Source organism: Capsicum annuum, chromosome 7 (assembly GCF_002878395.1).
Source record: "Capsicum annuum cultivar UCD-10X-F1 chromosome 7, UCD10Xv1.1, whole genome shotgun sequence".
Lineage (NCBI taxonomy): Eukaryota > Viridiplantae > Streptophyta > Magnoliopsida > Solanales > Solanaceae > Capsicum > Capsicum annuum.
The window spans coordinates 2,665,227-2,724,895 of NC_061117.1; the positions used below are offsets into that span (position 1 = coordinate 2,665,227).

General features: G+C 35.5%; 5 protein-coding genes and 1 pseudogene across 10 annotated transcripts in view; 2 read left to right on the forward strand and 4 right to left on the reverse strand.

The window, feature by feature from the left end:
* Positions 1 to 89: 89 nt before the first annotated feature.
* On the reverse strand, positions 90 to 4,863 carry LOC124885341. Its single transcript, XM_047393437.1, has 4 exons — positions 4,295 to 4,863; positions 2,458 to 2,520; positions 1,002 to 1,471; positions 90 to 129 (listed from the first exon to the last, which is right to left on the reverse strand). Exons 1-4 carry the CDS (start codon positions 4,637 to 4,639, stop codon positions 90 to 92), a joined length of 918 nt encoding a protein of 305 aa, XP_047249393.1. The 5' UTR covers positions 4,640 to 4,863.
* Positions 4,864 to 7,184: 2,321 nt separating this feature from the next.
* LOC107877557 (replication factor C subunit 1) lies at positions 7,185 to 23,124 on the reverse strand. Of its 2 annotated transcripts, none has more exons than XM_016724226.2 (23): positions 22,885 to 23,124; positions 21,585 to 21,651; positions 19,062 to 19,178; positions 17,721 to 18,296; positions 17,574 to 17,641; positions 17,270 to 17,345; positions 17,112 to 17,173; positions 16,890 to 17,026; positions 15,410 to 15,615; positions 15,122 to 15,310; positions 14,898 to 15,019; positions 14,620 to 14,827; positions 14,162 to 14,215; positions 13,462 to 13,631; positions 11,073 to 11,163; positions 10,010 to 10,191; positions 9,863 to 9,902; positions 9,350 to 9,474; positions 8,623 to 8,695; positions 8,455 to 8,547; positions 8,127 to 8,373; positions 7,692 to 7,739; positions 7,185 to 7,562 (listed from the first exon to the last, which is right to left on the reverse strand). In XM_016724226.2, exons 2-23 carry the CDS (start codon positions 21,585 to 21,587, stop codon positions 7,405 to 7,407), a joined length of 3,045 nt encoding a protein of 1,014 aa, XP_016579712.2. In that variant the 5' UTR covers positions 21,588 to 21,651; positions 22,885 to 23,124; the 3' UTR covers positions 7,185 to 7,404. The 2 variants fall into 2 exon arrangements, with proteins under 2 accessions (XP_016579712.2, XP_016579711.2); XM_016724225.2 differs by having other exon boundaries at positions 7,692 to 7,742.
* Positions 23,125 to 27,545: 4,421 nt separating this feature from the next.
* Positions 27,546 to 29,154, forward strand: LOC124885540 (annotated as a pseudogene).
* A 5,835-nt stretch (positions 29,155 to 34,989) lies between these two features.
* Positions 34,990 to 36,109, reverse strand: LOC124899988. Its single transcript, XM_047415093.1, has 3 exons — positions 35,956 to 36,109; positions 35,563 to 35,889; positions 34,990 to 35,411 (listed from the first exon to the last, which is right to left on the reverse strand). Exons 2-3 carry the CDS (start codon positions 35,800 to 35,802, stop codon positions 35,076 to 35,078), a joined length of 576 nt encoding a protein of 191 aa, XP_047271049.1. The 5' UTR covers positions 35,803 to 35,889; positions 35,956 to 36,109; the 3' UTR covers positions 34,990 to 35,075.
* A 10,981-nt stretch (positions 36,110 to 47,090) lies between these two features.
* Positions 47,091 to 59,669, reverse strand: part of LOC107877551 (DEAD-box ATP-dependent RNA helicase 1) — a 60,034-nt gene continuing 47,455 nt past the window's right edge. For 2 of the 5 annotated variants that reach the window (XM_016724221.2, XM_047415094.1), the window contains exon 11: positions 47,091 to 47,677. Coding sequence is in view for 2 of the 5 variants with exons in the window: in XM_047415095.1 (XP_047271051.1) it covers positions 57,084 to 57,175; positions 57,400 to 57,505 (198 nt within the window). In the remaining 3 variants the exon portion in view is untranslated. Of the gene's footprint in view, positions 47,678 to 48,113; positions 48,670 to 57,003; positions 57,176 to 57,399; positions 57,506 to 59,669 lie in introns of those variants that run through there. The other 3 variants (XM_047415095.1, XM_047415098.1, XM_047415096.1) reach the window with 3 other exon arrangements.
* The window catches only part of LOC107876315 (A-agglutinin anchorage subunit-like), a gene marked incomplete in the record, with an annotated part of 41,200 nt that continues 29,655 nt past the window's right edge, over positions 48,125 to 59,669 (forward strand). Inside the window, 1 exon segment of the mRNA XM_047415099.1 lies at positions 48,125 to 48,243. Within this exon segment, the coding sequence (XP_047271055.1) occupies positions 48,125 to 48,243 (119 nt within the window).

Genomic DNA, 59,669 nt, shown 5'->3' on the forward strand with positions numbered 1-59,669 from the left:
CACTAAAACATCTCTTTTCAAATCTTGCAGTGCAAGTACAGACTACAGATTTGATTAGAATACCGTTTAAGATTTGACATCCATCTATTTCAAGGTAAAAAGTAATTGTTGAGAATTTTAATATATGGCCTGCACAACATCATTTCCATCTAAAGAGCAACGAGAAGATGAAATATGGAAGTAACACAGAGCCGGAAATATTGTCTATTTAAGGGCAGCCCAATGCACTAAGCCCCCGCTATTGCGCGGTGTCTGAGGAAGGGAACGACCACAAGTGTCTTGATGCAGCCTTGCCCTGCATTTCTGCAGAGGCTGTTGAAACAGCTCGAACCCGTGACGTCCTGGTCACATGGCAAGAACTTTCCCACTTACGCCTAGACTCCCCTTCAAATATTGTCTATTTATACAAGAGTTTTTCAAGAATAATCAGAGGAATCATCTTCATTTGTGTGAGAAAATTCCTGCTAGTTTTCACATCAATGGGCTATATCCTGGTTAATAGCATAATAACGAGACCAACAACTTATCCTATAACATTAACAATCAATTTTCTACATTTTTTACTCCAATTGGTTGAAGTAGATGAAAATCTACGCGCAGTGGACATGTTAGTCCTGTTACAATCAAAGGAGATCCTATAGCATCTTAATCAGTTCTAATAGGAAGCATTACGGCAATTAACACCCAGTATTATTCAGAATGCAAAGAAACCCCCAAAAAATTCTACATTGGCCAAAAACTTTCACGTCCAAACCTAGTGAGAGTCAGCTTTCACCTCGAGTGTATATGTTCTGCCATTCCACTAACAAAATTAGTTCTTGAACAGTATTTTGAAATCATTAAGATCAAAATCAGTCATCAACGTTATTGAAAATATTTGTCCATTATACATTTCTAATGTCATAGATACTTCCATGTGCTGCAATAATACATGTCAAGAATAGTTGCATGAAACAAGCAGAGGCAAATTGCAGAAATTAATCTCAAGAAGCTGGAAAAACCTTTGAAGGAAATAAGTGAATCGGGATATAACCTCCCCAAAGCAAAAGTTGCTCTCCTCTTGCAATATCCGTCGAACAACCAGAGCACCAATGTCACGGCCCCTTTTCTCAACGGCTTCTCCCCTTTCCATCAGTGTAACATCTACTCCAAATTCAGCAAGCACAAGGGAAGCAAACAGCCCTGCAGGCCCACTACCAACAACTGCAACTTTTGGTTTCCTGTAACTTGCATTCGCATGTGATCCGTTGCAGAGATTTTGATCTCCGTGTTCTGAAGCAGTTGCATCCTGACTTCTGCAAGCATGTATTATGCTCATTATGTCACCAGAAGTTCTGTCATGAGGCAAATGCTCAACTAAGCCAACCTTGGGTTCCAATTCAGCTATGAATTCCCAAGTACGAGGCTCTAAATTTAGTAGTTTCGGGACATCCACATCAACTGTATATACAAACTTCTGTTCCTTTTGCAACTGCAAGAAGGTGAATGCAGAAGATAAATACAAATCAACATTGTTCAACTGTACCTACTAGATGTTTTGTGTCAAGCAATTGTATGCTGATGCTACAAAATCACCAACATATCATCCCTACTCTATATTCAAGGATACATCCATAATAAGCTCAAATGCATGAAAACTGTTAGAAATAAGTAATACAGAAATCATTGATGGTTTATGCTCGAGGTTTAGTTATGTTTTCTTTTTTCTACCGTCATTCCTTCAATTCAATACATTATAGTTTAATTAACTTAGGACAGTCAATATTCATTGACGCAGGAAGGAATGAAGCAAAGAGCTAATGATCGAGAAAGGAAAGCCTGATAAGCATACATTGAGGTGCTACCTCATCCTCATGCATAGACTTAAATATCCCAACTAGATTATGATAAACAAAATTTGGTCAGGTTTTTACTTGGAAACATGCAATTGATTGAAACATTTTTCTTTTGATAAGGGCAATTCATTGAAAAACTTGAATCTATTGAACCACTTTAGTGCTTGGTCCTAGAAGTTCTAAATTCGGTTCTCCTAATGGAAGAATATCTTGCATCCCAGCCCAGCTTGATGAGCTGGACTGCTAACTGAAACGATTGATGGTTGGATATTTGTATAACTTATTTTCTGGTCAATGTAATCATGACTTCTTTGGATTTTAGAATATGCCAAATCACATTCTAAATTAAGAAAACTTTTACAATGGACGGGATGACCCTAGTACTCCTGGCTCTTACAGATTCATGGTCTAGATTTTTCACTTAAACATAGTCGTCGAACTCTTGGACAATTGTAAAGGCAAATAAGTCATCGAGAGCACCATATGGTGGTTATATTGGAACTTAAGCTGGTTAAACATATAATGTTAGAAAATCAACATGCAGGTTACTTGATATAGAAGTAAAAATCACGAGCTCATATAGAGAGAATGTTTCAAAAGAGTTGCTTTGAGGGGAACGAACCTTGCGAGCGTCAAAAGATTTTCTAACAACTTTAAATGACTCCTGTGGCAACATTGAAGCAACCTACAAAAAAGATAAGAAGGGCACTTTTTGACGTCAAATGCAAAGTAGACCATATAGAAACTACCTAAGCTAGCATAACTAAATGCAGACGACTCCATCCAGTTTATATTTTACAATATCTACTACTTCCACTCAAAAAAAACTAAGATATACTCTACAGTTAACTTCTTTAACAGAAGTTCAAGAACTTTAGCAATTTCTACTACTTCTACTCCAAAAAAAAAATCAAATATATTCTAAAGATTACTTTTTTACAGGAAATTCAAGAACTTTAGCAATTTCTACTACTTCCACTAAACAAAAATCCTCAAATATATTAGTCCCTCCGTCCCATTTGTCACTCGTTCATTTTCAATCCATCCAAAAAGGATGTCATTTTACCATAATAAAATAAATTATGTGCAGGGTCCAGGGAAGGGCCCGACCACATGGGTCTATTGTATGCAGCCTTAACTTGCATTTCTACAAGAGGTTGTTTTCACTCAGGCAAAATAGAGCATCGCCGTGGTGACGCTTCTGTCGCTGCGGCGATGTCACTACAACGATGACCATATCGCTGCAGCGATGCTAAAGCAGTAGCTCGGGAATTGTTCTCACCTCCGTTCATTTCATAACACACTTCTTGAATTTCGACATCACGAACTGACCCTTTTACGGTAATCGCTATAACTAGAGTTCTACTAACCCATTTTATGCACAGAAGTTCCTACGACTTCCTAAACTCGTCATCTAACGTTTCATCAACACAAATCCACCAATCAAAACACCAATAACTATCAGATTTCCTAGACCACACCACATTAAAATCCACCTAAAACTAGGCTAAACCTTACTTTCACAAATTTTGCCTACGGAAAAGCTTGAACCCATGACCTTGTCACATGACAACAACTTTACCAATTACTCCAAGGCTCCCCCCTTCAATGAAATGATTTGCATACGCACAAATATCTAGGATTGCTTTAGACCACAAGTTTCAAAAGTCTTCCTTTTTTCTTAAACTCCGTGCCAAGTTTCAAGTCAAATTGTGCCACATAGAATGAGACGAAGCGAGTATAAAGTTAACATTTGTTACCAGAAATTCAAGAACTTTAGCAATTTCTGAAGCAAAGCATCAGAAACACCAAAGAAATCTTTTCCAGGATCTTTATGAACTGAAACAGTAAGCTTTGAAAGCCTCCAAATCCCTTCAAATTTGTTTTCAACATCATTTTGACCTTCATCTTGTTGTTTTTTTAGCTTCTTTTTCTCAGATGGGTACCTCAATTTTCGTCTTCTTTTTACCTTCTTTGGACATGTAATGCAAATGGGGTTGGAGTAAAGTGAAAAAGATTTGATTTTTGGGATTTGAATTCAAGAACTTTAGCAATTTCTACTACTTCCACAAAACATCAAGAATCCCAACGTTACTAACCTCAGCCCTAGCATTATTCTTATAAAGCCTACCAAACGACCCCTAATTGCGACTAACTTAACATAAACATAAAGCACTTTCATTAAGGGTAAAATAGACATTTTAAAGTTTAAATTGTTACGAATTCAAGAACTTGAGCAATTTCTACTACTTCCACAAAACATCAAGAATCCCAACGTTACTAATCTCTCAGCATTACTAATACTTGCAATGCTAGTCTTAGCATTACTAATACACCTTATTTAGCAAACAATTTCATTAACGCTAAAATAGACATTTTAGAGTTAAATTGTTACTAAATATAAAAATGCTTAGTTCTTTTTGACACTGAGTAAAAAGAAAAGTGAGTCATATAATTACCGGAAATTCAAGAACTTTAGCAATTTCTTCGAGCAAAGCATCAGAAACACCCAAGAAATCTTTTCCAGGATCTTTGTCAACTGAAACAGTGAGCTTCGAAAGCCTCCAAATCCCTTCAAATTTGCTTTCAGCATAAAATTTAGCTGCTTCTTCTTGTTGTTGTTTTAGCTTCTTTTTCTCTGATGGGTACCTCAATTTTCCTCTTCTTTTTACCTTTTTGGAACATGTAATGCAAAAAGGGTTGGAGTAAAGTGAAAAAGATTTGATTTTTGGGAATGTGAATTTGGGATTTGAATTCAAGAATGGATGAAAATGTGAAGGGAATAAGATTTTGGTTGAAGCCATGGAGATAGTTTGAAAATTTGGTGGAGATAAGATTTTGGTAATGTGAGGGGAGAGGGGGTTTTAGAAAGGGTTTTTGGTTTGATAAGAACATTTCTATTTTTTTTTTTAAATTGTGTCTAGTGCTTGCACTAATTAGAATCGCAAACTACACGAGGGTGTAGCTTCAGTGGAGGATAATTTGCGAGAAGTGAGGTTGAGATGGGTTGGGCATGTGATAAGGAGGGACACTCACGAATCAATTTGTAGGTGTGAGATGGTTTTGATCTTTCAGGCGAGGCAGAGATAGGCTGAAGAAATACTGTACCTAGACATAATGTGGATCAGAAATACTATGTGCGGGGGGAGGGGGAGGTTGATAAGAACATTTTTATTTTATTTTTAATTGTGTCTGTGCTCGCATTGAGCTCCGATTAATTAGGATCGCAAACTATAGGAGGGTTTAGCTTCAGTGGAGGACAATTTGCGAGAAGTGAGGTTGAGATGGCTTGGGCATGTAATAAGGAGGGACAGTGATGGCTCAATTCGTAGGTGTGAGAGATGGTTTCAGCCTTTCAAGCGGGGTAAAGGTAGGTCGAAGAAATACTGGATGGAGGTGATTAGACATGATATAGATCAGCTACAGCTTACTGAGGACATAATCCTAGATAGGAAGTTGTCCTAAGTTACTGAGGAGAATCCTAGATAGAAAGTTGTGGAGGACGTGAATTAAGTTAGAGGACTAGTGCGGGTGGGTAAGGCGTAGCTAGTAGATAGAAGTACTTTGGCGCAGCCGTGCTCATAGTCATAGGAGGGTTAGGGTGAGGTGTGTGCTCTCTTGATAGTGTAGAGTGCTACTTTGTGGGTGTTTTATTTTAATTATTTCAGCTTGTTTCATATTTTATTATGACTTTGTTTATTGTCTTTTGTCTGAACCGGATTCTATCGGAAACAATCTCTCTACTTCTTCAAAGATACTGATATGGATTGCGTACATTTTACCCTTTCCAACAGTGGCGCAGCCAAAATATTTATGAAGGGGGTTCATAAGTGAACATATGAACTAACCGAAGGGAGTTTAACATCTCATATATATACATAAAAAATAATTTTAACCATGCATATATACTATAATTTTTTGCCGAAGGGGATTCGGATGAACCCTTCGGTAAAGGGTAGATCTGCCCCTGCTTTCCACACCCCATTATATGGGAATACACCGAATATGTTGTTGTTGGAGAAGGAGGAGGAATAAGATTTTTGAGTTGTATATGTATGGTATCTCGATTTTATTTATTTGAGTAATTTAAATTTACGTTTATTTGTTAAAGAAAAAGCCTCTTTATAAGAGATTTCTCCATCAAGACATATATATTGTTCTTTTAAAATTATTTGTTAATCACGAGAATTTCTTTTCTCTAGTCTTTTCTTTCCACTAAGTGGTTGCACACATTTGTCTTACGGATAGATTCAAGTACGAGATGAGTATTTACTTGCTATTTTTAGAATGTGCTAACTAAAGGGCAGCTGTAATTGAATTTGTTGTTTTGCTGGTAGGTTGAGGAAAAGGCAAATGATATTTGGAAGAAAGACCTTATTTTCATCTTGATGAGGTGTAGAACAAATTGTTTTTTCATTGAGCCGTGGAGACAATTCAAATCGTAATCAATGTCTATTATTTGATTGAGCACGACGTGATTTGCTAGTCATTTTGAACCATTCAAGGAGTATAATGGTCATCCCACAAAAGAGCTTTCCTTCTCAATATTAAGCTCATTCAGTAATTATTTCTTCATCTTTAATCAAAGATTTCAAATTCGAGCCTTGAAAATGAAACCATGTTCAATAAAGAGTGTTTTAACCCCAAATGGAACTTCTCGATGCAAACTTAAATAAATCGAGATAAATCGAGATCCAAAGTGAATATCGAATATGATTTGAAAACGACCAAAAATAAAAACATACGAGTATCCCAACAAAATTGACTTAATAAATTTCTATCCCAACAAAATTGACTGAATAAATTTCTTAAGAAGCGGGAACTTTCTAAAGATTCAAGAAAAAATTTCTAGTACCTTTCTAGTGTAATCCAATAAACCCCACTTGCAGGATTACACTAGGTAAGAGTAAAATTTGTGTACTCCTATGTCCCATTTGTGTATGCTACTCCCTCCCCAAACCGCACTTGTGATACTACACTAGGAAGGAGTAAGATTTGTACACACACCTCCATCCCCGAACTTCACTAGTGAAACTACACTAGATAGGAATAAGATTTATGTATATCCCTCCGTCCCCAGACTTTAGTTGTGAAACTACGCTAGGTATTGGTGTGATGTTGTAGTCAGCTTGTGAATCATTTCATTTTTTTTTCTTGAGCCAAATGTTCATCAGAAACCTCCTTACATCCAAAAAGGTAGGGTAAAGTCTACGTACACCCAACTCTCTCCGGTCGCTTGTGAATCGTCATATTCTTGCAAGACATCTTAATTGAATATTGTTATTACCAACAGAAATACCAAGTACTATTGCCACAGCAAACAAAGTAATATGATAATAGAAGCCAAAATTTGAGAATCAAACCAAAACTATTAACACAAAACAAGGCACTCATCAAATTCAAGTAGAATATTACATAGGTCAACTTAGGACCTTTTCTCTCTACACGAATAGCTAAACAAAGTTTCCTACATTCGTCATCGCGAGGACTTACACCCGGAAAAAACTGCAGCTTCCGATGATTGTAACAGACAAAATGAGGTCAGGGAGATGTCTAATGCTTTCGGGTTTCATCTTTTTCGCTTGGCAGCAGCTCCAGAACCTCGGCCACCTCTCTTACCTGAGGATTCAGCGCTTCCTTTATCACTGCTATTAGAACTTCCTCTTCCTCGTCCTCTTCCTGCAGAAGGCTTCTTGCCACCCTTCAAGTCCATGTTTACTTGGATTCCTGTTGTAAACGAAAAACAGATAAAGGGAAAGACGAGAAAAAGTGTTAACAGGTAGAAGGAGGTCACAGACAGTAAATAATTGCAGAAAAATGCAGGAGAAGACCGAATTGTTCCAGAATGTGACTAACCTTTCGAACTGAGACTCTGAAGATCTGACTGCAATTTTTTCTCAACATCTGCTGAGTTAACCGAAACAAGCAATAACATCATTAAATACCGCTCCCAGTCATTTGTAAAAGGATTACACTGTTCTATATAAGAGAAATGTCATGAACAACTAATGTTCAGAAAGAATCTGGTAAAATGAGAAAATTATCCCTAACGACAGTACTAACTTCATTGAAATAAGGGCAAAGAGAAAATGCTTACGGCAAAGACAGTAACGGGGAAAAAAACTATTATGTACTTGATTTCTTCACAACTGCTATTGCAAACAAATGTAGAAAAACAATTCTTAACTACATGATGTAACTGATACCAAAGGAAGTATCTATCGCTAAGATTCTTCAGTTCAACTACTAAGGTACTATGCTTTTAATGGACAAGCTGAGTAGGAGGTATACCCGTGTCTTCTGTCTCTGATGAGTTCTCTTCATCTTCAGCAAGTGTTTCGTCATTTTCTTCAGCAGCTACGCCTTCGTCTAGTGGCTCAAGCATCGCTGCAACGCGCTTCTTGGGAGCTTTTTTAATTCCAGGAAGGGTAATTAAATCTGCTGTGCGAATAACACGTGATTTACTTCCTTTGTTGTATGCCTTTGTCAGTGCAGCTTTCACAGCAGGCTGAACACCATCCAGAAGAGTCAGACATCCCTGGAGCAAATGCAGTCAACACATGAAAAGATTTTAAAAGTGATCACCGGAATTAGGAGAAGACTGAAAACAGTGGTATACCTTGAATTTTGAGATCTCCACAATATTATCAAAGTCATCCTGGCTTATAGAGTATGAATCCATGAAATCCACAACATTCTCTACAGCTTCATCCTGGAAATTACATTCATATATAACTATGCAAACAAATATACACAACGAAATTCAGGTTAAGCATGAATAATCCACCTTAGGCAGCACTCTTAATGGATCAGTCAACTTCTTTCCAAGAAGAGTAAAGTAGTCCAGTCTCAGGTTTGCCCTGAAATGTATGAGAAGACATATTAAGCAGCTGCCACGGATGCATAAAGAATATCTCTACGGACGATATGCAGGAGGAAATTATTGAAAGGAACTTTGACAGACTTCCAAATTTTGGAAGAAAAAGTGAACACAAAACATGAGAATCCTGCTATAGGTTTTCAAAAGTTCTCTGGTCAACCATTAATTTTTCAACAATTGATTAACACTACCACCCATGCAGAAGAGGACTAGGACAAGACGCTGCATCATGGAAACCCCATTCACTCAAGAAGATTATCTGTACAGTTCTGATTACAGATGCACTTATGTAGGTATTGAAAAAGAATTTTATAGCAAGTTCTTTAATCAAGAACAAATGTCTGAAAGCGGGATGTGCATTGTGTATCAGATTTTAATATTTGTACTTGGGGAGGTAAGAAAGAACTAGAAACGAAATTGAAAACATAAGATGGAAAAAATTAGGAAACAGTGATAACAATAAAAGAAACATGTACTCTAATTGAACGGATTATTTGAAGCAATCAAAGTCTTTGAAAATTAATGTAAGATTACAAGACAGATCGAATGACATGAACATGTATATCAGGTCAGAAGACAAGTGAGAAGAAAACTAATATGTCAGATATGTTAAACTGAATACAGAAGAAAGTACCTTCCCAAATAAGATTCACGAGATGCGAGTAGGTGAACATGCAAGTCCTCCAGAATTCGATAATTCTTTCCCATTGTAGAGTTCTTACCTAGCCAGCCACCAAACCTGTTAAAGTTGCGTTCTCCCTGCAGCATTTAACACTCGCTGTAATTTAGGAGCCCTCAAACAAGTCCAGATTGGATGACCATCAAAATAATATTCATCAAGTGTAAGTGAAAACTCCAGGAAAGCTGATAAATGGTACACAGATTATCATAGAAGAAATTCTAGGATATAAGACATACTGAAACAACACCACTGGAACACAATTCAACTTTTTGGTGTTAAATACCAATACTGAAGCACCAGTAATTATCTAATGTAGAAAGCTAATAGTAATAACAGGATCTCTAGAGAAACTTAAATTCAGCCATCAGAGTTTAGAGAAAGAAGCAAAATATTGAGCTTAAAACGAAATCAAAGCTATGTTCAGCCATCAGATCTAATAGATGGAGGATAAGAAGCAACAATCACCTGCTCAAGAGTCTGCCTCTGTCCGTGCAACAAAGAAGCACTATAATGAGGGGGAAAAAAGGAACGATGAAAGAGACCACCAGCATTATAAGATAAAATTAACTTAAATGCAACTGAACTCAAAAATATCTTAGAAAATTGTCTTACGGAATTATGCAAGATGAAATGCAACCAGCTGGAGAAAGTTGCCACTGCTGGTATCTTCGAATTTGTACATTTATTAAGTCACTATTCGCAATAGAGTCTGCAGCACATGCAATTAGGCTCATCCGCTTTAAGTCACTATCATCTTTGCCAGCAGAACTTGGTTTGTAATTGAGGTAGTTCTCCTGCCATTACACTCCGAAACAGTTATACCAGAACATATGGAAATAAAATATTTTAAACCCTATTTACACTTTCTCCAAAGCTTTTGATCCTAATATACCAAAGCCGAACCTATACCAAGTGAATATTAGCCTTCTGTTGTCTACAACTTGTTTAGTGAGGCAATTGATATGGCATAGATGACATAAATGACAATCAAGTACAATAACAAGTAACAGAAAGAGGAGGTACACCAATACTGCTGATACGCATGGGCATGGCAACAGAAAAATGAAAAAGAAAAAAAAGAACAGTTAGCTTTATAGTATAGAACCCAAAACAAAACAGCCTAAACATCTTGCAACAACAAAGCCCTGCAGCACTTCTACAGACAACTGCCTTCTCTCGAACACAACAAAGTTATAAACATGATGAAATAAAGCAATCTAAAGGACACAAGTAAGCATGAAAACATAAATTAAGGATGGAAGCAAAACTTAAAGTAAACACATATTTCCATAGCTATCATAGAACAGCAGTAGTATCTTAGAGAATGAGAACATCTAACCAAGAGGGGTCAATTGAACTCTTAAAATAAGATACAAGATTACTGCCAAATGGTTTGCTCAGGGCATGTCAATTTAAGATGAATGATCAGGTAAAAAAGTGGAAAATTCACCCGAAAGAGAAATTACAGGCAAGATGGAATACGAAAACTTATAAAGAAAAAATAACAACAACGCCACTGGTTTCTATTGATATCATTCGACTTGAATGAATACTCAAAACTCTACAAGGTCTCAAAGTGAAAAAGAGAAAACTGAGCAGGGACATACAAAAAATAAATAAATCAAATAACAGTAAATTTCAAGAAGAAATAGCAACCTTATGGAGTGTAGAGTACCTGGACAAGAAGCGGGACAAGATCTGGGTCACTCATACTTAGGTCAATTCTTTGATCTATCTTTAAGTTCTTGGCATTAAAATCAAACAGCCTATCAACACAGAAACAAACACAACTGGTCAGTTAAGAAATAATATTTATGTCAGCACCAGAGCATGAAAGTACAACAACAAAAAAAACCCCAGTATATTCCCACATAATGGGGTCTGCGGAGGGTAGAATGTACGCAGTCCATACCACTACCTCCGAAGAAGTGGAGACTGTTTCCGATAGACCCCCGGCTTAGGGCACAATGACAGTAAACAAAATCGTCATAGAAAATGAAACAAGATATAATAACAGAGATACAACACCCACAAGGAAATGCTATATACTAACAAACCAAAGGCACACACCTCCCCCCAACCCTCCTAACTAGAAGCTCCAACCTATGTACAAAGCCCTACGACTACTAGCCAAGCTACCCCAAAGCACTCCAAACTACTGACTACGACCCATCCACACGCACTAGCCCTCTATCCTAATATGATAGAATTCAAAGTACTAAAGTGAAATCATTCACTAGGCAAATGCAAGCTATATATCGCAGAATTTGAAGTTTTGTAACAAACTGCAACATCCAAAGCAAGTCACAAAATATACAAATTCTGTTAGAGAACAATGTCCAAAGAAGCTGAGTACTCAATCCTATACTCCTAAAGGACATGTTAATAGGGAATTTCTGCTTGGTTTCAATCAAGCATACTGATAAGCTGAGTGATGTGAAACATCAAGCACGTACTTGGGACTCAAAGCCATTGAACTGAGCTTTAGAATCTCAGTCAACACATAAGGTTGTATTATAGGGCTTTAACAAATAGCAGTATATGGTTATAGAAACAGAGCTGTTTTATTGCCTAAATCTTGCCTTTCGGGAAATACCAACACATCAAAGTGATGCATGTTATTGCCTTTAAAACCATTGATATATGCCAAAATACTTTTATACTCGTACATTCTTGTGTCGGTTCAATTCCAAATATATGCTTTAAAACGTCAGTTGTAAAGTCATAGCAGATTCCAAATACTGGACTTGCAATCTTTAGTGACATTTTTCTAAAGCACTAGAAGATCAAAATGAGGGGCAGTCGATTGATTGAAAAGATAATCAAAAGATCTTCGTTTATATTCCTAGACAGAATCCTGATTAGTGGCTTTCCTGTTAATTTCCACCCCAAACAAAGTAGATGTATGACTTCCATTGTAGGTTGTTAATAAATCATATAATAATTGGTAAGTGTTCTAAAGACAGAAGGGGTTTGTTTTAGGAGTACTTCAAAAAAGAAAGTTGATTAGGAAATCCTTACAACAGTTATAGAAAACACCACTCCTTTAGAAGCTGTTATATTAATCAGAGAAATCAAGCTGCTGGCCTTAAAGAGCCAAGCGACAATCATATAGGAAAGACGATATGGTGGACAAGGGAAGAGCCAGGGTGCCAGACACTATTGAACCAATCAACTACTTTCTCAATCCAAGAAAGATGAGAGATGGTTATAGGACCATCCATCCAACATTACATGATTCTGTCTTAAGGATAAACACTAGAACTAGAGGTACCCTTAAACAGTGAATCTTGCTTACCTACAGTCGAAGCAGTGAGGTTGTTACAGCAATAGCATTGGTTAATCTACAGATATTTTGCTGCTCCAATACTGTAATCTTATTGATGCTTACGTTTAGATTTGACGGAACTTCATGTTCCAAAATGCACTCTTCTATTGATTAACTTCTGACATCTCTTTTCAGGAAAGACACCTCCACTAAACCACCTAACTACATATTTCCATGTAGATCCTACATGGAAATAAAAATCCCTGGTTGGATCTGAAGCCGACTACTTTAGTAGAGCAAGACCTAAAAAAGTTTATTCTTACCCCTACCTCCCCCACCCCCACCCCCATTTTTATTCGCCAACAGTCCACTCAATTTATGATGTTCTACGGCTTTTGTTTTTCTCTTTTAGCTTAGTCCCCATGACACAGAAATTATGCATTTACATTGTAAGAGAATCATAAACCAAATGTCAAAAGAAAGAAGAAAAAGAGAGCAAAATAACCAGTTGTTTTCATTGGAAGGTTTATGGTGATATATAAATATGAATCTCCCCTGAATGAACTATAGAGTGCTTTTTTTTTTTGCTGATTGGTGTTAAGTGCTGTTATTCCAAATATTACTAAATACTGATTGATCTGTTCAATAGCACACAAGGTAATGGAAATAATCACTCTTGCATATATTTGGACACAATACACTGAAAAAACCCAACATAGCAATCCATATGTGGGGAAAAGCTTAGACGTTATATAGCAAAATACTAGAAGGAAGGTTGAATCTAAGACGTTCATACTTTTCTATAGCTTTGAACGGTGAGATATCCTCATCCTTTGAACTGCTTAGAAGGCGCTGTCTTATATCATCGTATTGGATCACAGATTTGGAGAGACTCATGTATTGCAATTGATTTAGAGCCATACGCATATCTCCACCAACACGGTCTGCCAATTCCTCAAGAGCAATCTAGAAAAGACGAAGAAGAAGAAAACATTCATGAAACTCAGAAAGTTTGCAAACGTATGTCTAGACAACCAAAAAAGGAAAAAATTTCCCTCTGTTTTGTAGTAGCACGACCAAATTATATATGCTATAACACATTTATGCAGGAAAGATCTCAACCAGATATGCATTGACACAAATGCATGTACTGGTTTCCACCACAGGTACAAATAGAGAAATGTTTTAATTGTAAGACTACTTTTGGACTTTGCTTACTTGATTTTTTTACAAAAAGGAACTCTTATCATCTACCCCATAAAAGATCATAGGTCTCCATCTGGGTGTTTAAGACCTGGTTTACTTTATCATGCACCTCAACTAACCAACAATATCAAACAAAAATACAATAGTCCACAAATGTGGACAAGTGAAACAATATTTTATCAGGGATGATAGCTTTTGAACTAAACAAGACAGTTCCAAAGTACTTTTCTTCAGCACATTATCTTCAAATTGTAATAAGAACTCATGCAAGTTGTTGAAAGAGAATAAACCTCATTGACTTGAATGCCTTCAGCATTTGCCACTTGCTTTAACCTCTTTGCCATCTGTCAAAGAATGCTCTCACTATTAGCTGTCAAATTTCCAATGAATATTTTCGACTCAGGTCTGCCATAAAAGATCCAGAAAGAAGCACCAGAAACTTCGTTGATAGAGAAACATTACTGGAGCAAGGACAGTTTGGATTTTGTCCATTATAGGACAATATGTGGAAGGTACACTGACTAGCATAAATATAGTGCATAATTTGGCAAATATTAAGCATTAAAAATTAAAATTCAAACCAAGGAAGGATAACCAACTGTTAGACGAATGAATAGATCAAACAGCACTCCTGATTTACTTGAACCGTCTTATTACTGCTCTTGTGCATTAAATTTCTCTCATAAGGATAACAATTCCAACAGGAACATCCACAGAAATATTAAAATGAACAAATCTTATATATGACCTGCTGCTTGGTTGGTTTTCTGAAGACAATTGGAAGGCAATAATTGACAAGGCTCTTCAATTTCTGACTGTAGCGATCATTGCAAATGCAGATAATAGGAATTTTTGAGATCTTGATGCTAGCAATAAGATCGGCAACGCCTCCTCTATCTCCAGCAGACATGCCATCAACCTCGTCCATAATCAGAACAGTCTTCTGATGGTGTGATCTGAAAACATCAACATGGATTATGGCATATCATAATTCTGATTTGAACATTCAAGAGAGCAGAAGCGTACCTGCCAATATTAGCACTTAGAGATTCATTGCTAACAAGTTCTTTTATGGAATTAGCAGTACTTCCACCAATTCCTTTCTCAATTTTTGAATCAGCCTTTCCACGACTATCACTAGCATTTACCTAAGCAAATAAAAGTACCGTTTAATCCAACAGGACTGGAAGTGTTGACGAAAAATAATTAAATTACAGTCCGGAACTTTTCACTGTTTAAAAGAAAAATACCTCAATGGTTTGGAAACCAAGCAACTGACTAACCACCTTTGCTGATGTAGTCTTCCCTATACCTGGCATACCACTCAGCAGAACTGCTTTTTTAGCACCAGAGTCATTCTGTTTTTTTCCCTTCCCCTTACTAGCTGCTTTTAGGAAATGCTCATCCCAGCTCTCTAGCCAACGTTGAATCTGTTCCACCTGAACATGTACCATGTAGAAGGTAAAGTTACTCCATGTGATATTATCTTTTAATTCAAAAGTGTAGCCATTAAGAAAGAAAGCAACATAGAAGAATACCAGTGACTTATTTCCTATTATGTCAACAATAGCTTTGGGCCTGTATTTTTCTGTCCATGGTAGTAAAGACTCTTTAACTTGGCTTTTCCTCTTGGCAGGAGATGCACTACCCTTCGCAGGAGATGCACTACTTTTAGCAGGAGATGCACTAGATGCCAATTGTTTGGCAGCTAGAATCTTCGCGGCAGTGCTTCCAGTTCCATCACCTAAAAAATCAATATTATTGCATTTTAGGCCATGCAGTTCCAAAGTCAAGAATGTGAACTATCACCTCAATATAAAAGGCACCAGAAACACAACCCTCCATTGTCTGACGGACTTGACGTCCTCATCCTTCACCAATCCAAGAACCCAGAAGATTTTTTCCCTTTAGTTCATGGAAGTAAGCTCATATAATCAGCTTATGTCTCAATAATCTTCCTTTATTTGTTGAACTTTGTGCTCACTCAAACAAGCCCCATAAAATAAGACAGAGGGAGTAAATATTAACTTTCAGCATTTATATCCCCAGTATCTTCAATACAGGAGCCCCAATTGATGTATATACCTCTAATTCTGGTGCTTGGTAAGTTTCCTACTTATTGGTATATAGACGCTTTTGAGCCCTATGATTTATAAAATTAATTAGTACTTGATAAAATAAAATGGTGGTTAAACAAATCTGGAATCAACTTCTGGAACTACTTGGGCTTAAAGGGCTGATGCCAAAGACTGAAAACTTGTTGTCATACTGGGAAGGCAACGAAAGACACTTGAAGAAAATCTGGAAAACAGATCCTGCTGGTGCTACGGAGGGAAAGAAATGCTAGGTGTTTTGAAGGTAAAGAGAGTTCAACAAATTTTGAAGTACATGTTTTTGTGTACACTGGCTGGTGTGGTGTAGGCGACAGGATGTATAAAAATGTGCATTATATGAGATTTCATTATATTCTTAAGAAGTAACTTTTGTACAGAGGAGGTCCTTTCTTTTTCTTTTTATAAAAGGGAAAGCCTACTTTTGTATGTGCCGCCATCTTAATGTTTCTACTTTTTAGCACTGTTTTTTTTTATTGAATCAATTCCAAGAGTCTAAACTTGTAGCAAGCGAAATTTAAAAAGTGATCGATGGTTTTTTATGATCCCAATAATTTGAAATGACAATGGAAATTGATCATGTTCTTTTCTTTTTCGTTTTTAATTTTGGATCAAGAAAAATTGATGCTGCCTTTTTCTTTCAATAAACCATTCAGACTTTTTGGCATTCCCATGTAATTCTTGTTTTCTAGAGTCCTGTCAGACATTTATACCCAACACTCTCCTATTTTCTCTGCTTTCTGCAGTGCCCACTGAAGTTTAGGGGCACCGTTCCAGAATATCATAAGCTGATTCATCTCCAAGTATCATAAGCCCATTCATCTTTTATTTAAGACTGATTAAATCATGAGAAATAAACAAATCATTAAAGATATAAAAAAGGATAGCAAATGAGACTTAAAATTACTTGTATTTTGTAACTTTCTCTTTGGAGAAGAAACAACAGTGTCCAGAGATTTCTTTGACTCTGGTTGGGTAGCTGATTTTGATTTATTGGATGACCGGATCATTTCAAACAAACCATCCTCAGTGAGAAATGCAGTTCTAGTTGCAAAAGTATAGTACATCAATGTCAGTTCAGTAACAAATGAATAAACAAAATGAGAATATGCATTGACACTGGACAAACCCGAGCTCCTTGGCTTTAGAGGATTTCCTTCCCTCGATGTCTTCATCACATAAAAGATAATTCTGCAACAGAACCGTATGAAGAACACCGTAAAACAATTAGATTTAGCAAACAAAGAAAAATTAGGTTTAGCAAAAATTTGTAAGCACAGACAATACCGTTTTCCTGCTAACAGATCCTGTGACGCGACCACCATGGCGTTTAATCAAATCCTCAGCTTCTTCTCTTTCTAAACTGAAAGCATGAGAACCAAATGCATCCCAAGCTTTATGTCATTCACATATCCAATCTCGAGAGAAGTAAAAAAAAAAAGTAACACAGATAAAAAGACTTGACCCCCTAAATAGTACACTCTTGCAGTGAATGCTACATGCTTATAAGCAATAAAGATATTTATGCAAAAATCCCTGTGCTTATCCCCATAGTACCGCTGAACAATATACAAACAGACTAATGAGGTACCTGTCAAGAGTTCCACTAATTACAAAAGTCAAACCAGCTAAACAATCTGGGGCACCTTCAGGAACTTCCTGCGAAGTAGAAAGACCACTATTTTATTAACTCAGACAATTTCATACCAAAATAAGTTAGCTTATTTAACGCTTCTACCTTTTCCCCCTTGTGAGGAGGGTCTTTTCTTTCACCGAAATTCATGAAACCTCCTCGTCCTCCACCACCTCTGCCTCGTCCACCACTTGGTGCTGCAGATGGTGCTTTACCACCACGCCCTCGTCCACCAGATTTGGTGTCCTTGACAGCTGAGGCATCATCATCACTTTCATCAAGAGGGGCGCGCTTTCCACCGGTCTGAGCTGCCCGTCCACCACGCCCTCTTCCAGCAGGTTTGACATCAGACTTTTTGCTCTTAAGATCATCGTCACTATCATCACTGATCACATTTTTCCGCGCAGATCCCCTTCCAGAGCCACTTACCAACCTTTTGCTGGGAGTGACATCTCTGGATCCCGTTGCAGATGAAGGCAGTACAAAGTCGTCATCATCCTCAGCTTTGTGAATTCTTTTTGCAGCTGGTGGCTTCTCATTAGCTGATGAACTTCCACCATCATTTTGAGCTTTTCTTTTTGCTGACACTTCCTCAACTTTTTCTTCTTTTGGCTTCACCTTGTCTGTAGCAAAATATTTACTAGTTTTCCTTCTGCCGGCAGTCTCTTGTCCTTCTTGTACCTGGTGTCCATTAAACGGAAGAAAATAACAAGATTTAAAGAAAAAAAAAGAGGCTGATGTCTATCATAGGTTCTCAAATTTCAGGAGATTGCATTTGATGATTCCAGTAGAAACTTCCCACCATCTCAAAAGCTCTACCTACTAGCTAAACAACCCAAAATAACTAAAAATTTAAAGATCAATCATATTTTAGAAGAATAGATCATATATTGATATGTATTCTAGATAAACAAAAATCAATCATATTAAAGAGGACTAGTTGATGGTGACCAGCTTTTACTTGGACCGTAAGAAAAGATAGAAACAAAAAGTTAATCTCAGAAGTTAAGATTTCTTAATGGGGAGAACACTAAGTTTTCATGGAAGTTCCAACATTTTTTGATAATATTTTTTCAAAAAAAAAATTGAGAATAACATGGAAATTCCAAATTATATTCAGATTTATTCAACTTCCCCATAATTTTCTACCATAATTTCTAATACTCTAAGGCGACCCTATTCCATCTTTCAGTTTCTCCTTAATAATTCAAGCAGAACCCCAGGGTTAAGGCAATCGATAGAAAAGAAATTAGTCCCAAGAAATGTCTAAAACAAGCAACACAGCAGCAGCCCCACCGCCCACCCCAAGTTCCAGGCAATCAGAAAAGTTTCCAAGAAACAGAAATAATGAACAGATAAAAACATTACCAAAAACTTAAACCATACCAGAGTACAACAAGAAAAACAAGTGAACTCAGAGAAGTGATCCAGATTCAAAATACTTACCAGGCTTTCTGCCTTTGGAGTAGCTGGGGAAGGCTTTTCTGCTGCACTATTCTTGGACATACTCCCATTACCGGTGCCTTTGTCATGCTGCTTCATGAACCATTTCCTGATATCTGACTGTGTTATAAAGAACCATACCGTTAAAACTCTCAAACCATGCATCTCAAATTCTAAATATTTGAAGAACACATCTTTCAACCCACATACTTCAATCTGGAAATTCCAGCAACCACGACTTAAAACTTGCTATCTGTTAAAAGTATATTTTATTCGTGTGCAACTGAATGTGTTTGGGAAAATATAGAGGAAAAAAGTGAATTGCACAAACCACAAAATACCCAAATAGGATTCATTACAAAGTTTAAGATACTAGCCTTTGTTATATGCAAGTACTGTACGAAAATGTCAACATAAAACCTACAGCCTGTTTGGCCAAGATTGTAAAATCACCTTATTTTGAAAAGTGTTTTTTCCAAAAGTACTTTTGATGAGAAGCGGTTTGTGTTTGGCCAATAAATTTAAAAAGAAGTTTTAAGTAGAGCAACTAGTGTTTGACTAAACTTTTTAAAAGTGCTTTTGAGGAAAAGCTACTTTTTTTGCTTACAAAAACAGCTTCTCCTACGCTCCCAGAAGCACTTATTTTCTCCCAGAAGCTTGGCCAAACACCTCACTTCTTTGAAAATAAAGCATTTTTGTCCTCCCAAAAACATGGCCAGACAAACTATTAGTTTGGTGGATAAAAAAAATTGAATTTGAATTAGTTAAGCATTTTTAGAATATAGGACAAGTTAAAATTGGTACAATATAGAGCAAATTAACATTCGATGTGCCACAAATCAAGAAATGGTCAGAATTCCATGTATTAAAATCTTATAATCTACCGAAAAATAATGCAGAATAATGGGTGTGGTCGGTATTTTCTCATGTTCAGCTGACCAAAAATATTGAAAAATATTTTCTTTAGGAAAACAAGCTCCTTGAAAATAAAGAAAATAACTTTCATAATGAAAATAGGAAAACAAGTAGCACTATCTTTGCCCACCCCCACCCCCACCCCCACCCCACCACCAACCCCAACACCCCACGCTCCCACCCCGCCCACCTCATTTCCATAAGTTTATCTTAGATATATATAAGTACTTCTAAGATAATATTTTTTACTTGCATGCCGACCCCAAAAAAATAGAAGCAGAATACCACTTGTTTTCCTAAAAAAATATTTTCCATATAAAAGATTTTCCTTCCTACCAAACACACCCAATAATGTCAAATGAATGGCTAAATAAAGAGTAACAACAACTACAACGACAACATACCCAATGAAATCTCATGAGTGGGGTCTGGGAAGGGTAGCAGTGTTATCAAAAGCAAAAGCGCAAAAAAACTCCAAGGTGCGTCGGGGCTTTAAGCACAAAACACAAATAAAGCATGGGCTTTAATAAGTAAAAGCGCAAAGGGAGAAAAAATACAAATGTATATGTTTTGTCCAAAATGAATAATTATAAGCATGAATTACAAATATATGCACAAAAAATTTGAAAAAAAAAAAATACAATAAAGTGGAATATCAATTGTTCAGAAGAAACTCATTGATAAAGAAAAGTATGCCTTTAGAAAATTGACGATGACACTGAAGCGCACATTAAGCTAGACAAAGCGCTCAATACATTTTGAGCCTCGCTTTAGGGCTTAAGCGTGAGGGTAAAGTGTATGGGGCGAATTCATGTATAAGAAAAAGGTCACATGAACCTATGGTCATCCGACTAAACTCGATATATTATTTGTACAATTTTTAAAATACATATAGTATTGTCTAAAGGCACTCATGGTCAAAACAGATTGATCGGTTCCCTGGTTTGAGCGTTGTTCCTAAGTCCTCTTAACTCTTGGAAGTCGTTTGGTGTGAGGTATAAGCTATAATAATCCCGGGATAAAATGCAGTATTACTCTATCCTATGTTTGGTTGGAGGTATTAGTTAGTCCCGACATTATTTATTCCACCATTTATACTTCAGTGATGAGATAAGTTATCACATACACATGGTGGAATAACTTATCCCGGGATAACTTGTTCCCAACCAAACAACCCCTTAAGGTCGTGGATTCAAAGCCCCTTAACTGCACATTCATCTTTTTCTCCCTTTCCTATCTTAAAATCTCTATAGCAGCCTTGCTGCACATTGTCGTCTTATTTGTCTTTTATACTTAAAAAAAATCTTAAAGCAGCGTTGCTGCCCTTCCCATTCGTCTTATATTAAAAAAAAAAAGATCTAAAGCAACCTCCCTTTTACAATAACTAAATCTTTTTTTTCATCACTCTAAAGTTTTACGTCTTATCTTAAAAGTAATGGTGCACCCGTCTTCTCAAAATCCTGAATTCGCCTTTGTGTGCATACCTTACTACCTCATGGAGGTAGAAAGGCCGTTTCCAAAATACCCCTAGCTCAGATGCAACAAATCAAAGTGATCATGAAAAAAAAAAAAGAGAATTGTATCAATAAACTGAGATGGAAGTAGTAGTACCATGTTCGTGATCTTTCAATTGTCAACTCCTCCGTCAAATTTTAAATTTTTCTTCAAAACTTCCAACCTACATACAAAAATGAACAAATTACAAATGTATGAATAATTTCTTTTTTTCATAACCGTGTTCTCCAGCCAGATTGTGTGCACCTCGACTAATTCAAATACATGCATAATTTTGTTGGGCAAACTTCCAATAATAAACCAATTACATGAAAAATTGTGCCAAAAAGGGGGAAAATTCAATTTTTCTTCAAAACTACCAACCAAAAAAACAAAATAATGAATCAAATTACAAATATATGAGTAATTTCCTTTTTTTTTTTAAAGCTAACCATGGTGCCGGCCAGCTTACACACACCTCAACTAATTCAAATGCATGCATAATTCCTTATTTTTCTTATAACCATAGTGTCCGGTCATCTGACACACACCTCAACAAATTCAAATGCAAGAATAATTTCTTGTTTTTTGATCACCGTGGTTCCCGGCCATCTTACACACACCTTAATTAATACAGATGCATGAGTAATTCCTTATTTTTCTTATAACCATAGTGTCCGGCCAGCTTGCACCCACCTCAACTAATTCAAATGCATGTGCAATTCCTTATTTTTCTTATAACCATAGAATTCAATCAGCTTACACGCATCTCGACTAATTCAATTGCATGCATAATTCCTTTTTTTCAGCTTACACGCACCTCAACTAATTCAAATGTATGCCTAATTTCGCTACAAAAACCTCAAAAAATGAGGCAATTGCATACAAAAATTGTGCCAAAAATAAACGAAAATTTGTCCCCATAAGCTTACACGCACCTCGACTAATTCAAATGCATCCATAATTCCTTTTTTCATAATCGTAGTGTCCCGATCAGCTTACCCTCACCCCAACTAATTCAAATATATGCCTAATTTCGCTACACAAACCTCAAAAAATGAGGCAATTGCATGCAAAAATTGTGCCAAAAGAAAAACGAAAAATTGTCCCCATCAGCTTAAGCGCACTTCCGACTAATTCAAATGCATGCATAATTCCTTCTATTCCATAACCATAGTGTCCCTATCAGCTTACCCTCACCTAGACTAATTCAAATGTACACGTAATTTGTCTACACAAACATCGAAAAATGAGCCAATTACATCGAAAATTGTGCCACAAAAACCGCCGTGTCCCCATCAGCTTACGCACACCTCGACAAATTCAAATGTACGCGTAATTTCTCTACACAAACCTAGAAAAACGAGCCAATCACATCGAAAATTGTGCCAAAAAAGGAAAAGTAAGAGAATATTACCAATCGAATTAGGTTTCCGATGATCTATACAGTCGCCGCCGGCGAATAACCGGCCTTTACATTCACCGTCGGAGCTCCGGTGTAGCTAGGGTTTTGGGAGGGTTTTCTTATCCGCCAATTGGGGTTTAACCGATTAATTGAGAGGTATTTATTGTATGGGCCAAGTAAAGATCCAAGCCCAATAGAACTAAGAAGCCCAAAATTTTGATAAGAAAGAAGAGTTATCGAGTGTATACCAAACCAATATGAGTAATTGTGATTGTGGTATGATATTAAATATCGACTTTAATATTCAATATAAAATTCTATTTTGAGTATATGTCATTGATGATGCTATATTTAGTATCTAATAGAACGTTGTGAAGGGTCCAAGACCAATAAAGCGCAAAATTTTGATAAGAAGAAGAGTTATCGAATGTATATATAAAATCAATATAAGTAATTGTGATCGTGATATGATATTACATATCGACTTTAATATTCAATATAAAATTTCTATTTACGTATGTGTCATTGATGATGCTATATTTATTATCTAATAGAACGTTGTGAAAGGTCCAAGACCAACAGAAGCCCAAAATTTTGATAAGAAAAAGAGTCATCGGGTGTGTAGATCAGAATAATATGAGTAATTGTGAGTGATTTAATATTAGATATCGACTTTAATATTCAATATAAAATTTCTGTTTGAGTATATGTCATTGATGATGCTATATTTGGTATCTAATAGAATGTTGTGAAAGGTTCAAGATCAATAGAAGCCCAAAATGTTGATAAGAAGAAAAGTTATCAATTGTGTATATCAAAATAATATGAGTAATTGTGACCGTGATAAGATATTAAATATCGACTTTAATATTCAATATAAAATTTCTATTTGAGTACATATCATTGATGATGCTATATTTAGTATCCAATAGAACGTTGTGAAGGGTCCATACCAACAAAAGCCCAAAATTTTGATAAGAAGAAGAGTTGTCGAATGTATATATATAAAATCAATACAAGTAATTGTGATCATGATATGATATTAAATATCGACTTTAATATTCAATATAAAATTTCTATTGAAGTATATGTCATTGATGATGTTATATTAGTATCTAGTAGAACATTGTGAAAAGTCCAAGATCAATAAAAGCCCAGAATTTTGATAAGAAGAAGAGTTTATAATATCAATATGAGTAATTGCAATCATGGCATGACATTAAGTATCGACTTTAATTTTCATTGTAAAGTTTTTGTTTAAGTATATATCATTGATGATGCTAGATTTAGTTGTTTCCCCGCTTTTCGTCCGCCTCATAAGATCGTCTTGAAGAAGAGGAGCCATTTTCAAGTAGTGTTCGATCGATTATGTATTAATCAATATTCGATTGATTGGTCTGAGTTTATCGACAAAAAAGATTTATCTAAGCCAAGTTGTCATGTATTGTATATATTGGTTCTATCGCTCGTAGCATTTTCTCTACTCCAACTTGAAGTCTCCAAGTATCAAAATATAGGCATCCTTCTAGGGCATCCCAGTTGGATTGACTAGGATGACAGTTTTTTCTTCCTAGTCTGTAAAATAAGAATTTCGATCAAATGACACATCGTAGTATACTAGGTTTCTCGTCAGTTTTGATTTCTATTCTCTTGTGAGAAATGATTGGCTTTGTTTGAGCCATTGTCGATTAATGCATGTAGGGGCTGGGGCTTTTCCCCCACGACCCACCCAATCAATTTTGCTTCACTTAGTCACCATCATGGCCTCATATCTTTCTGGGTAAGGAATGGAAAAGCTTTCTCCTGTTACATGAATCAAAGTTTCATTTTATCCGGAAGAAGCCATTTTTAAATTTACTTCATCTATTCTATGACCGGAACATGCGAGAATACACATTACACTACGATTTTGAATCAAAAGAGAGATATCAAGAAATGACAGACCTATTCACTCTATCAATAATTGAGTTGAATCTGTGTATATCAAAATAAAATAAATCATTGTAACTGTGATATTAGATATCGATTTTAAGTTTAGTATGAAATTTCATTTTTTAAGTATATATCATTGATGATGCTAAATTTAGTATTTAATAGTTATGTTTGACATTCTATGAATTTATTGATTTTAAGTATGTCGATTTAATATGACAAAATTATATTAGACCAAACAAATAAGATAATAATATGTATGATTAATTTCCTTTGATATTCTATATTTTTTATATTACACCTAGAAATCCTTTGTCAAGTCTCTTTACATCAGGGTCGGCTTCAAGGTGAAGCCATCGAAGCAAGCACTTTAGGCCTCCGATCTTTGGAGGCCTCGTTTATTTTAAAGCATTATAGGTTTGTAGTTTTTTTTAGATTTTTTTTTTTAGAAAATATCAAATATTTCTTAATGTTTTCTTCACCACATTTTAATTTCTCTTAAGCTCAAAGAGAAATATCACTTTCGAAATTCAAAATTAAAGTTGACAATCAACATTAAAAAAAAAATCTTTTAATACTCTTAAATCTAAAAAGAACATCTAATAAATAAAGATAACTAAAAAAACCATACCTTCTATTTATTATTTTGAATAATGGGTCGAAAAGAATTAAAGCAACAATTACAGTGGAATCAAAGAAGTTGAAGATAAGATGTAAGAAGTTTTTTAAAAATAAAATTTTAAAAATATTACTTAAGCTTAAAAAAAAATATTTCAAATGAATTAAGCATACTATTAATTGAAAGGGGGTCTTTTCAGATAAATCAATTACAAAACAGTTTTATTTATAATTTTACACCTCAAAAAGCTATAAAATAGATTTGTGAAAAAAAAAAAAATTCAAAACCTCATTTTAAAATTTCGCTTTAGATCACCAATTATGTTGAGCCGCCTCTGCTTTACATAGGCATGGAAAGTAAACAATAATCTCTGGTAATTATTTATTACTAAAATACAGAAAGAGTAAAACATCTAGTATTGAACTATGACCAAATTTGTTATGATTTTACGAAAGTCCTATTACTCCCTGAACTAAATTTTAGTATATTTTTGTCATTTTTTTTAGTTGTCGTGACACCTTTTGTCAACCTTTTAAACTGACATGACATCTTTGACATAGACCCCATTTTATGTAATAAGAATGTCACGCCAGCATAAAAGGGTGACAAAATACACTAATATTGAGTTTATGAGATAATTAATCCCTTAAATTTAGTAACAGCTTTTCAGTTTCAAAATTTGAAACGTCAAATCAATTTCAACGATCAGAATTAAAGATTAAGGAATTTCAGATTAATTCAGCAATTGCATCCGAAGCATCCCCTGTAATAATATATATTGCAAATCAATATTAGTTTAATATGCAGCAAAACTTAAACAAAAAATTTTAAAACTTGAAAAAATAAAACAATGCTTAGTATGCATGTCTAATATTCTTTCATATACATAACAATGCAATGTATATAGGCTGAAATAAACATACTCAGCTTGTTTAACAGAGCCATATACATAACTGTGTTACATATAACACCGTTAATGCATAACACAAATGCAACTCTGTAATGTATGTGTTTCAAAAATACAACAGTCCAAAAGTGTTTGTTTCAACACATATACATAACATAATTATGTATATGGGTTAACATACATAATTGTGCTATGTATAACACTGTTAATGCATAACATATACATAACTCTGTAATGTATATATTCTGAAATAAACGGCGCATAAGTGTTTATTTCACTACATATACATAACCAATTTAAAATATATATATGCGATAAAGTAATAATATATTTCATACACATACATATGGTGTAACATAAAAAATCTCGAAAATGTCAAATAGAAAAGCGTTTATTTTCAAGGAATATACTAGTTAAAAATTTGATTTGGGCGGCGGGGGCATTATTTAAGCCACAACATTGCAATTTTCGAAGAATGATAACGAAAGTAGATGTTTTTATATCAATCAGAGATGATATTTATGATGTTTATGACGCTCTTGACAAATTGAAACTCTTTACGTATGTTATTCAAAGGTATAATATTTTTTTTGAATTATTCACTTATTCATTGGTCAATGTACTACTACTAGCTTGAAGTGTTGAATAGACTGATTGTGGGATATAGGGGTGTTCACGATTTGGTTAAAAATCAAACCGAATCACGATCCAAATCAAACCGATTAAAAAATTCGATATTTGGTTAGGTTTGGTTTGATTTTGAATTTTAAAAAATCGATACTAATTTGATTTGGTTTTACTCTAAAATACTGATAAAATAACCAAACCGAACCGTTATATATATATATATATATATATATATATATATATATATATATATAAATGTGGAGGGAGGGAGGGGGAGTTTTAGATAGGGTTTAAGTTTTTTTTTGTGTGTGTGAATTAGCAATAGGAATTTGAAAAGAACAGTAAATTTAAAATTTGAAAAATTAAGGATACTTGATTGTAGGCAGCTTCTAAGAAAGTAAAAGCGTGAGAAAGAGAAGGTAAAGTTACGTATATGAATTATAAAAAGAGAAATTATAAATATGAGATAATTCAAATTCACGCCATCACATTGGAATCCAACTAATTTCCAGTGTTTGGTAAGTAGACAAGAAAGTATTGTTCGAGAAGCATTTTTTATGTTATCTAGCAAAACACTGTGGAGGCGGGATGGGATGGGATGGGATGGGCCGTGGGGGTTCGGAGGTGGCGGGGTGGGATGGTAAACACTTGAGGGGTTTGGGTGGGTGGGGGTGGGGGGAGACAATAAACTTGGAGTGTCACTTTGGTAACTTCTTCCGTTCTTCCACGAAGCAAGCCATTTTTCTTATTTTTAAGAAACTTGAACCGGTAAAGTTGTTGTCATGTGACCAGGTGGTCACAGGTTCAAGCTTTGGAAACAGCCTGTGACAGAAATGCAAGGTAAGGCTGCATACAATATACCCTTGTGGTGGGGCCCTTCTCCGGACACCGCGCATAACGATAGCTTTAGTGCACCGGACTGTCCTTTGTTTTCCTAAAGAAATTGTTTTCCAAACATTTTGACCAACCAAACATGTTGGAAAACATTTTCCTTCATACCAAACACGCACGCCCCAAGTCGAGGTAGTTTTCTTCGTTAATATTCCTTCTTGTTTCGAAGGACTAATGTTTTCAACCTGTGAACTACTAAACCACTTGCCTTGTACTATGTAGGCCACTGGAATTCACTTTCACGAGGAAATAATTGTGGAAATCCTCAAGAGGTTACCCCTACAGTCTGTTCTGCGGTTCAAGTGTGCGTCAAAAAATTGGGAGGCATTAATATCAGATCATGGCTTTAGGATGAAGCATTGGAGTCCTGACTCAAAATCTGAAAAGCTTCTTATTCGCCAACGCTCCCTTACTCAACGTTTTATCGACTTCTGAGGATGTACAAGAACTCGATCCCCCTTTAACCTGCTACGTGGATCGTTATGAATTATTTGCTTCTTCCGATGGGTTGGTTCTTCTTAAGGCTGATACACAGCTTGTGTTGTGGAACCCCTCCACAGGAGAATCCGCCTTACTTCCCCATTCAGACTCTTACGAAGAGTATTCTTATTTCGGATTGGGCTATGACGGTACAAGTGATGGTTATAAGATCCTTAAGTTGAACATTACGAAATATCCAAATCAATCTATAAAATTCTCACGCTAAAAAGTGGTTCTTGGAGAAAAATTTGTAATCATCCAACTATTGATTTCCCTAGCATGGGATGTAAAGTGGAGATTTATCCTTACCCAAGTAAACTTGTTCCCTTAGATCCCTTATTATATGTCCATGGAGCATTTCACTGGCTTGGTCATATAAAGGTAAAAAACAAGTTTCAAATGAGGTGTTTGGGGTTTTACCTTTGCTAGAGGAGATGTTCATAAGGCTTCCAGGCCTTTCTGATATTGGCATTTCATTATTGGATGGAATGCTGTGCTTCCATATAACTGCTGTTCCGTTGGACTTGTTTAAGTTATGGGCGATGAAAGACTATGGTGTTAAGGAATCTTGGACAGTTTTGTTTACCATACGAGTCTGTGATCTTTCTCTAGTCAAACGTCGATATAGGTTTCCGGATGGTGATTTGCTGCTATATGCACCGGGGGAATTACCACATCAAGGTTGGAGCTTCAAATTTCAGACATTCAAAGGAAAATTTGGAGCTTGGCCTCATCACGAGTCTATTGAGAAAGGAATCATTTATACAGAAAGCTTGATTTCTCCAAAGTTAGTTATTTAATATTTGCTTGGAGTTGAGTATCTATCATAAACAAGCTCTCCGAGATCTGAACAAGATAAGAATAAGATTTATATTACTCTAGGCATGTCGATGTTGTGCATACAAACACTCTTTTTCCTTTTGTTTTTTTATAATATTTATTTGGAGAGATAATGAATAAACTTCTTGTTCTAACAATTTTAATTATATATTGCCTGCTAATTTGGATTGGCCTAAACTTTGAGTGTGATTTCTCCATATTTTTTTATTTTATTTATATATTTTCTTGGGTATGTAAGCAGCTTTTTACTGTGCAGATGTCTATTGCTTGCAAAATTTTTGTTTCCAAATGTATTTACTAAAGGTGATTGATAATCCCCACTTTTTAACCTAACAGGTAACTTGATCATGCTTCCCGCATTAATCAAACATCATTTCACTGGGTACATTATATTTGATGAAAAAAACGTCGATTTGGTTTGATTTTTCGATTTTTAATTAATTAATAATAAACTAATAATGGTAAAATAACAAAGACATGATGCAACTATCTCGAATGAAGATTAGGAATCTTCAAAATTCTCTTTACTATCTATCACAAGATGAGCCTTCTAGTATTTTCCAATACTATTTTGATGTTTTAGCATATTTAACTGCATCCCCATCTCATGTCTAACATCAACAAACTTAAAGATGCAATTTTAGATAGAATGATTAATCCTTTAAAAATTAAAGGCACAAGATATTGAAGAGTAGATTGATACCTTAGCAAAAATAATTAAAATGAGTCAATATACCACACTATATAAATAGAGGTTTCACTGTACTGAATACTATAAGATATAAAATGAGTCAGTGCTAAGATTCGTTTATGTTGGAGTGCATATCCTACTGATTTTAATATTTTACTCTAATAGTCGTCTATTTGTGGAACAAGTAAGCTAACGTGGTTCACTGAAATAAAAGATGAATACAGTACTTTTACGTGGAAAACACCCGTCTCAAGAAAGGTGTAAAAAGCCACGACTTGTACCTCTACAGGATTTAACCCCAACTTCACTAAATATTCTTGAGCCTCAACAATCAACAAAATTACAAGACTTCTTGTAAACTAGGAATTAAACCTTCTAATTCCTATTTCTATAAAAACACGAATCTTCCCCAAGATAAGCGTTCCCAAGTCTTCAAGTTTCCTAACTTGAAGATACAACTCCTAACTCAATATATAATTCACTGACTCAAAGAACCTAATTGTTGACTATCTTGTTAGTGCATGTGAGAAACACTTGAATGTCGTTTGTTGTATTTAAGCCAACTCCTGATTGAGTTTGATGTACTCTTCTATCTTCAATAGGATTCCCAGGTAGTTTCACTCGTTGTTGCTGCCGTCTCTCTCCTTGACTGAATAGGATTCTTTTACTTCATCTTTTAGTTTAGCTGGACTCCTTGATCTATTCAAACTAAGTGTTGTACTTATCTTCTCCTCAATCTCTTTTTTGTATGTGATAAGCATTAGTAACAATTCTGAGCTTTTTTGCTTATCCACTTTTGTCTTAACGTCTTGTCAGCCTTGCATCAACCTCAATATGCAGTACATGTGAGAACCAGTAACTTCTCTTTCTTCACTTGTGTGGAACAGCTTGCACAACATGTTTCATTCACATCAAAACTTCATATTCCCTAACAAATAGTACTGTCAGCATTAGACTTGTCTTAGTTCTGGATTTACCGTGACTCCACGGAGGCCAGTCATGTGCGAGGAGAGCAAGGGCGTTGAATTTTGTCTCACATCGATTGCGGAATGGGGATTTTTTATCTCTAGAGTGTATTCAGTGTTAGCATATATCAGAGATTGCACAATTGCACCAGATAATATGAAGCCAAGGCATCAGAAACAGGAAGAAACATGTTACTTATATAGTAACTATATTTGGGTGAACATCATCACATCAAAACTTTCAAACAAAAATATCATAAGATAATATAAACTAACAATTCTCTGATACATGTTATGTAACATAGACATGAGTAACTCGTTCATGGTTGAATCACGCAGTTTCATCTTCCGATATCGTCTATAATATCGTACAACATGAATTGGCCAGGCAAAGTGATTTATGATTGAATCTCAGAGGAATTCTTATCATTGTAGAATCTAAGTCCATGGCCTATTTCGGGTTCACTCGGAGCTTTGGCAACAACCGTAGGAGGTGTGACGTACATGCACTCATTTCAAGGGGTGCAACGCTTCCCAGTTTGGACCTCATCTTTCTCCTATATATCATGTTTGTATGGTCAACACGTTTTGAGCCTCGCTTCAAGACTTTAAGCGTGCTCTAAGGGCGCCTTTGACAACACAAATTGTTAAAATATTACCATCTTAGGTAGAAGTGAACTGTTAAAACAAACCCAAACTTACAATAGTTGGAATTCCCATTCTATGGAAAAATAATTTTTTTATGTTGTAGTTTGACTTTGATCATTTCTGAAACTTGAAACTTATTAAACAAACTCAAAAATCAATTTTTCTAGTAAAATTAGAACACCTTAAAAAAAAAAGGGTGGATCAAATCATTTAAAAAAAAATAAAATTGTTTGGTTATATAGTGTTTCAACTTTTCATTCTAAACTAGGGGGAAAATGAACTTTGCTATGACCCAATATGTTGTGTGTAAAAAATATCCCTCAAGAATTTGTTGGATCAAATCAATTTTTATGAAAAATAAGCAATAAATATGGTTGAAGAAAATATATATAATTTGACTTTATAAATTTTTAGAAAATAGTAAGACCTGTAATTTTTAATATATTACAAGTTCTGAAATTTAAATTTTTTAAATCCTGTAGAGAATGAAGAGGGGCTAAGCATATTCTTCTCAATAGTGTTTTTCGGGGGCTCTAGTAAAAACATATCGCATTGTATTCGATGTTTGTATTGGAGTCCAACTAATTCGAATCGCGCGCTGCATAATCTATTCTGGTGATGGCTCTTCCAACATAGTTTTCTCTATACCTAAAGCACAAATTAAAAACCTCTAATCAAGGTAACTATATAATTGATTATTAAAGGGAAAAGATCGATTCTTCAACAATTATTTCAATGATTCACGCGACCAAGTTCCCTAGTAGTAGATAACTAATTCTGAAGAAATCAAGCTTTCTCTATGAACGATACCTCAACATCTATAAAAAAAGCTCTTTCTCCTTTTCATTTCATAATAATAAGGTAAGCATCCAGCTCCCTTTTTCAAAAGATATGACGAATTAGCAAGTCGATCTTAGGTGCTTTGTTACAGGTGAAGCTTACTTCTTGCGGTAGCCCCTTGGACCTTAGCCTTTTTAACTAAAAGAAGATACAACCGATAAAATATAGTTCTTTCGGCCTTTCGCCTGTTAATAGGTTGGTACCTAATAACCTTACTAGACCTTGGATTCCTTTCTCAAAAGCAAAGTCAGGATTTAACGCTGCTTATATACAAAACAACAACATGCCCATAGTAATCCACAAGTGGGGTACAAAGAGGCAGAGACAATCTGGATTTAACACTTGCGGGTGCACCAACATTTTAACATATGTGTCAATTTTTTTTTCAAAGATGATTAAGGAATAATACCATATCGGACCAGTTACCGATACCGCAATCGGTGGTAACGAAAATACCAATATATAAGTCAAATAATATGTAAAATGATATTAGCCAGACTCAAACTCAAGCCTGGAAGAAACTCTTACAGCCAACGTGGCTGTGATGCACCTTTGTTCATACGGGTGCATAATTTTTTCCAAAGCTAGCGGGTGCATTGCACCCCCAAACTTCCATGTGGGTCCGCCTTTGTTGAGAGCATAATGTATACGAAAATTTTATCCTTATCTTGTAAGGTAGAAAGCTTGTTTCTAATAGAAACTCAACTCAAACAAACATTACATAATTAATTTTAGAGAAATCAAGTTTTCTCTATAAACGATTCCTTTCTTATCACGTCGAGGCCAAAATCCAAATTTTCCTTTGGATGTCTGAAATGTGAAAGTCCAAGTTACTACACATTGAGGTCATAATTTCCCCTTTGAATATAGTAGCACATCACCATCTGGAAACCTATATTGAGGGGAATCGAGTTGTAGTACATCATCAAAAGTTGAAGAATAGAAGTTAAACTTTAACAAGAGACCATCTTGTGTAACGCACCTTTCGCGTCTGATATTAATGTCACCCAATATTTTGAAACACATTAGAACCGAAGAAGAGACCGCAAGGTTAACGTGTTGAGGATTTCCACAATTATTTGTTCATGAATGTGAATTATGTTAGGGCATGTGTGCTTGTCCATTTGGTTTGACTGAGAAAATCCATTATATTCAATTTGTGTATATATGTTTTCTCTTTGCTACTTTGACAGACATTGGATGCTTAATATTCAATTTCGGTCTTGATTAATTCACAAGATTGAATGGTCAATTCTCCACCGAAATCTAAGGATGATGAGATGAACACAAGTAGAATAGAGGGCAAGGAGACCACTAACTTAAACCCTAAATTCTTTAAATAAATAAATAGGACACATGAGGGTGTTTGGTACGCAGTATAATGGTACTAAACTTATAGCATGTTTGGTTGATGTATAATTCTAATATCAAACTTAGTCTTGGAATATCACATCTTATCCAATTCAATATGAGATTATTTTATATCAACTCTCATATGCTATAAATTAGTCCAAATATTATAATGTCATGATATATTCTCAGGATAGTTTAAGCTACGAACCAAACAACCGCGAAGACAGTCAAAGGAGAAGAACGGCGGGCTGAGGTTTTGGGCCGAGAAGGAGTAATTGATCTGGATATGGGTTGTTCATTTGGTTTGCAAAAGAGAAACTTGGGCTACGAATTGGGCTGGATAACTACACTTTGAAATTGGAGAAATATAACGAAAAATATACATTAAAAATGGAAATTATATATCTTGACAAATTAAAAAAAAAAAAAACATATCCAAAGCTAATTATGAATGTTTACAAAGAAAAAATATTTCTTCGTTGGATGTATTATGTATTTCGATAGACCCGCAATAAAAAAAAATGTAATGAGAGCTAATTATGTATCTCGATAAACTCAAAATCGAGATTTTCTATAATTAAGCTCGAAACTATTGAAATTTATGTTGTTTGCATTATTTTTACTAAAAATTATATAAATACACAACTTATGTTTTCAATATTACAAAAAACCCCAACTCCCTAAACATATTACAAAAATCCCACATACATACACAGAATGCTATGTATATGTCGTCTATGTTATGTATATTAATAGAGAGAGTAAAGTAATTTAAAAAGTAAGAGAGAGTGTAATTACTTTTAAAAGGTTGGTATTTATGTTATTTATACTTTTTTCTGTTATATATGTTTTATTATATTTCTCCAATTTCCAAGAGTAGTTATCCAGCCCAATTTCGCTAAAATTACCTAGCCCAAATTTCTCTTTTGCAAACCAAATGAACAGCACACATCCAATGTCTGTCAAAGTAGCACAGAGAAAGCATTTTCAAATTGAAAATAATGGATTTTCTCAATTAAACATTCATATCGAAGATTATAACGAAGCAATAAAATAAATCTTTTGCAGATAGATGTTAATCAGCAGATGAGTTGTGACTTAGGCTGTTACTTGAAATTTAGTTTTGCATGGTTTGTTTGGTACGAAGGAGAAAATATTTCTAGTGTTTGCTAGGTAGACAAGTAAAAATTTATTCTGAGAAACATTTTTCGTTAGCTTTCCATATTAACGTAATATATTTTAATAATGACAAATTAATAATTAGCAATTTGCAGGGATACAAAAGATCTCTAAAGATGGAAGAATATCTCGCACAAGGCAAGAGTATCCATCTAAATAAATTGGCTCTGAATGTGGAACCACATCAATTAAAGATCTCATAAACTCCTAGCTCGCTGCTGCATAAAAAGATCAATAGTTAGAAAAATTAACAATAGACCAATAGTTAGAAAAATAAACAATACATATGTTCAAAAAAATAGAAAAAATACAAGGGGCAAAAACTATACATACTCGAGCAGTCGGAAGAGAGAATTTCGAACACTTGCAGCTTGCATCCTGGCACTTACAACCTTTGCAACAGCGCCTTGCAGGAGGTGGGGGATTTCGATTACGGTGGCTACGAGTGCCCTGCCGATGATCATCAACAACAGAAGGTGGACGATAAGAAGATAGACGATCAGAGAGTCGCTCTCCATTTTGATTGGCATTGGCAGACTGATGACGATCAGCCATGGGCGGAGCCACCTTAAATGAATGGTGGTCAGATGAACACTAAAATGTTAGCTATTAGGAGTAAATATTTAACATGATTACGTCTGCAAACAGAAGCTTCTTCATTCGTTTTACGTCTACGTTTACGATTAGTACGAGGCTGTCTATTCTCTTCATTCTCTACCTGAACGGGCTGTCTGTTTTTCTTGATTCCCTGCCTGTCCATTGTACTGCTATCTTCATTCCCTGCCTGAACGGGGCTGACTGTTGCCAGGTAAATTCTCTTGATCCATTGTACTGCTAACGGTTTTGGTAAGACTTTTGGAAGGTACACTCTCTTCTTCATCCGCCCCTGTCTGATCCATACTGTTGTCATCTTCTTCTTCATCCGCCCCTGCCAGATCCATAGTGTTGCCATCTTCATCTGCCCCTGCCTGATCTATTATGGGCTGACTGTTGCCATCTTGCGTTGCCTGATTCACATAACAAGTCTGATGTGCAGCATTTACTCCTGCATTGCAAATATCGTATTTATCAACTATTACACAACATAGCTGAAATAAAATGAAATTCTCACTAGCAAACGTAGGACGCTTCTCCCAGCGGTATCCATCAAGAGCTTGCTTATCTATAGCAAATGCAGGTGCACACACAACAAACCTGATTATAAAGCAAAAACAAGTCAGAAATATATAACAGAGTCTTAAAAAAATTCTACCGAAAAAAAACTGACTTACTCTTTAATGTTTTTTTATCCAACCTATATTTTGGATCCATGATATACAGAGGTAATGCTAGTAAAACGTTTATTTTAGACCACCAAAATTTTGAGGCCCCAAAAAATTTAATATGAATTTTATGATCTTAATTTCAGTTCAAAAAATATTAAAGATTGAAAAATATAAAAGGTATAAAATTTAAACTAATGAAAGAAGAAAGAAGTGTTATAAAATAGTAAAGAACACACAAGAAAAATAAATAAATAGAGAGAGAGCAGAGAGAGGAGACAGTAATTGTTATTTCTCAGATTTCTTGACATGTGTATTACAATGAAGGAAACCTTGTATTTATAGGAAAAATTTATTCCTAGTCTTAGTAAAAGACGGATGCTTCAAATCCTAATAGATATCAAAGTACATCTTGATAAATCCTAATAGATGTTAAAGTAGATTTTGATAGACGTTCACTATATGTAAATACATTTATAACACTCCACCTTGAATGTCTAATTTGTAGATAATGTGCCTCGTTAAAATTTTACTAGAAAAAATTTAGTGGAAAAAAAATCTACTTAAGGAAAAAGAGTACACATCTCTAATAATACGCATGTCGCTTGCCTCATTAAAAACCTTACAAGGAAAACCTATTGTGACAAAAACCTCGTAAGGAAAAAAGAGTACAACGCGTATTAACTCCCCTGTGGAGAACATCCTTGAACCTTTACATCCCGATCTTCTTGAAAGTTGCAGTGGAAGAAGACTTGGTGAATAAATCAGCTACCTTGTCACTTGAACGAATATGTTGCATGTTAATATCATCATTCTTTTGGAGAGCACGTGTATAAAAAAGTTTTGACAAAATATGCTTCATTCTATCTCCTTTTATGAATCCTCCATTAAGTTGTGCTATGTATGATGCATTTTCTTCATAAAAAATATGGGCACTTTATCACATTTCAAACCATATTTTTCAGGAATGAGATGTATCGTGGACCTTAACTACACACTGTCGGTTTGCTTCACGAATAACTATAATCTCGCATGGTTCGGTGAGGTGGCTATGATAGATTGCTTTGTATATCTCCAAGATATGGCAGTAACCCCATATGTGAACATATTGCATGTTTGAGATGGAGATTTATACGAGTTAGATGAGTACCCAGTATCAACATGACCAATAAGATCGGGACTGCAATTTTTAGAATAAACTAAGCTCATGTATCCTATCTCATTTCGATGTCTCCTAGTAGGATTAGAAATATACCTTGCTAACATATTAATCGAAAAGGCTATAGGACTTGTAGTATTTGCAAGGTACATGAGTGCATTAATTGCACTAAGATATGATACTTCATAACCAATCCAATTCGATATATTTCGAATTTCAGCAAATAATCTATTGCTTTGAAAACTCTCCAAGAGCTCCAATGATTTTCAAGCTATAAGCTTACGCAATATAAGGATTATAAATAAGTTTACCAGAAACTTTTATATGCTTCAAAAATTTTGAATCCTTACAAAGTTTCATATAACTTTTGTCAATTGACAATATTCGGCATTTCACGTGTGACATCATCAAGTATTTGGATTGCAAATCAAATAAGTTTTATGCTTACCAAGATGCATCCTTTCATGTCACGTGATAAATGTTTCTACGTCAGCATGCTTAAATAAACATAGAGTTCGAATCCTCATAATCTTTCGCAATATTGCATCAATATTGCATCAAAGATATTGTCAACGGTTTCTCATTTTGTATCGGTTCGCAATGTGACATAACATTTTGAGGTCTCATCACTTCATTATTTCAGGCACCTGAACTTCTCATAAGGTTTCATGAAGTGTTATGTCGTAGGCTCTTCAAGAGCACATTGCCTTCTTATTATGATTATTTGCTCCTTATCTTTTTCAAGGATTATTTCATTTGGAACCGCTTGGTCTATCACGCTTCACGCATGCGTAGATTTTGTCCTTCATGGACACAAAATAGGAGCACTTTCAGTTTAAATATGAAATGCTTTCGACATTTGACTTGAATTATCTTTTGAATGAGGATCTGGTGATAATTCTAACATTTCATAGCTGCTAATAATCTCTCCGTTATGTTAGGAAAACTAACATACATCTTCTATCTTCTTTGAGGAATCCATCTTTGTGCATCATGGCATATTCATTAATCGTATACCGCACATCAAAACTATTAGATGGAATAGTTGGTTCATGACCTTGAACCAATTGAGGAGAAGAAATAATCGTAATTTATTGGTCTAATGCATACATGTGTTATTGTATGCAACAAATCATATTTCAGACCAACACATGAAACTTTGTTCTCATTAGCGATGGTTTAGCTATTTATCGAAGGCATTCAATGCCAAACTATCATCATCAAGATAACTTTCTTGATTGCACAATCTGAAAATTATATTCATAACTCAATTTTATTGAGCAAGCAAATTTATGAATGTCAAACTGCAGGTTGACAATGAATGTACATGTGATCACTTTATTGATGCATCTATTTAACATATCACATGATAGGTGAACAGACTCATATTCACCTTTTTTATTTTTTTTTATTTAAGGAATTTAATCCCAACATTAGTTGGTCCAACCAACTTATCATGAGAACAAGCGACATAAACAATTCTCGAAGAATCTTCTAGTTCTTCAATACATGTCTAATATTCAATATGCACATCTTCGAGATGTCACAATCGTTTAGATCAATTTATGAACTTTTATTCTAGTAAACTCCAAGTTTACCATGACATATATTTTTTTCTTTAGTAAATTTCAGATTTACTAGTTTAGAAGTAGATTTCGAAATAACTTTCTCAGTTATTCTGTCTCATTCGGAGGTGAGTTGTGATACCATCACAATCAAGTGCACGTTTGCATTAATAAGCTTCTCATTCCCCAGGAATGAAATATAATCGTGCCTTAAGCGTATCAAATTATGATAGCTACTACAAAAGCAAATTGAGGCCTACATATGATTTATTGCTCTGGGACATACTTCACCAAATACCCATTATTTTGCCTTAGACATCATAATATCATCAATATGGTGTATTGAGATTCAAACTCAATGTTTTATCCATATAAAGGCGTCTTAGGCATAAATCGATGAGACTTGAACCCAATATCTTATTTTCATAGTGCATCGAGACTTTCATACGATATCTTACCTTTTCAGTGTGATGAGATTTGAATTCACCATGTTACCCTCAATCAATGAGTTAGAACTCACGTATGAGCCTTTTGAAAATATTATCACTACCAGTGATTATATTACTTTAACTAACCACTGCTCGTGATCAAATATTGTTGGCTAATTCTACAGGGACTCAAGTATTGAAATTAATGATATACAAAAACATAGAATATAAGTGACATGTTGCCAATATTACGGTGTCTGCCGTAAGAACTTTAAAAATCAAGACTTGATAATTTTCCTAGGGAATTTAGATAATTAAACCTTCAGGAAAAGAAATCAATACAAACTCAAACATATGAAGAATGTAAGTATTCTTGGCTTGTAGACTGAAGATTGTCTTGAGGTGTGTATTACAATGAAGAACCCTTCTATTTATACTCCTAATCTGAGCAAAAGACAGATACTTCAAATCTAATAGATATCAAAGTAGATCTTGATAAATCCTAATAGATATCAAAGTAGATCTTAATAAATCCTAATAGATATCAAAGTAGATCTTGATATATCTTGATAAACATTCACTATAATGTAAATACATTTATAACAGGAACAACTATTTATTGTTTATTAAAAATATTATAGAACTTTCTATCAAATCTTGATATTAATAAATAAAGTTTTTATAATAATATTTAAGGTAATGTCTTGCAAACAAATAACTAATATCTTATTAATTAAAATTAGTCCTTACTTTTATAAATAATAATATTACTATGTTCTAAGAATATTACACTAAAAAAAGTAGTACGTAAGAATAAAAAAATAACTCTAAATTATTGAAAATACTTTTGTTATGTGCATATATTTAAGACCTCTAAAAGACGGCCTTGATGATATATTTTAGTATATCGTATCGGATAGTAATCCAGAATGTCTCTCTTTGTTGAAACAAAATTATCCTCGTACCATCCAACCATCACTAGGTCGAACTTCTCGGTGTCATCAGTTAATACGTACAAGTCACAACTCGTGCAACCCTCCTCACCTTGAAAGAGAGCAAAATTTACACGAAGGCGAATGTGAATCTTCTCTAGCCTCCATTGTACCTGAAACATTATGAAAATACTATTAATAACCCTTTAATAAACCCTTACTCAAAGTAACATTTTATTCTTGATTAGATTGACTTGATAACAAATTTGTAATTGACACTTTAGGAGGTGAATATTTTATTCTTCTGGATGGTTTACCTCTTGATTCTCTTTAACTTACCATATCATTAGTCAGGGGCGGATCTATTAAGGTCGGTGGGGGTGGCACGCCACCCGTAAATTTCGACGGAAACTCTATATATATAGCAATATATATAGACTGATATATTAAAGCTATATTAAAATATTAAATATGCCACCCACAATTCCAAAGCACTATCTTGTACAAGTGATAAAGTGACAATTTTGTGTGTTGTAGGTTTTTGATCTCGGGCAGCAACATATTATTTTTTAGGTTTTTTTTCTGTTAAGCAATGTTCTATATATAGAGACTGATATAGTAAATATTAAATCTGCCACTTATAATATCAAAGTGTTATCTAGTCCGAGTGGCAAAGTGTCATTTTGTGGGTAATAGGTCGTGGGTTCGATCTCAATCAGCAGCGTATCAGTTTTTAATAATTTTTTTTTTTTGCTTGGCACCCGGAGAGTCCGAATCCTGGATCCGCCTCTGTCATTAGTAGTGTTATCAAAAGTAAAAAGTGCAAAAAGTTGTAAGATTCGTTGGGACTTTTAAGCCAAACCGCAAATAAAACATGAGCTTTAATAAAAAAAAGGCGCAAAGGGAGAAACAATACATACATACATACATATATATATATATATACATATATATATGTGTGTGTGTATATATATGTATATATATGTGTGTGTATATATGTGTGTGTGTGTATATGTATGTATATATATTGCTTAGCTCAAAACTAATAACGATAAGCATGAATGACAAATATATAAATAAAGAGATACAAAAAAATTACGATACAATGAAATATCAATTGTTTAGTATCAACTCTTCAGAAAACGCTCATTGGCAAGAAAAATGATACGAGATGAAACTAGGAAAATGGAAACGACACGAAAACAAAGAAAACACACTAATACGAAATCACAAAAACAAGGAAATGGAACGATAAAGTAAAAGATATATAGATTGATATAAGTCGATAACGAGAGGACAACCAAGGTATACTAAACCCTAGACCTTCCTATCAATCATCGATAACACCAATCTCATACGAAAACACAATGAAAATGGATCCCGAGCACTCACGTTTCTAGATAACCAAAGAAACTCCCAACAATTTTCAATAAACTAACACTCTCAAGTGTATCGCAATTCATCATTCAACAACTATCACTAAAATGATGAAAACCTAGCTATTTATAGCAATGGACTACTTATTACAAGATGGGCCCAAAAGTGACCCTAAATATCAAGAGGCCCAAAAATGGCCCTAAATACCAAATGCCCATATGTGGGCCCAAACGCCCTTCCTTTGTTTTGTGGACCTCGTACACTCCATGCTATCTTCCAAATACGTCATGGCTCAACACTACAAGGGCGGACATCATCAAATATAGCTATTCCCGTGCTCCAAGCTATTCTCCAATCTCGTATGTGCTTTCCTTGGATGATCAAGTCGTAGATTCTAAGGTTTGGCCTTGAAGCATAGATCTCAAAAGAGTGGAACTCATTTGACTCGTATCATATAAATACGCTAGAACCTTGATGACGACGCTGAAGCGCAAATTAAGAAAGGTGAAGTGATCATAGTTCTTTATGGCGCTTTCAACCCGCCAAAATGGAAGGCTTTGCACTTGTGGTACGTAAATTCGAGGGGGTGACAGTTTTTTTTACAGAGAACCGAGGCAAAGTGGTTTATGATTGAATCTCAGAGGCATTCTTATCATTTGGTAGATCCAAGTCCATGGCCTATTTCGGGTTCACTAGGAGCTTTGACAACAACCGTAGGAGGTGTGATGTACATGCACTCATTTCAAGGGGGTGCAACACCTTCTAGGTTGGACCTCATATTTTTCCTATATATCATGTTCGTATGGTCAACACGTTTTGAGCTCCCCTTCAGAACTTTAAGCGTGCTCTAAGGACGCCTTTGACAACACAGACCATCTTACGTAGAAGTGAACTGTTAAGACGAGTCCAAACTTACAATTGTTGGAATTCCCCATTTTTGGAAAAAATAATTTTTTTTTTATGTTGCAGTTTGACTTTGATCATTTCTGAAACCTGAAACTTATTAAACAAACTCAATAAATTTTTCAGTAAAATTAGAACACCTTACTCTCTATAACCAAAAAACCTTTCCTTCCTTCTGTGCAAGCCAATCCTTTTGATTTTCTTTAAATAGCTAACCCTTAAGTTTTTCTCTCTCACACAATTACAGGATTACGTATGATATAAACTCCTAGCATCGCTGCTGCATAAAAGATCAATAGTTAGAAAAATAAACAATGCGACTGTTCAAAAATAGAAAAAATACATACCCGAGTAGTCGGAAAGACATTCGAACACTTACAACTTGGATCTTGGCACTTACAGCCTTTGCAACAACGCCTTGCGCGCATGGGTGGACCGACGTGCAATTTTCGGGTGCTCGAGCACCCATTAAACTCGACGTAGAAGAGGTATAATTATATAAGAAACAGTGAAAAATGGTAAAAATATATACAAAAGCACCCAGAGAACAAAAGCATGGTTGGATGCTCTGGCTTTAGACATAACTTTCATGTCTCCCATTCTGGGATCGAATCCCTGTAGCTGCATTGCTGATTGGCATCAGCATGCGGAACGGGCGGTCTGTTCTCTTGATCTCTTCAAGCCCTGCCTGAACGGGCTGACTGTTGCCGGGTAAATTCTCCTCTTCATCCGCCCCCGTCTGATGCATTGTACTGCTGACGGGGGGCTGGCTGTTGCCATCTTCATGCGTTGCCTGAGGAATATTTGTATTGCAAACTATTTTTTTCGAGGTTTGTGTAGTGAAATTACGCGTACATTTGAATTAGTCGAGTTTCACGTAAGCTGATAGGGACACTACGGTTATGGAAAAAAAGGAATTATGCATGCATTTGAATTAGTCTAAAGTGCGTGTAAGCTGATGGGGACAATTTTTTTTTTTTCCTTGGCACAATATTTGCTCGCAATTGCCTCATTTTTCAAGGTTTGTGTAGCAAAATTAGGAATACATTTGAATTAGATGAGGTGCGTAAGCTGATGGGGACAATTTTTTAGGGGGGAAAATACTCTATTACTATCTTGAACTATACGCTAAAAGGCTGAGACACACCTAAACTTTAGAAGGGATTATCCCTGGACTAATTAAAACAGTATTTTTAACAACTTTAGTGTCTACATGGCACATACGTGGCACAACACACTGAAGGGTCCACGTAGGCACACGTGTGTGCTACGTAGACACTAAGGTTGTCAAAAATACGATTTTAATTAGTCTAGGGGTAATAAGATCCTCCTAAATTTCGGGTGTGTCTCAGCCTTTACGCATATAGTTCAAGGTGGTAATAAAACATTTTTTTCCCCCAAAAAATTGTCCCCATCAACTTACGCACCTCATCTAATTCAAATGTATGCTTAATTTCGCTACACAGACCTTGAAAAATGAGGCAATTGCGTGCAAATATTGTGCCAAGGAAAAAAAATAAATTGTCCCCATCAGCTTGCTCGCACGTTCGACTGATTTAAATGCATGCATAATTCTTTTTTTTTTTTTCATAACCGCAGTATTCCTATCAGTTTACGTGCACCTCAACTAATTTAAATGTAATCGTAATTTCACTACACAAACCTCAAAAATAAGCCAATTACATCAAAAATTGTGCCAAAAAATGAAAAATCATCCCCATCATCTCACGCACTTCTAACTAATTTAAATGAATGCCTAATTTTGCTACACAAACACCGAGAAACGAGCCAATTGCGTGCAAATATTGTGCCAAGGTAAAAACAAATTGTCCCCATCAGCTTACGCGCACTTCTAACTAATTCAAATGCATGCATAATTCCTTTATTTTCATAACCGTAGTGTCCCTATCAGCTTACGTGCAACTTGATTAATTCAAATGTATGCGTAATTTCACTACACAAACCTAAAAAAATGAGCCAATTACATAAAAAATTATGCCAAAAAATGAAAAATTGTCCCTATCAGCTTACGCACTTCTGACTAATTCAAATGTACGCTTAATTTCGCTGCACAAACACCGAGAAACGAGCCAATTGCATCAAAAATTGTCCCCATCAGCTTACGCGAACTTCCGACTAATTCAAATGCATGCATAATTCCTTTTTTTTCCATAACCATAGTGACCCTATCAGCTTAGGTGCAACTCGACTAATTCAAATGTACACGTAATTTCACTAAGCAAACCTCAAAAAACGAGCCAATTAAATAAAAAAATTGTGCCAAAAAATGAAAAATTATTCCCATCATCTTACGCACTTCTGACTAATTCAAATGTACGCCTAATTTTGCTACACAAACCTCGAAAAATGAGTCAATTACATCAAAAATTGTGCCCAAAAAAATTGTCCCCATCAGCTTTCGCGCACTTCCGACTAATTCAAATGCATGCATAATTTCTTTTCTTCCATAACCGTAGTATCCCTATCAACTTACGTGCAACTCAACTAATTCAAATGTATGCGTAATTTCACTACACAAATCTCGAAAAATGAGCCAATTACATCGAAAATTTTGCCAAAAAAGTCCCTATTAACTTACGTGCAACTCGACTAATTCAAATGTACGCGTAATTTCACTACACAAATCACGAAAAATGAGCCAATTACATCGAAAATTGTGCCAAAAAAATAAAAAATTGTCCCGCCCTTCTGACTAATTCAAATGACTAATTGAGAAAATTGGGAGAAATTTATTATATGGGCTTTAGAATATTTTAAAGAAAGGTCCAATCCCAATAGAAGCCCAAAATTTATTGTAAAGAAAGGCCCAAGCTCAATTGAAGCCCAAAATTTTGTTAAAGAGTTTTTTGTTGCTTTTATATAAAAATAGCATAAGCATACATCTTAACTTATTACATGTATACACAAATCTCCATCCTTACAAAATAATTACAAGAATTTCAATTAATTATGTATCTTCATTAAATGTAGCGAGAGAAAATTATATATCTCGACGGACCTCAAATTGGAAAACATAGTGAGAGCTAATTGTGTATCTTTATAAAGGAAAAATGTATCTTCGTTGGATGTATGATGTATTTCGATAAACCCAACATTGAAAAAAATTGCATCGAAAACTAATTATGTATTTTTTTCAAAGAAAAAAATGTATCTTCATTGGATGTAGTATGTATCTCAACAGACCAAAGATTGAAAAAATTGTATGGGAAGTGAAAAAATTGTATGGGAAGCTAATTATGTAATTTTTCAAAGGAAAAATGTATCTTCGTTGGATGTATCGAGAGCTATTTATATATCTCGACCGACCAAAAATTGAGATTTTCAATAATTATGTAAAATATCAAAAAAAAAATTACAATTAAACTTTAAACTGTCGAAATTTATGTTGTTTGCCCTTCTTTTTTTAATGACCGTAGTATCTACACCTCGACTAATTTTACGAGATAGTGCTTAGTATTTTTTACCAGCAACAAATATTATGTGACTATGTTCATAAATGATAGGATATATGGGAAAAATTACCTAATATTTTTTGTGATAAGAAAGAGTTTTTGAATATACCAAATCAATATGAGTAATTGCAAATCTGATATGATATTAAGTATAGATTTTAATTTTAAATGTAAAGTTTCTATTTTAGTTATCATTGATGATGCTAGATTTAATATTTAATATGTATATATATATATATATTTTCCTGCCACTGGGGGAATATTGTAAAAGATCCAAGCCCAAAATTTTGATGAGAAAGAATTATCGAATATAAATAGCAAAAATTAATACGAGTACTAGTAATTATGACCGAAAGGATAAGAGATAATTAATTTTAAAATTAGTTTTAAAATGATGTTTGATTTGGATAAATCCACAGAATAAACTGTAATGTTATTTTTTATTCCACATTAAAAATACAATAACAATCGAGAGATAAATAATTTTGAAAATAACTTAATTTTTCAACCAAATGAGCCCTAAGTCCACACCTTTCAAATGTTGTTTGTTGTCAACATCTTCCAAATGGATGTACATGTTAATTCACGTGATTTTTTTTTTTTTTTCCCAAGGTATCCCCACAACTGACAGCCGTGACACTAATCCTTCATTCCTCGATCAGCGCACTAACCGGTAGGAAACTGGCCACTGAGTTTTCTCCTTTCGCCAGAGGTGGGGATCAAACCCCCGACCTCTTGCTTAAGGAACATACCGTTGAACCACTATGCCAACTCTATTGGTTTAATTCACGCGATTTATTGTCATGAACGTGACTTGTAGAGCCCAATTGCTTCTAGTCTTATCCATTTTGTTTGAAATATATAGAATAATTTAATATCTTCATATAAATTTTTTAAATTATACTAAGATAACTTAGTACACGTCGATTAATTACACGTGACACAGCCAAAATTTCTACTAAAGGAGTTCAAAATCGAAAAAAGTAAGCACACGAAGCCGAAGGAGATTCAACATCAACTATATATTCATAAAAAATGATATTAACCATACATAAATAGCATAATTTTCCATCGAAGGTGGCTCGAATGAACCCCTAACCACAAGGTGGCTCTGCTGCATGACACATGCTACCTCCCACCAATATAAGTATGAGACAACAATTGATACTTGATTTAATACAAGGTGATAGTTTAAAACAGAAAAATCAACATCATCTTATAGTTGAGGTGTGAAACTCTCGAAAAAATGATAATTTTAACCATTAACTCTGATAATAATTGACAAAATGCAAATATCTGATCGAAGTTATCACCCATATACAACATAAATAAATAAAATGTAAGTATGAAAGATCGTCATCAACGATAAAAACGTCTGGGGAGGATAGAGCGTACGCAGACCCTCTGCACGAGTAACAAATATCAGAGGAGCAGTAAATAACGAAAACCGGTGTATGTCATTTTTAAAGTTTTAATTGCCATTATAGTCGTAGTTCAAGATGAAGATCTCCAGTTTTCCAATTTTTACCAGAAATGAAGAGTCCCAGCCACTCAATATTCATACCGACGATATCAAACGCGTCTCCATCGACATATCTTGGGTGTCTACACACTCGAATTTTTCTCACATTATAGCGTAAGAAGCTCGAATTTGGCAATGAACCTTCATGGCAAGTCCAGCTATCACAGTTTAGTCTTCTTGGACCCTCCACCGACTACACGATACACTGAAATCTGCACGAAAGAACCAGTTTAAGATATGAAATGCAGAAAGGGCCATATGGCATTCAATCAGCAAGGTTGCAGCACAATGAGGTAAGTACAATATTGGAAGATATCGATGGAAACAAAAACCGCGTATTTAAGTTATGTTGTGTTTTTCTACTCATGGAATGACACATTGCATTCCGTGGTCCCATCTGTGAGGATGTATCTTCAATAAGATGACCGCGATGGGAGACATTTTTGTCTGTACAATTAATACTTAAAGTAAGTTGCAGCACTAGCAGCTAAAAATGATTAAAGATTCGACTAAGATTACAGGCTCATTTTAAGCCAGACCATAACGGGATAATTTAATCAAACCCCGCTATAGATATCATCTCGTTTGTGTTTTTAAGGCATACAGTCTACACCTTATCCTCAAACACTACTACAATAGTTCTAAGTATACCGAAAAATATGGCAAATGCTCGTATTGCTAGGTTTGTTACAGAGGTAGCACCACCACAATTTGTTAATGTCATGAGAAACCGAGCCTCAAAGATGTTAGAAACCATCAAAGAGGAGGAGAGAGAAGCTAGCATGAGCGAGTCACTTTCGCTGAAGAGTTATTCTCCACCTTCATTGTCTTCAGCTTATTCCGCAGCTAGCACAAGAGAGTCGCTTTCTCTGAAGAGTTATATTTCACTTTCATCAACTTCAGCTTATTCTGCTTCGTCATCAAATTCAAAATATTTTCTCAAAGAAGTTCAGAGGTCGTTTTCTGCATTTGGCAGCTAAAGTATCTAACTTTAGCTTGCTAAGAATGCTTTTAATTTTTCAATTTCTTGACCAGTCTACTGATTCCTTGTTATTTTCCTTCAGCAAATTTTCTCTCGTTCTTAGTAAGAAAGTCCGCGAAGCTTTGGACGGAGTCCAAGCTCTGCTGAGACTAGATAAATATTGACTCTATGTAACCTCTGTGGGATGATGAAAATTCCTCCTTCGGACTATCATGCAATTTTCTGTAAATATTACCAAATTTACTTCAGTATGGCTATGAAATTGTTATGTACATTCGGTTTCTGTTTCTTTTTATACATCGATAATATATGTTGTTCTATAAAACAGGCATTAAGGAAGGGCAATACAAGCATACGATAACACACTAAGCACAGTGAATTTAATTACATCTAAACACAGCAGAATGCGAGAAGTAGCATTCATACTAAAACAAAAAATTGAACAACTTCCTACTGCTCCCCTTTCGTAGAACATAACGCTAACTAATCTTGCGCCCAGCAGTTCTTCCTATTGTTCAAACTGGTGCTTTCCTCCAAATCAAAAGAAACCCCCTCAATGTATTTTTCCTCTGTTAGTTTAGTACCCTAGAATTTTTAGTTTTTTCTACGCTTCCGTATCCTCCCCCCACCCCCCACTCCCCACCCCCACCCCCAAGTCTACCCCTTTTGAGGCTTACCTCTGTTTCCTTGTTATCAGGAATTCATCCTCCTCCGAATTTTTAATTTATATAATACAGCGTTTGTGAAAATTACCATGCATAAACATACTCTGCAGTAACGTTTTACCATCCAGCTAAAAGTTTCCAAAGACAGAGAGTGTCGCTTTTTTTTTAGCAGTAATAATAAAACTTTATGTAATCCTGATTCCTGAGTTACATTTTATTTCCGAGTTGTGTCTATTACCTGTGCCGCAATCTTGTTTCATTTAATGTCGGACTCGGATCACACAACATCTAAATATTACCGATCCCCATTGTTAATTTGTAGTAGTGAATCCCACTTCCACCACCATTGATAGCACATTTTCCTCTTTTTCTTACCTTTCATCTTCATGAAAAAAGAAATAACACAGCTTTTCTAATGGACCCAATACCCTGCTCGGGTATTGGGTCGTCCTAGGATCATTCCTAAAATAGGGTTTTGGTTTCATTCTATCCTAGCTAACAGAATCACATAGCTTACGCCTCCATAACTAGCAACAGCAGCGCTAATCCGATTATTTTCCTTGTTTACCACAAATTTGAGAATTTTTTCTGACAAAATCAATATTCATATAATTATTTATCATTTTTGGAAAGATGTATATATCCTAATCAGTCATTTTTCAGAACCAAATGTCAAAAACATTACTGGCAAATGAGTTTGGTCTGTTTTTGATATTATTTAACGTTTTGTATTATTTTTGTTAATCTGCTAAAATCATGTATTATTAAGGTTAAAATCCTTTCTCCTCCTTCTCTTTCCCCGATTTTGGCTCCCCAGCCAGATTCCTCTTTCCTTGATACCGTTGTCTGGTTCACGAGATACAACCATTATAACCCCCTTGTAGTTGCTCCTCTTTTTGGTATCATCCTTTCGACTCTCTGGAGTCACCCTCTCATCTTTACAGCCATTCCCATACCTGTTGTTCTGCGCATTAGTGTATTATCACATATAGTAGGGACTGTTCAGATGGAACTAACTCACTCTCTTTCTTCTTCCATGAACCAACATGGATCTATCAGAATCTGGTAGCTTCCTAAATTTACCAGGTTACACGTTTACTAAGTGGCCATAGTAAAAGCCAGAGCAGCACGAGTTGAACTGTATGATTAAGGTTAACATGACATTCACTAAAGATTCTTCATACAAACAATTTAAGACTTGGATGATAACATTACGTTACAATGGTGATAAGTAATATCTGAAATATAGATTATAAATATTCTGCGGGAAATAAACAAGTCTCTAGTAGATAAAACACATAAAGGGATTAAGAGATGCTAATCAAGTTACAACAACAACAACAATAAACCCAGTGTATTCCCACAAAGTGGGTCTGGGGAGAGTAGAATGTATGCAGTCCATACCGCTACTTCCGAAGAAGTAGAGAGGCTGTTTTTGATAGACCTCCGGCTCAAGACAAAGAATGGTAAACAAAATCATAATAAAACATGAAACAGGATGGATGGAATAACAGAAATAAGAAATAAGACACCCATACAGTAATAGCAAGCACTCACAAACCAAAGACACCCCCACACCCAAACTCTCCTACCTATGGACACAGTCCTAGGATTACTAGCCCGGCTACACCAAAGCTCTTCCCCCTACCTACTATGACTCGCCCACTCACACTAGCCTTCTAGCCTAATCCTCGACCTCCATACCTTCCTATCTAGGGTCATATCCTCAGTAAGCTGTAACTGCTCCATGTCACGTCTAATTACCTCCCTCCAGTATTTCTTCGGCCTACCTCTACCCCTCCTGAAACCATCCAAAGCTAGTCTCTCACACCTATGAACTGAGGCATCCGTGCCCCTCCTCATCACATGCCCAAACCATCTCAGCCTCACTTCCCGCATCTTGTCCTCCACCAAAGCCACTCCCACCTTCTCCCGGATAGTCTCATTCCTAACTCTATCCCCTCTAGTAAGTCCACACATCCAATCCAATGCAAAATTCTCATTTCCGCCACCTTCAATTTTTGAATGTGGGAGTTCTTGACTGGCCAACACTCCGCTCCATACAGAGATGCTAATCAAGTTACCAACTAAAATTCCAGAAAGATGGAAAATGCCTCTAGTGCAAGTGTGCAACTGTCCGTTACGTGCACACAACCAATCACAATAACTGTTCATATGCTGTGAATCAGTAAATGCAGAAAGGGCATGTGGCATTCAATCAGCAGGTTCCAGCTCAACAAGGAAAAGTTCAAATTTGGAAGCTTTCAATGGTAACAAATACAGCATATTTAAGTCATGTTGTTCAATTAAGACTAAAAGTAAGTGGCGGCACTAACAGCTAAAAATATTTAAAACCTTGATTAAGACACTGATTTAATTTAAGCCATACCATATAGGGATAATTTAATCAACAACCCTATAAATTTCATCCCTTTTGTCGTTTTTAAGTCATACAACCCACCTTCTTAAACATTACTTCTACAGTTCCACCAAAGCATCTTGGTCCTTTCCTGCAACTGCAGTCTCTCCCAAACCCTACTAAGACGATGGCAAATGCTCGCATTGCTAGGTTCGTTACAGAGGTCGCACCACCACAGTTCATAAATGTCATGAGACACCGAGCCTCAAAGAGGCTAGAAACCATCAAAGAGGAGGAGAGAGAAGCTAGCACAAGCAAGTCACTTTCACTGAAGAGTTCTTCGATTTTATCATCTTCAACTTATTCTGCTTCATCTTCAAATGCAAAAAATTCTAAATATTTTCTCAAAGAAGTTCAGAGGTCCTTTCTGTATTTGGAAGATAAAGTATCTACTTAGGCTTGCTGAGTGTACTTTCGATTTTCAATTTCCTGACCAATCTACTGATTTCATGTTGTTTTCCTTCGGCAAATTTTTTCTTAGTCACAAAATCTGTAAAGCTTAAACTGTAACTTTTATTGCCAGATATATTTACTAAATGTAACTGTGTGAGAAAAGGAAAATACATCCATCGAACTATCAGTATACTTTTATTGCTGCTTCTTTAAATTTTCCCAAAGTCACTTTAGTATGGTTAGAAATTGCTATGCACAGTATTTTCATTTTTTTTCTACTTTACTGCGGTGTCCACGCCAACTTGTGAGCACCTCGATTATACCGCTAGGTGCTGCAGCTCCACCAACAAACGTGATACCTCTGCGCACCAAGACTTAGGAATCAACCAGTTTCTTGTCACCTACCCTGGATGCTCAAATCACATGTGTGAAATAAAAATTGAATGTTTCATCTCAATTGTGAACAAAGAGCTAATGTCCACATCGAAATAAATGTATCCTTGATCTAAAACACCATACTTCATTGCGAGGTTACTAGAAAATTCTAATGGTATTACAAATTCCAATATCAATTGCATAACATTAGGCAGCTTTTGGCCCGCTGGTTTTGCTGCATAATGCAGAGTTTATGATTTTGGAAGGAGAGAAACACATGAACTTTCGAAGAAAATACAACTCTTTCCAAAAATTTAAGATGGATTGTGCTCCCTTTGTCACACGTTATTTGTCATTTTAGAGGTTCAAGTAGAAAATTAGTAGCAATTGTTGTTGAAGATTACAAACACCTCACTAGAGTAAATATTTGATGAAGAGAGATCTTACGACATAAATTAGGGTAAAATGGTCAAAAACCCCTCCTTTATTAATGTTTTCGTAAGGGGTGTGAAAGAGAAGCGCGACAGGTAATTTGAGATGGAGGGCACATATTCTTTTGTTTCATTTTCTGTGTAAAGAAAATTGGGCAGAGAATACAAAAGTTTTAGTTGACATATAAGGTTCTTTCTAAGTATGAGAACCATTCAGGTTTTTCACATTTTTGTAATTATGCTTTTGCACTGCCTTGGTGCTTTTTACTTAAAGACTAAAAAGCTCTAAGTTTTGAACAGTAAGAGATTATACTACAAGACTCCAGAACAATATTGTCTTGTTAGATGATGCATTGAAGGGAGCAAGATCTCAATCTTCTGGAGCACAAGGAACTGTTTACCAAATTTTGTTATTGGATGAAAATCCTCGGGAGCTGGACAGTGGCGATTATGCCTTTAAAGTATCGAACAGTGAATCCGCATATTAATGCCCTCATGGTAAACCAATGGCTTGTTTACATCTAAGCAACTAGTTGTATCTTTCAATGACTAGAATTATCAAACTAGCTAAAGATATTTCTTGTGCAGGGTGAAGCATCTGCTTTGATCACAATGCCATATGAAAATATCAGTACAATTGTGGGTATGGGTGAAGTATCAATCAACAACGAAAAGCTGTTTTTCATGGTTTTCAAGTGGAGACCTGGAAAGTAGAATGGAAAATTTGAATTGGACCCAGGTTAAAAATGTAGCAAAGGAAATCGCTTATGCGCTACATTTGGTGCACAAAACATCGAAGGGTTGCCTGGTCGATCTTAGACCCCCTAACATTATGTTTGATGAGGACATGACTAGATAATTCTTATGGAAGAAACAACGATTCTACGTAGTTTAAAGAAATGTATTTCTATGTGATTAACATGTCTATTTACATTATTTTTTTAGGCAGAATGATAGAATAATCCTCTATGATTTTGGATTATTTCACGCGTTTGGAGATGCAGTGCCCTACCGGGAGTGATCCTTACAATGATCGGAGTCACGGCATGATATGGAGCAGTTACAGCTTACGGAGGACATGACCCTTGATAGGAAGGTACGGAGGACGCGGATTAGGGTAGAGGATTAGGGGGTGGGAGTGCGTCGGTAATAGTAGGGGAGCGTTCTTTTGTGTCTGGAGTTTCTTGTTCGTGGTGTTGTGGCTGTAGTATTATTTGTGGCTAGCAGTGTTAGTTTATTTTGCATACCGTACTAGTTTATATGCACTTATCTTTTGTTTTTGTTATAATGTTAGTTTGTTTTGCATAGCGTACTAGTTTATATGCACTTATCTTTTGTGTTTGTTATACTATTATCGGTCCTAAGCCGGGGGTCTATCGGAAACAGCCTCTCTACTTCACTTGAGGTAGTGGTATGGTCTGCGTACACTCCACCCTCCCCAGACCCCACTATGTGGGAAGTGGGAATACACTGGGTATGTTGTTGTTGTTGTTCTTTTACTTTCCTAGATATTCAGTAAGCGTGATGTTTTTGGGTATGGAGTGATATTAATTCAACTCCTCACGGATCAAGCTGGTTTTCGGTATCAATTTAATATGGTGAGTGGCCTCAATTTGAGAGCGAGTATAGATGAATATGTCAACCAAGGGGGAGATCTTGGAAATTTCATCAAGTGGCGTCTACTGGAAGAGGCCAGAGATGAAGAAGAAGCAGACATACCCAAGAAACTATTAAATACTGCAGTAAGCTGTCTAAAAGAAGACGAATCCTTACGTCCCTCTGCTTTAGAAATGATTTATTTGGAGAGATGGGTATTTGATGTTGGTTCTTTTTTGACCTAAAATGAAGGAAACGTCGTTTATGTAAGTCAACAAAGCTATAATGTTGAACAGAATACATCTGTAGCTTTTGGCAGATGTCGAGATTGGGATTAATCATTCAACATATTTAAACCAGGCAAACACATGCTTAGTTTATGGTGCAAACAAATTTTCATATGCTGTGAATCACTAAATGAAGAAAGGGCATGTGGCATTCAGTCAGCAGGTTCCAGCTCAATAAGGAAAAGTTCAAATTTGGAAGTTTTCAATAGCAACAAATACCGCATATTTAAGTTATGTTGTTTTTTCTACTCATGCATAGACACATTACATTCTGTGGTTCCATATATGAGGATATCTCATCAAGAGGACGACGATGATGGTAACATCTGTATTAGTTCAGTTAAGACTAAAAGTAAGTGGCGGCACTAACAGCTAAAATAATTAAAACCTCGATTAAGACGACTGATTCAATTTAAACCAGACCAGATAAGGATAACTTAATCAACAGCCCTATAAATCTCATCCCTTTTGTGGTTATTAAGTAATACAACCCACCTCCTTCTTAAACATTACTTCTACAGTTCTACCAAAGCATCTTAAACCTTTCCCTCAACTGTAGTCTCTCCCAAAATCTACTACGAAGATGGCAAACGCTCACATTGCTAGGTTTGTTACAGAGGTAGCACCACCACAGTTTGTAAATGTCATGAGACATCGAGCCTCAAAGAGGCTAGAAACCATCAAAGAGGAGGAGAGAGAAGCTAGCACAAGCAAGTCACTTTCCCTGAAGAGTTCTTCGCTTTCATCATCTTCAAATTATTCTGCTTCATCTTCAAACGAGAAACATTCTAAATATTTTCTCAAAGAAGTTCAGAGGTCTTTTTCTGTATTTGGAGGCTAAAGTATCTTACTTAAGCTTGCTGAGAGTACTTTCAACTACCAATTTCCTCACCAATCTACTGATTTTTTGTTGTTTGGCAAATTTTCTCTTAGTTACAAAGTTTGCGAAACATGGACTGTGAACTTTTATTGCTAGATATATTGACTAAATGTAACTGTGTGAGAAAAGGAAAATACATACATCAAACTATCAGTATACTTTTATTGCTAGTTCTTTAAATTTTCCCAAAGTTACTTTAGTACAGTTAGAAATTGCTATGCACGGTATTTTCATTTTCTTTTACTATTTTACGGTGGTGTCCATGACAACTTGTGCGCACCTCGATTATACCACTGGGTGCTTGTTGCTCCCACCAACATACGTGGTACCTCCGCGCACCACGACTTAGGAATCACCTAGTATCTTTTGTCACGGTTGAGAGTTGACCTTGAGACTTCATGGTTCTCCCACTTCATTTACCACACCCTTGGGTGCCAGTATTTTTGTTTCTATTATAAATAAACAAAGTATTCTATTCCACAACATGTATTTAGACCAGAACACAAAAATGTAGAAGTACTCATACTTAATATTAATGCATCTATAGTGCAACCTTCTGTTGCCACAATCAATCACAATATTGTGCAATCATCCAATTATTGGAACTGAGAAGCTAACTCAAAGTGGCTCTGCTCACGGACATATGGTGTGTCTGTTTAGTGCACAATTATGGAACACTTCCAGATTGTTTCTCTAAGAGAGCCATGTACGGGATAGAACAGGTTTTCGGTCCAGTCTAAGTGAACTCCATAACCTCCATCATAAAAATCCCTTGACTAATTTTCAAGTATATAGAAAACTAGTCAACATAGTTTTTTAGCTTTCAGACACCTGGACGTCTGATTTCTGCTCTGCTTCCTTATGAATTAAACCGTGTAATTCTTATTACCAGAAGAAGAAAGAACTACTTCGACAAAAATGGCACCTCAAAATTACACTTTTTTAGGGGAAGGACCACTAATCCCTGATCATCAACCTTAGGGAACTCATGACAAAAATTGTTTTCCTAAGAGAATAGCTAGATAATCCGGAGCAGAAATGGGCTGGTGGCTTATAGTTAATGGATCTCAAAATAATCAGAGAAACAAAGGTAATACATTATTTTCTTTGTCTTTTTCTTCTCTTTCAGTTTATAGAATACTAACAGTTTCGTTAGAATCATATGACCATAACATTCTAATTAATTTTTATAAAAACAGTGCAACTTTTTAAACAAAAGACAGAAATCATACGAATAGCAGTAAGCCTGAAAGATATCCACCGTATCTTAATATTTGCATTGAATGGATGACGATAGCTGCAATAGAAAAAGGACAAAAGTACAATACCAAAAAAACATGAATTACCACTTTCAGGGGAAACAACATTGGAACACTTCCTTTTGTACCTTTTTTGCGAGACATCAACTAAAGAACCAAGAATGACGCTAACAATCCATAGGCAAGCAGCAAAGAAACATAACGACATAAAAATGACTATACCACAATAACCTCAAAATGTAGCTACTCACCCATGGAATAATCATAAACTGGTTGGCGACTGAGTAATACACTGTCTAGGAAAACGGAAGTTATCACCACGGACAGCTTTTCACTTCTCCTTTCTCACATTTGAAGTCTTCAATCTAATCTTGCTTTCCTTAAACTTCTCTGATTCAACATTCTCTCTAAGTTTCTCCAAAGCTAGAGAACAATGAAAAGTGGTTCAATTAAGAAGACTGAAGAGTAATTGCAGAAATGTGTTAATGTTTTATTTTTCACCAAAAAGACTAATAGGAGATCTCAAGGTTTAATTATAAGATCAGATAAATAAACTACTGCTGGTTTCTTCATACTTTTCAACATATAGTGCATCCACTTTGGTTGCCAAGTATTTCCAGTATGTTGTAAATGGTAAAAGAAAGTACCTGAGGTGTACATAGGGCGGAGTGACTCTATCATCTCAGAAGAAACAGCATAGGTAGGGCAAGAGTTACAGTCAGCTTTTTGTAGCATCTTCTTGAAGCGCTTAATCTGAAAAAATTAGCATTGGAAAGTTCCATAATAAAGCAAGAATTTTCTACAAAAGAAAAAGAAAGTTAAGTGCTTTGAAGTCCCAAGTCAAATTCCTCCACCAAAAAGTATATCATGAAATGGTTGAGAACTTGGTGGTGTTAGCATGATGTAAATATTGTATATTAATGTAATCATTTATTGTTGTATATTGGTGTAATTACATAGATTTGATTTAGTAGTTAAAGAGAATAATAGTGACTTTAGTAAGAGCAGATTTGGTGGGATAGAATAGCGGATTTAGAGGGAAAGAAAAACTAATCTTTAGGGATAGGAAAACGGATCTTTAGGGATGTAATCATTGAATATTTTCTATTTAATGACAAGACTCTCAATATTGAGAGGCATTCAGCAGAAAATTGACATGGTATCAAAGCCTTCTCTTGGCTGTCTTGTTTCATAGAGTTCATTTGTGGTTCTTTTCAGTCTTTTTGGAAAATTTTGGTTTTTGTTGATTGTTCCTCGGCAATTAACACCTTGGATTTTGATCTTGGTCATTTTGGTTATTCTTTTTGAGTCAGTGTGTCTAGTTTTCATAAATATGACTTCATATCAGTTTGAATCATTCAGCGTTCGTTTCACTGGAAAGAATTTCTTGTCATGGAATTTTCAGTTTCAGTTATTTGTCACTGGAAAAGAACTATGGGGCCATATAGATGGAGCCGATCCTGCTCCTACTGATCCTACAAAGTTAGGTGAATGGAAGATTAAAGATGCTCGAGTGATGACATGGCTTTTGACCCTCTTATTGTTCTTAATCTCACGCCTTACAAGACAGCTAAAGCCATGTGGGATTTACAAAGGGTTTACAAACAAAATAATAGTGCCCGACACTTTCACTTAGACTATGAAATTGCTAATTACTCTCAAGAAGATCTTTCTATTCAGGATTATTTTTCTGGATTTCAGAACTTATGGGCTGAATTTACAGATATTGTTTATGCCGAAACACCGGCCGAATCTCTCTCTGTGGTTCAACAAGTTCATGAGCAAAGCAAGCGAGATCAATTTTTTATGAAGTTACGCTCTGAGTTTGAGACTGTTCGCTCCCACTTGATGAATCGTGACCCGTCTCCCTCCTTGGATGTTTGTTTAAGGGAATTACTTCGGGAAGAGCAGCGTTTTGTCACACAAAATGCTTTCAAGCAAGTTGATGATATTGTTGTTACATTTGCTGCCAAGGTAAAGGAAAGGGTAAGGATATGACTGGAACTCAATGCTACAGTTGCAAGGGATATGGTCATATTGCTAGCAATTGTGGCAGGAAGTTTTGTAATTATTGCAGACAACAAGGACACATTATCATAGAGTGTCTCACATGCCCTCAAAACCGTAAGGTTAATGCTTTTCAAGCTGGGACAAATGTTTTCACTACTGAGAACTCATCTTCGGGACAAGTTCTTACTCCTGAAATGGTAAGACAAATGATCATGTCAGCCTTTTCAGCTTTAGGGCTACAAAGTAATGATCTTGCATCTAATTTTTGGCTTGTTGATTCTGGAGCTTCCAATCATATGGCCAACTTATCTAGTATGCTAAAAAATGTTCGTAAGTATTATGGTCCATCACAAATTCAAGTTGCCAATGGTAGTAATTTACCCATTACCAAGGTTGGGGATATTACTAAAACTTTCAACAATATTCTTGTGTCACCAAAGCTCTCCACTAGTCTTATTTCAGTTGGACAATTGGTAGATAATAATTGTGATGTGAATTTTTCTCGTAATGGTTGTCTTGTGTAGGATCAGGTGTCAGGGACGATAATTGCGAAGGTGCCTAAAGTTGGACGACTATTTCATTTACACTTTTCCATTCCTCGTTTTCTATCATTTGCTTATACTTCTACACCTAGTAAAAGTGAGGTATGGCATAAGCACTTAGGACATCCAAATTCTATTGTGTTATCTATTTATCAAATTCGGGTTTATTGGGGAACAACAATCAATTTTCCACTGCTTCCTTTGATTGTTCCACTTGTAAATTAGGCAAGAGTAAAATTCTTCCTTTTCCTAATTTTGGTAGTCGTGCTACAAAGTGTTTTGACGTCATTCATAGTGATGTTTGAGGTATTTCACCAATTGTTTCTCATGCTCATTTCAAGTACTTTGTGACATTTATAGATGAT

Coding starts and splice junctions, on each gene's coding strand:
- LOC124899988 (XM_047415093.1), bottom strand. CDS start 35,802: ATGAAGATGGCAACACTATGGATCTGGCAGGGGCGGATGAAGAAGAAG. Junction 35,412..35,562: donor AAAACAGACAGCCCGTTCAG/GTAGAGAATGAA, acceptor CATTCATTTAAG/GTGGCTCCGCCCATGGCTGA.
- LOC124885341 (XM_047393437.1), bottom strand. CDS start 4,639: ATGGCTTCAACCAAAATCTTATTCCCTTCACATTTTCATCCATTCTTG. Junction 1,472..2,457: donor AATCTTTTGACGCTCGCAAG/GTTCGTTCCCCT, acceptor ACCTTCTTGCAG/TTGCAAAAGGAACAGAAGTT. Junction 130..1,001: donor TTCACTTATTTCCTTCAAAG/GTTTTTCCAGCT, acceptor GATGTTGTGCAG/GCCATATATTAAAATTCTCA.
- LOC107877557 (XM_016724225.2), bottom strand. Junction 15,616..16,889: donor GAGAAAGTTACAAAATACAA/GTAATTTTAAGT, acceptor TTGATTTTTTAG/GTGATGGAACTGGAAGCACT. Junction 15,311..15,409: donor TAATAGGAAATAAGTCACTG/GTATTCTTCTAT, acceptor GTACATGTTCAG/GTGGAACAGATTCAACGTTG.